At 33.4% G+C, this 72,089-nt stretch overlaps 1 protein-coding gene across 1 annotated transcript; it reads left to right on the top strand.

Moving 5' to 3' along the window:
- Positions 1–20,178: 20,178 nt before the first annotated feature.
- On the top strand, positions 20,179–47,491 carry LOC123705814 (neuroligin-1-like). Its single transcript, XM_045654844.1, has 14 exons — positions 20,179–20,298; positions 23,467–23,659; positions 24,945–25,063; positions 25,246–25,395; positions 26,703–26,897; positions 27,545–27,680; positions 28,053–28,304; positions 29,154–29,415; positions 30,125–30,368; positions 30,614–30,751; positions 35,947–36,136; positions 44,308–44,435; positions 45,470–45,546; positions 47,161–47,491. Exons 1-14 carry the CDS (start codon positions 20,199–20,201, stop codon positions 47,245–47,247), a joined length of 2,271 nt encoding a protein of 756 aa, XP_045510800.1. The 5' UTR covers positions 20,179–20,198; the 3' UTR covers positions 47,248–47,491.
- Positions 47,492–72,089: the final 24,598 nt, after the last annotated feature.

A 72,089-nucleotide genomic window follows, 5' to 3' on the forward strand; every position in this document is an offset into this window, starting at 1 on the left:
TCCCGCGGATTACTGCATATCGCACTCAACACGATTTATTTAATCCCGATTTATCGGCGAAGGCAGCCGTTAAAATTATTTATTAATATCGCGCCACGAATATTCATTCGTTTGCTTGACTTGACGTCAAATTGTGCGCCTGTCTCAATTCTACATGAACCTTCATGTTTAATTCCATTTTAAGTTATACGGGTACAGGCTACAAGGCAAAAATAAACATAAAACGCCATTTTTTATTTTTATTTATAATTTGTACCTTAAAAATTAAAGTAAATTATATTGAACAACCTTGTGTAAATCAGTTAAAAATAATTTATTTAGTGTGTCACTGTTCTACGCTGCCTTTCAAAATGAATTTCATCGAATTCTCTCCATTACAAGGAGATTTAGAGCGACAGCAGCAGCTCATTACACTGCAGACGACTGTCAGCGTCCAGAGTCTACCAATTAGAACTGACACATCGCTTTATCAGTTCTTACTACTAATTGGGACATTGTCTTCCTAAATACCTTGTCAAAGCTGCTCTCTTAAGTTTCAGATAATGTAGAAATGTTTAACTCTCGTCTCCTAGTGATCCTAATAGCAATTCATAGTTCAATTCCTTTTACCTGCTTTCCTATGTAAGTCGGTCTCCGACTGGCCGGGCGATGCCAATCTGGTCAAGTTCAATGCTACTAAGACCCAGGCGTGTCTATTCTCCGCTAAACGGAGTCCATTCCATCTGACTCCGACTTTCCAGGGTGTATCCGTGCCGATAACCAACCACCTCGAGCTTCTTGGCATCACCTTCACGCCTACTCTGAACTTTGGTTCCTATATAGAATCCAAAGCCCAAGTAGCCTCAAAAAAGCTTGGAATTCTGGCGAAGGTGAGACAGTATTTCAGCCCGGGACAGTTGCTCAACCTTTATCAAGCACAAGTCCGATCGTGCATGGAATACTGCTCTCACCTCTGGGACGGTTCCGCCAAGTACCAGCTGGAGGCGCTTGAGGCGATAGAGAGGCGTGCCAAGAGGCTCATAAACGACGATGAGCTAGTAGGCAAAAAACTCCAGAGCCTCGCTCATCGTCGCAGAGTGGCCAGCTTATCGGTTTTTTACCGGATACACTTTGGTGAGTGCGCTGCGGAACTTCACGAACTTGTTCCGCCATCCCCGTTCTTCCATCGATCGTCGAGGCGCACAGATTCTAGGCATCGCCATATGGTGGACGTTCCATGTACCCGGACTAAGCGGTTCGATTCTACATTCTTCATTCGAACCGCAAGGGACTGGAACTCGCTTCCTGAATCTGTGTTCCCCGACGAGTACAATATGGGGGTCTTCAAGCGAAGAGTGAACCGGTACCTACTAGGGAAGCGCGTACCATCTTAGACCGCATCTCAGCTTTCCATTAGGCGAGATTGTGGTCAAGCGCTTCCCTATCCTAAGTAAAAAAAAAAAAAAAAAAAAGTATCCTTGATTCCTTAAAGTATTGATAACACGGTTTATCATCTATCACTATAAATGAAACATTAAAATGAAACTCTACATTTTTAGAAACAACTCGTTTTACGTGCTAGAAAACAATAATATTACTTTAGGGGATAGAAAAATTATGTTCTTTATATGATACTTTTTATATACGCATATACATTTGACACGGTACGTATGCTTATTTTTTTTATTTCAAAAATGTATCCCACATACCCGCAAAATTCTCACAAAGACGATAAATTTAAACTAGTCTCGTTTAACATTTAATCCTCTCCTAAGCCTGTTAAGCACGAAAAGTTAAAAACTTGAGTCGCGTAATTAAACGCCGGCAAGTATGCTAGCAACTTATAGTACAAGAATTCGAGGAGATTAAATTTTAACTATTTTAAATATTATCATGTTCACCTCTACATAATTAATATGGAGCATCTTGGTAGAAAATTGTTACGGCACAATATCAATTTTATGACAGAATGTTATCTATTTTGACTATTATCTAAAGAAAGAATTCCAATACATCTGCTATGTAACTGAAGAGCTAAGGAATAGAATAAAAATATGCTTTAAAAACCAGTGTTAAAAGATTGGTATACGTAATTTATTGTATATACAATATACATTAAACACGGCCGTGAGTGATAATGGGACAGCGATTGTCGGCTTAGCCAGTAAAATATTATATCAATTCAAAAACGTGTGCTAAAGATTGTAAACGTACATTCAATCACTATATTTTCTATATAAAGAAAATCTTTTCTCGGAGACTACTTATCAATATTAGTTGTCGCCCTTTAAGAACCGAAAACATTCTAGCTTTCCTATAAAGCTTTCATCTTCATTTATTTTATAAATGGTCCTATATTTCATATTATACTATATATTTTTTAGGAAAAAAATATAGGTCGTATTATTATAGACCTTAATATTATACAAACTGTAATATTTTTGGATAAAGTAAAAAATAAAAAAAATGTTAAAAGCTTATAAAGAGTTGTCTCACCTTTTCAATACGCAATTGAATATGATAAGATTCAATTCAATTTTAATCAATTCTTAAGCTCCATAAACTATCGTAAGGAAATTTCAGTTTTATACAGGCCTAAATACCAAGAATAAAATAAAGCTAGGTACTTATTGTTTGTTAATATAATAATGCGTATAATATTCAATTTTTCAGTGACTCCTAAAAACTGGCGATTGTTTATGCGCCGTAAACAAGCGGGTGTCGAGTTATATTTCTCAATTCAGATGTTATGTCTTATTTTATGGCCCTCCAGTTAATGCTTCGTCGGAATTTTATTATCAGCGAAGAGAATTGTGAATCCCGAATATTTAATTAGGCTATCGTATTTATTGGTGGAGGAAATATGAGAAAGAGGATTAATTTGTTCGGTGTATTGATGAGTACCGCTTCTGACATTTGAGTCCATATTATCATGATTATATTAAGAAACATGACAATAAAGAAACGCTTTAATAAACCATTTTAAAATATTCGACTTTCCCTTTTTTACTCAAGCTTTTCGTCGAATCCATAGTGATAATATCCTAGATAATAACCTAGTTATGTCTAGTATAATTTGATCAATAATTATAATCACCAGACACCATTGCAATGTCTAGAAAGAACCTGTAATACTTACAAGATCTAGATTTTTAGCCATACAGTCTCCAATAAATAATATTTTATTTGTACTTCAAAAGCTAGTGTGTCCCCATTTGGCATGGCTCCCATGTTCGGAAGGCTCATAAACAAAGGTTTGTTAACCCAAATACCGCTGCCATTACACATAGTTACTTCATTCTACACTGAAACGTTATTCGCAAAGTTCTTGCAATTATATATTATATTTCTAGCTTTGCCACGCGGTTTCACCCGCGAACGAACCCGTAAGATCAAGTTTTTCATAGCTCACGTGTCATTTTTAGTTGTACTGTGCAAACGATCAAAGCGCATCATCATCATTTTTATAATATATGCATTATAAATTAATTAGATCTCGACATCGCGAGCCGTGTATCTGTGTTCTGTGTCAGAGCTAAGCAATATTATATTATATTGTATAGCAGCAGCTTAGTTTTATTATCAACCAGTTAAAAAAAATGATAAAAGACTCAAGTATACCTATAAGGATATAGGGCAGCATCAGCATCTCCAGTTGTACGAACCATACAGCTGATGTAAAACCTAATTATTGTAAAATTATATCATGAAAGAGTAACAAACATACACACATCTTCACAAAATTTACCATTTTGACATTTGACGTGGTAGACGGAAATAAGATTTCTTATGTGAAGGCAATCGGTTTCGTTTCCCTTGCATTGTGGAATTGAAACCTACTTTATGATGTAAATATGTTTTCGCGGAATATTTTGACGGGTTAAAAGATTAATTTATAATTGGTTTTTCTTATACGTGAGTTGCATAGTTAGTTGATAGTTCGATATTGCAAGGATTTAACACAGTTGATAAGATATTTAAAAAGCTTATATTTATAGCTTTCCGCTAGCGAATTCAGCTACCTATATATTATATCAAGAAACACTCTATCTAATAAATAAACCTCATCAAAATACGTTGCGTAGTTTCAAAGATTTAAGCGTACATAGGGACGGATAGACATCGACAGCGACTTTGTACCTATACCACGTAGAGATTATAATAAGTATGTTTTAAATCTAGTAAATATGTCAATAAAAACCTATGTTTTTACTACCTTATGTATTTACTATATATATCATTTAGGATCTATAACCTAATGAAATTCTGTTTACAAAAAAATTTGAGTCTACTGACTATCAAGTGAATTCTAAATAGAATATCGGATACAAAGTTAGACTTGGATTCAAACAGATAAATGATGATCATAAAACTGTACTTATCAGTTCAGTGAACAGGCAAATATTAAATCATAGTTTGCGTATACAATCTTTGAAATAGTTCAAGATATTTATATTATAGAGGAATATAATAAAGTTATGTTTTCTTTGAATAAAAATACCTAAGATGTATTGTTGTCACTTTGTGGATAAATTGTAAAGATACCGTAAGATATATTTTATAAGGAGGTTCAGGTAAATAAATAATAAATTAGACCACGCAAAAAATAACGTAAGCTCACATATTTTGACGCAAACCCAATCCCTTGGTTGTGTTTTATCAAACAGAATTACAATTAACCGAAAGGTAAAATATAAAACAGCACTTCTTACTTAGCATTCCGCCTGTGTTTTGCCTGCATAGTCAAAAGAAAATCCGCGTAATTCTGCATCTAACTATCATTATACCAAATTTTATCCGAATCGGTTCATTAGTTTAGCCGTGAAAAAGAGACAGATAGAGTTACTTAATCATTTCTAATATTAGTAGGGATTCGCTAATATATTTAGGTGTTATCGTGTTAATAGACCAGGCAATATGAATGCAAAATATTTGTTTTCAAATAGATTGGAGTTGGAAGTGGACTTGACCCAAATACAGTATTCCAGATGATATTTACAAGAGCCAGATTTCGCGCTGCCATTATTTGTGAAGGGTTTAATGAAAACTTTCCTACACTTTAAACGGGTATTATTATTTTCTTTTGGAGATACAAAAGTTACGGTTTTGGTGAAATAATTGATGAATGAACACAAAAATATCATATTGTACTACAGTAATAAATTAATATCTGATATATTTTTAACCGACTTCAAAAAAAAGGAGGAGGTTATCAATTCGGCCGGTATATTTTTTTTTTTTTTTTTTTTTTTATGTATGTACACCGATTACTCCGAGGTTTCTGAACCGATTTACGTGATTCTTTTTTTGTTCGATGCGGGATGGTGTCGAATTGGTCCCATAAAAATTTTATTCGGCTAGGCCTAGTAGTTTTTATTTTGTGAGCATTTTTGTCTGTACTCGATGACTTAATTTCAATGTAGCAAGTAACTTTGATTCACTTCCCGGTAACCGATTGAGCTGAAATTTTGTATACGAATGTAAATTGGATAGCGATGAAACATTATCATGACATGGAGCTGATCTGATGATGGAATCGGAAGGTGGCCATAGGAACTCAGTAATATATTGACTCAACTTTATCGAGTTTGGGCTCGTTTGATTCGTGTTGAAAAATACACTAAAAATTATTAAATAAAAATAACTGCGTTAAAAACAACCGACTTCAAAAACGGAAAAGTAAGAAATAAAAAAGATTTGATATTATTAATTACTACATATTATTTTTATGTGCTATTTATTAAATAGGTTTGAAGTCGGTGCCAAACACTAAGCACTTAGTATTAAGCCCATGCACCGACATCAAACTTTTTTAGTAAATAGCACATAAAAATAATATGTAGTAATTAATAATATCAAATCTTTTTTATTTCTTACTTTTCCGTTTTTGAAGTCGGTTGTTTTTAACGCAGTTATTTTTATATAATTTTGGATTAATTGATTTTTATTACTCAGATTTCAATTGAGCCCGTTAAAATATAATGCACAGAATACTTTTCAATCACAATATCACAAAATACAGTGTATATTTTGATCCGAATGAAAGTCTGACTCTATCAAGTGAATTATACTCGCGTTCAATAAACCACAAAAACACAGAAATATTTGAATTAAGTAAATTAAAAACTAATTTTGAAATATAATTTCACACAGGAACTGTTTCTTTAAAATAACCTATTACAGAAGAATATTCTCACTAAGATTGTACAAAGAATAAACATCTGCACTTCAATAATTCAGTTCGTGAACTTTAGTCAGTCGCTATATAATCAAATGGATGTCTAGTGATCCGTGCAATATGCGCAAAGTTTCCAAAGGGCCCAATCGCGCGGGAAAACGGGCATATTGCCAAAACTTTAACACAAAAACTCCGCGAATGGAGAACTTCGGTAATGTCTAATCAATATGAGTAATTAATTATATTGCGAGAAACGTATAAAATATGGTAGAACACGCAATCTTTTTTAACGTTACGATTATTTCTTGTAACAATGCTTTTTATATATTATGAGACGTAGTCTCTTAAAACCAGCGGTAGTAATGTTTCAAGGTAGAGTTGTAAGCGGCAATTTTTGTACTGACTGCAAAATTGTTAAGCAAAATTTTCATTAACTAGAACCGTAGCGAAGCTATTCTTAAAAAGCGTAGGTACCTATACAAATATAGAGTTCAAAGTCTCCGGAATATTTTGTTTCTTAGATAGTGCCAACCTTTAAACTGGACAAAGCCTATAAATCACTTCACGACCTAATTTATGCACCTACATGACATCTGAAATTATTCACTCAACTTCGTCCAGTATTTTTTGCTTGAAAGACCATAAAACATGTTGACAATTTTCAAAAAAACCTACAGCCTAGTAATGTTATTAGTAGAATAGAAAAATTTACCTACAGACCTGTTTGTCTTAAAACATCTGCACATAATTATGTGAATCAAAGATATTCGACCAAAAATTAAGCCACAGTTTACACAAAACATTTTCGTCAGGACATTTTCTCCTCCATCTTAATGTATCGTGAAGGATAATGGTCGGATTGACGGATGATCTGGGGATGAGTCGTAAATAACAATCCACGCACGTCACACGAGCGCAATCTGGCTTCCATTTACTCGGTCAGAGTTACTGAGAGACCAGTGTCAAACCAATACTAGGTGCGGTAAGATTATTATCAATGTGGACGTCTTTTTAAACGATTTTATAGTTTAAGTGGGATTTTGGTTTTTTAAACTATATTTATTAGATACTAGGTTTCCACCCGCGGATTCGCCCGCGCAGTCAAAGAAAAACCCGCATAGTTCCCGTTCCCGTGGGATTTCAGGCATTGCGTAATTTTCCCGGGATAAAAAGTAGCCTATGTCCTTTCTCGGGTATCAAAATATATTCATACCAAATTTTATGAAAATTAGTTCAGGCGTGATTGAGTAACAGACAGACAGACAGATTTACTTTCCCATTTATAATATTAGTATGGATTGAATAATATTAGGGGAACTTATTTCACATTTTGTATGCTCTAAAATTACCTACTTAATTGCTGTTGGAAATTATTACTCTTGATATAAAATGTAAGTATAATATCTAATTAAGAAAATCGGTTACTGAAAAATAATCCTAAAATGACGTTAGCTGCTGTGTAAAAGGATTATGAAGCCTTACATGCTTATAATGCTGGGCTAATTTAAATTATAAAATAAAATAATATTGTATAATAATTTTAAAGCGTTAGCTATTCCTCGATCAATAGATTATTTCTTATATCTATTCAACGCTGAACAGTAACACACACAGTCTCTACTATAAAATTATTTATATTTAATAGTATTCAACATGTATTGAATTCGCTTTTGTCGCTGAGACTAAAGCAAATTTAATATTCTGTTTGTCCGATTTCTGTACAATAATATCACTTTCAAATCAAAGCACACTATAGTATCCACACATGCACTGTGCACACACATACGTACATACAATATGTTATATGTATAAAATAATGATTATTACTCAAATGCATTATGTTTTTAAGGGCTGATTTTTCAATATGTATTTGGTTTAAACTTATTCGTCGAATAACGTAATACATACTACAATTTCAAAATAAATGCCCGACAGTTTACAGGTGACATTTTAATATTATCATGTAATCTGTGCATGTAATACTTTATTGGACGGGTAAGTTTTAACTATGCATTGAAAAATCGGTCCTAAAACATTTATGTGTAAACTGACTGAACATAATGACTGATAGTAACTAACTAGTACACAATCTTTAACGCATAAAAAAAATCAAACAATCCCAAAACATTGACCACAATTCTATTCATTCAAGATTGATGGGGTACATAAAACCCTTCCTTTATCCGCAACAAAGCCTTCGAATGTTAACACAACACTGCAAAAGCTCAACTTGCTCCCTGCTTGTTCCCTTTGTGTTCCCTTTGACACCTCGTACGAGACACTCTGCCCTCTAATACGGAGTGCTTTTAAATTAAAAAGTCGCGGTAGAGGTGAGAGAAAAATATACGAGTTACTGCTACAAGCTTGGTGCGACAATCTTCGTAATTATTTAATCGTTTGAGTGAGTCTATTGTAAAGCATTAAATATGCAGTAAAATGGTTAGGTACGATAACATATTTAAAGATATAAAGTGATTGAAATTAGATGAATGGAAAATAAATCGGAAAAACTTTCAATTTGAGAGCTTTAAGTCCCCTTTTCTTCTCTTATCCACATATAGATAAGTTTAGATCTTATTCACAATTTTTCTAAATACTTCATAATATTATATAAAGAGCCGATACTTTTGCGTAGTCGGTATAATAAAGACAGTACAAATTGAATTCCCTCGCGTCGCAACATTTTCCGAGAGGACTACACAAGATTGAAGCTAACACCATTACCCTAGTTCAGAGGCAAAATAAAACAAAATGTTATAGTTAAAGAGCGACAAACTTTCCTGTTGTACTTTGGAAAAATGCAAAATAGATTGTGTTAGAGATGAAGTTCCTGCGTCACTGAACGACTTAGCAATTAGTGTATCGTGAGCGATTTATATTCACTGTATGGGGTTCCGTACAAATTATTTCGCTTTGTCCCGCGAGCCACGCGTGAAATGCGTTTATGTAAGGGTTTATTTGTGGGAGTTTAGTGTCTAATTAAATGACGTTTAAATATTATACACCCTAATGTCACTTAAATTTAAGCTTAAATAAACTGCTGGCGAATAATACTTACTGGTTGATTATCTTTATTTGCTATTGCATGTAAAAGTTAATACGATAAAATGTAGTATCATGTCTGTATATATTTATGTTTGACTAAAAATAACTATAGAGTTTTAATCAAAACGAAGGATACAGACAGAAATAAGTTTAATAGTTAGAATACAATGTTTTACAGTAAAATAACCCATTGTTGAAGTTTTTAACAATAAAAAACTTGTTAACATTATATTGAAGTAACTATATTTAAAATTTATTATCCTTACCCATAAAGTGCCTTATAATAACACACTGGGGTATCTCATCGGAAAATAATTAAAATTATAAAGAGGTCCCTGAAATCGACGACGCAAGCTTTATCGAAGTATGACAGGCGCAAGTCTCGAGTTTAAAATTATTTTAGCGCCACCCCTTAATGCCGCGCTAAATAACTTTTACGACATTATAGAAAATCGTGCTAGGGTGTATAGTGTTGGTGACTTCCATAAGTTATACTTAGGCTTTGATATGCGCCTGAAAACACAATGGAATCTTGCCAAGCAATTTGTTATAAGTTTGAAGTCATTGTCTGCATGGCTCCTAAATAATGGCTCAATTTCTATAGCTTGAACATTGGTTTTGCAGTTCATAGGATACTGTGATAGTAAGACGTGAAGAAGCGGATAAATATAAAGGGGTATTGATCGTTTGGTTCATGAGAACAGATTGTGCAGCCTAACACCAAAATACACTCTATCACATATAAATCTCTTCATATTATATAAATTCAAAGAAAGCATTGATCAACTTTTTATAAATTTAAAAAATGATTTGTATAATATATAATATAATATATATTTTGACTGATACAGCGAGTAAATAAGTAGGTAATTAATTATAACATTCCCCAAAATAATTAATGCTACGTAACTGAATACAGAACCGCTATAGTGCAGCTATTTGAATTATTATTATATTTTCATTCAGTCGCAGAAAGTTTAAATATCTTTATTCCGAATAACACACCGCAATCAGTTCTATAATGTAGTTGTGAAAGCGAAACAGACAGACAGTTACAACTTGTAATATTAGTTTAAGAGTAAGGTTATTAAAGTTCAGCTGAATTTCGTAGCAAATTGAAAAGTTTTGTGTTGTCCCGTGGCGTAAACAAGGACCCTATTACTGTTTAAATTCGTACAGTTTAATGTTTTAGGTTGCAAGTAAGGTTTATACCTAAATGCTTAAATGTCTGTTAGTTTTCCTCTAACTTGAACAACATTTTAAGACGCATGACAAAGTAGAATTAGACATAGCTTGTAATATAACATTTCGTTTTGGGAGGCAGCTGAATATTCCATTTGATATAATATTACGAATGGAATTGCTGTATTCTACAATTTGATTTGTCAAACTAACTCCAAAGGGACATGCTTCTATTTTACGTGTATTTATACTGGAGTCTGGAATAAGTGACGTTTTATATTTTTCTGTAATTTGAAAGGCTTTAAATATTATAAGTGTAGTAAATATTCGTAAATCCGTTTTGAAATTAATATGTTTTGAAAAAAAAACATCGACACTATAGACGTGTAAGACCGGGTGCATTAGTTTTTGTGCTGAGTCATATGCTGAAAGCGTGGGATTTATGGTCCACGGCAATGGGTCTACGCAGGTCTACGGTTTTAAACCGCTTAATAAGGGATGCTTTGTGGTGTATGAGTATATGTATATATTCTATGCCTATATTAAACATCGGCCTTTTTAGTATTTTACTTTTTGATTATTTATTTATTCATTTTTTTTATTTATTTGGTTTACCATTATTCGCGAATTTATGGGGCAATCGAGTGTTATTATTTGTAATGGTAATAAGTAGAATCAAATTTCAAGTTGCCATATTTTCAAAAGAGAAATACATCAATTGGAAGTATCACAACCGTGTAAGAAAGGGTAATACACCCGAAGCTGTCACAGTCCCAGCATCGCGGGAACATTTATCAGCTCCATCCATCATCTCCGACAGGCTGGCCAATTGTGTCTCTGGTGACGATCGATCCTAATGGCAACGTCGTAATGTGTGATTGCTGAGGTAAGCTGGAGGATCGAGTTTTTCAAACTCATACTCAAACTCAAACACTTTTGAATCGTCATTACATATTTTTAACATTTACCGCCGATTTTGACGGTGATAGTTCTGTTTTGAACTTTAGAATTATTTTGTAGAGCAATTGATGAATTAAAACTATGTCACCGAGAAGGGATCTATCAATCATAATAATACAATACGTTAGGTGAAGAAGGTATTGTGTCGCTTTATAATCTGGATATTTATAAATGTATAATAAATATCTTTAAAAGAATATACCTTCTTAGTTTATTGAAAAAATCAAATTCTTTGGTCTATGTTTATCTTAACGTAATAGTTAACTACAAATTTATACTGTGATTCAACAATATTCAGATTAGAGCAAGCACTCCACCATTGTTCAACGAAATTTTATATCAAAGCAAACTCTATTGAACTCGAACGAACAAACAAAACATTCGACAATTTTATTGACTATTGGATCATAAGCAAAGAGGTCGCGTAAAATTTTTAGTTCCCCTCTAAAAGCTGAAGTTATTGGGCCTTTTATTAAATTATTTTTTGACCTCGTTCTCAAAAGCCAACAGTTTTATGAATAAATCGAAATACGAAATGTATTAGTGCATTTTTTTTCAAGAATTTTGTTGGAAAATAATATATTTTTGTGTAGCACAATTGATTGATTTATGACCAAAATTATCATTAATGGTGAACACAAACTCTACTTCCCTTAACATTATTTTAAATACCTACTATGTTAAGTGTTGAGTGACAGGGATTTAAATTACAACTACACCACCACACGACGACTAAACTTAATAGCTAGATGATTTCGTACACGTTAAAATGTAAAGAAATAACTGTAAACTATAACTTATATTACCATGTTCCTAGCGTATTTCGTGATGTTCGATTCCCGCGCAGCCTCCAGTCTGACTGTAACTTATAGCTCTCCATTTCCAATGGCTCCGAGTTTTTTGCGTCATACATTACAGCCAAGAAACACCCATTGATCAGGGTTTCTTGTTCGATTATTTTGGGCTCGTGAATAATATATGTTCTCCTTTAAAACGAACGTTCTTACGTCTGTGCGAACACGCTTTTAGAAGCCTTGTCCTTGACGGTTAAAATAAAACTCGATTTTTATTGCAGGGCTTATATAGAAAAGTTACATTTTATGTTATTTATTTAACGATTGATAATAATTGGTTCATCATAATATTATATTATTTTATACTGACAAGCTTTTGAATATTCAAAGTCTTGACAACAAATACAATTTTATCGTTTAAATGTGTACTTGTACGTCGTTTCTTTTATCTGTACATAATATTTTAATTTTTTTTTTTTTTTTTATGCTATAGGTTAGCAACCGAGCAGACGCGTCGCCTGGTGTTAAGCGAAACACGCCGCCCATAAGCATCCACTCCACTGGGAAGTGGATGTGTTGCTATCCTCATAGGGATTTGGAAGGATTTAGGGAGAAGGGGCGAGGATAGGAGGGAATGAGGATAGGGAAGGAGAGGATGGGTAGGGGATGGGAAGGGATGTGGGCCTCCGGAATTACATACTACATTATTATTCACACACTATTTGAATTACATATTTTTTAAATTAACAAAAACGTAAAACATTACAAGTTTATGTTATGTAACGAAGTACCTACGAGTTTAATAAGTACATCTACAAAATTATTAAAGCTCGATATCCCCACATAAGACCTACTTCTGACGGTAATTACACTGTATCCCTGTTTTAATAACTTAAAACGAAATTAATTGCATAAAGACTGGAGATCCAATATTCGTCGAGTGAAGCTGCCTGTTAATTAGCTTTTACTTCATAATATCGTTCGTTTAGTTATCAATCTGATACACTTTGCACTTTGCTACTGCATTCATTAATAAAGTGTCCTCTGGAAAAACATAAATGCAAGATGTAAATAAGAAACGGTAGAAAATGCGATGAAGTATAGAGAAGATTTATGTATTTGAGAAATCGTCAGCTAAGTGATAAGTCACTTATAGTTTTTATAATTTTTTGAGCCGATTTTCTTTCATTTTGATGTTGAACTGATCAAGAAGGATAAGTAATGATTGGTGCTTATAAAATTGTTAAGGTTTGAATTTCTGATAGAGACAAATCAATTAAACTTTTAAATCGGTTCTTCATACCTATTATGATTATTTCCTAGTTCAAAATAAAATAAATGCAAACAAATTTACAGGCAGATCTAGTTAATATACAAAATTAAACGTATAAAGCAAAATCACCAGACGAGTGAACATTTCATTATCTTTGCGCCAAAATTATTTTATCAGCAAAATATTATTTGCAATAACTGCAAATTGTATTTGCAATGATAAATAAAATTACAGCGACAAATTCACGGATAAAATAAGTTAATTATCGGACTCGTAACGACTTTATACCGGCGAATATAATATCATACGAAACTGAGCCGTGCATTCGCTTCTCTCTTTATTTTTTTTTAATAGCTTCCCCGGATCGCTCTCTTCATGAAAACATACTAATGTATTTAAATGATCAAATTCATCAAAATCTGTTCAGTAATTGTCTTGTTGAATGTGTCGTATTGATAAAAAATGTGCTTACTTGACCACGATTTTTTGAGAAAATTTTTGGGTTATTCATAATTTATTTTCTTGCTTAAAAGTCATATAATACTTGAAATAATCATCCACCGTAATAATTGTGTTTTAATACTGTGTAAGCTGTAGGCCTTTAGTATAGGCTTTTAATATACACTTTACTTAAGAATTTACATAATTCTTAACTTACTTACAATAATTATAAAGTGTCCTTAGCGTGTAACTTTATAATTATTATTATTCTAAGGTGTTTTTTTTTATTTTTTTTAAATGTTTGAGTTCTTGCAATCGATGAGGTGGACTAGAATTAATCGAATGTTAACCCCACTTCAATTACAGTATCCACCGTAAATCCTTTAATAAATATAATTTGATATTCATTCAGTCACTTTTAAAAGGGATGGGCACAAAACTTTGTCCAATTAATCATACAGACAGCTGTCCTTTGTCTCCGCTGAGCCGACCAATTGAAATTGGAGTAAGGAATTATTGTAGAACATTCACTTCATTATGAAACAAAATTAAATTCATTTTAAATTTAAAATAACCGAAATGCTCTGAATGAGTTTGATTATTAAAATACTGGGGCTTTCATTTTTTTTAAGACAGACAGACTTGTCCATTATTGTAGAAATAACTAAAAACATAATAAATAAAATTATTAAAATGTCTATTGATCATAAAATAATAATAATGAATCAGATATAGAAGATACGAATTGGCTATACGTATTCATGATATTTTTGACCCTTTTGTTAATTTAACAGATAATAAATTCGAATGAAGTAGTACAAGTTATTACTTTAAATAATAAATAAATAAATAAATAAATAAATTCTTTATTTGAGAACAGAAATACATGTGTACATATGCAATTAGATTTTGGGATAACTTACATATAATTAAAACATAGACCGTAGGTTAATTGCGCTATTTAAACAATGTCTCCTATACTAGGGAATGTCCTGTGTTACAGGAGACATTTATCCGTCCGTTGATACAAATGATATACCTGATTATTGTAACAATTCTATACTATGCAAGTATCACTTTAGCCAAAGATTTGGTGAATTTAAAAAATATACTCTTTAGGAGAAAAAAAAAAAAAAAAAAAGAGAAATTGAACTAAAAATCTAAAAGAATTTAAAAGAAAGGATATACGTATTGAGTGTGTGTGTGTGTGTGTGTGTGTGTGTGTGTGTGTGTGTGTGTGTGTGTGTGTGTGTGTGTGAGGTAGTGTTCGTGTGTGTGTGTTTTCTATTTTGTAGTTTGGATTAAATAATATAGTGATCTAACAAGTGTTCACATTCATCATAATTAAGATCAAGAAGGTAATTAGTTAGGTTGGACTTACATTGTAATGTGTTCATGTTGTGTATATTAAGTGTCTTATTTAATTTATTATATAGATGAGCACTTAGGAATTCGTAATGTCTTTTTGCAAGCTTAGTATTTGTATATAAGACTGGGCATATCGGCGGGGGTCGCCTCTTATCTGGGAATTTACTTTTAGTTGCGGGAAGGCTTTTATGCTTCTTCAACATTGCCCGGAGTATATACATTTTGCGCACTGTAAGTACCTTAAAGTCAGTGTATACTTGTTTCGTTGGGTATCTGAAGGGTTTGTTGAGAAGAGATTTAATCACTGCTCTTTGAGCTCGTTCAGCTTGTAGAATATTGTTTTTCGGAGCACCTCCCCAGACAGTGATGCAGTAACCAATAATTGATTCGCATAATGCGGTGTACACTATTTTAAGAACACCTTTATTGGCAGGGATCCGTAATTTTTTAAAAACAAATATTAACTTACGTATTCGCGAAGAGATGGCTTCAAGGTGCTGTTTCCAGGAGAGGCAAGAGTCTAACCAGACTCCGAGATATTTTACCGAGACGGCTCTATCTATGGATATACAATTGCAGGTATTTACTCTATCGCACGAGTGGGCTATAATTTTGAAAGAAGGTTCAGGTGGAATAGCAGATATTTTACTGGCAAAGGTAATAAATTTAGATTTTTTAATATTTAAGGTCAGGAAGTTTGAAGAAAGCCAATTTTGAACAACACTTAAAGCACCTTCCGCTCCTTTCTTTGCCTCATCCCAGTCACGGCCACTCACTAAAAGTACAGTATCATCAGCATATGCTATGATACGTGTAGAAGGATAAGCAAGTTGGCAAAGATCGTTAACATATATTTGAAAAAGGAGCGGAGATAGTAAACTCCCTTGGGGTAAGCCAAATTCCAAACATTCTTCAGTGCTGATATGACTACCAATCTTAACGGATTGAGTTCTATTCGAGAGGAAATCTTCTAGTAGTTTGTAAGCTGTTCCCCGGATACCAATTCGCTCGAGCTTTTTTAGTAGCATTAAGTACCCTTTATTAATGTTGTCAATTAACGTAGACTTTAACAAAGGAAAAATGAATACTTTATTTCTAATTATATCGTTCATTGAAGCATCATTTATTTGATTCAGCGAATAAACTCAATCGTGCAAGAATAAGTAACAGCCTGTAATTTGATCAGGAAGAAAAGAAACAGAATCTATATAAGAAGCAATTACTTTCCAAATCAAAGTATATAGAAGCTAATGAACGCAGAATTCGGATAAAATATTTGACAATATTGTACAAAGATTTTTCCGTAATTACGCATTGGGCGCTGGCGCGAAGCTGACCTTTCTCGAAGCAATCAATGAGCCTTCCAATCAGTCTCAAAGCCGAATGAATATTCAAAAGTGTCATTTCTTCGGACATTTCTTTGTCCGGGATGGAAATTGATTGCGTCCCTTGGATTGACTCCGGGGCAGTTTGCCGGGGCTCATTTCGGTTGTAGTTAAGGCTGGCTCGTTTTATGTAGATTAGGGTCGACGGTCTACCGCGTGTGGCCCTACGCCCCGACACTCCTACGCTCCTACGCTTGAGGTGGCGCGGTTGCCGCTCCTTTTAGTTTTTACGAGCTTTAGTTTATATTATCAAACTCAAAGTATGTTTTATATGTCAAGACCAGTTTAAATTTATTGCTTTTAGACTAACATTTTAGTGTGTAAATGCATATCATCACCACATAAAAATAACAGATATCTCATTCATGATTCCACCCTCTTCCCTCCAAAACACATATTATTGTGTAACAAAGTTCCATTAAAAAATAACTCATAGTAAGTACTATCGAAAAATTTCATTTGATCTCGCACATTCGTATTGACTATATAATAATAACTACAAGCTATCTCGGTGTAATCTTGATAAGAGGCGTGCATGTGACGGGATCTTTGAATGCTGTAATGCGGGTCGTCCTTGAGACCTCTAAATTCAGCAGGATGATCTACGGGGTCACCTTGAGGCAAGTATTCGAGGCACGAACAAGTAATAACATCGCAAGCTTCACTTAAATGCCTTTCTTTTGGTGTAATTGTCCAATTTGTGTGTGAATTGGTCTATCGGTGATTACAGTTTACGATTGGCCTCGGTAGTCTGTTGATAGTAAAGTGTAATTTGATATGTTAATCAATATAAATTTATATGATGATAAGTTAATCAATACTTTTTAATGCCATAAAACTAAAAATATCAATTTCATGTTAATCAATTTTGAAATTACTTTGAAATTGTTCAACACAATTCTCAAATGTGATAAACAAGACGATAATTTAACGTGATACTGTAATCAATGAAATAATTTATTTTAGTTTATTTTTAATTGTGCAAATTTGATATTATTTTGTTCCACGATGAAATTACAAAACTTAATGATTGGATAGATTTTGAAATCTAGTGAGACATCTTTCAAAAGCATTTTATTAGTTAAACGTATGACCATCGTATAACGTACTGCGCAGCCTATGCCAAAAAAATACGAAATTCAAAAATATTATAAGACTATCCAAAAACGAAAGAAGGAGGAGGAGGCTTTAATAAATTAGTCATTATACCCCACAAATGTTTCTAATTTCCAAGATTTCCAGCTGCTCAAATAAAGTGGCTATTTGTTTTCCCTGTATGCAATATAAATACCTATTTCGTTTATATCCACAACAACTTGTTTTACTATTTGCTAAAGTGGACGTTATTACTATTTGAGCACTATTTTGAGTAAAACTATTTTGAACTAACATTTAGGAATTTAAAAATTATAAAGAGCACATGTGCATTTATGATTTTATAGCAATACATATTTTGTCTCTATATTTTACTCCCATGCCATAAATAACCTCATATTTATTTTCATTACTGTCAAAGGACGAATCTCAACATCAACGATAGTTAATGTTCCTACAGAGCTGGTAAATGAAAGAATAATTAATCATAATGGAGAAACTAAGTTGAAAGAAGTTCTGCGAGAAACTTATCAATTTGGTGTAGAAAGGAAAGAGTTTATCGTCATCTTACCAGATGGTCGCGATAAGTATCGAGTTCTTTGAATGAGCTGAATTATAGTTACGTCATAGTGAAAAGGAATCTATTAATTCTAAACGTTTAAGATAAAATCTAGACTTTGTTAATTCTTATTCTTAAAAAAATGTTTAAATGAATTTCGAAAAATCTAAATTAAAATGAGTTGAATTTGATATTTTACTTTGATAGTATTCAAGATGCTCTATAATATTCATACAAACACACATTTTGTTATCTACCCGGTAGCTGAAATAGCTTTTAACTCATTTTTACTTTAAAAAGTAGGAACAGAGTGGCTAAACAAGCATGACATAGGGGTCTTATCCTAAACTAGTTCCGTAATCGTGCGTCACTCGCTGAGAGCTAAGAGTAATGGTCTCCTCGCGTCACACGCAGCCTCTCATGAGCTCGGCTCTCCACAGTTAGGAGTGTTGTTTTAGTTTCCGAAATAGAAGGAAATTCTGATAATGTTATAGTGAGGAATTTTTGTCGTAAACGCGAGTAAATAGATAAACAAAAATAATTTATTTATAATCAAGGGCTTATTGTAAGTTAAATGTACCTATTAGTACGGACACAAAAGAAGAGGGTCTAACTTTTTTAATATAATATGTTTTGTTACTAATATCATTCAATCTCCACCGCTGGAATTGAACCTAAAACCTTGGCGAAGAACGAACTTACTATTGTAGTATTATTCCCGTTTGAATTCTATATTCCACATATTTATTCGAGTTTTGTAGATAACATTTTTTCACGAAAATGTGTGAAAATAGAAGTGCCTTAACAACTCAATCGGAGATTTGGTTGATAACAGCTCAGCGTGGCTTATAGCGGGCTGTAGGCGTGTGTGGAGCTCGGAGCTTGACTCGAGCCTCCAAATATTGAGCGAAAATATTTACAAGTAAAGATTATCTTTTATAAACATATTATTATACTACACACTATAGCTGTTTTATTTACTTCGCTTGAGTAGACTTCATGTTATCCTGCTCGTAGGTTCCTAAATATTTATTTCCATCTATTTCTCTTATTTCGAGTTTTAGTTCTCGTGCCAATTCGACAAGGTCAATAATTTAAGTAAGGTCAGGTCTAGTCAAAAATTCATTACAATTGTTAAGGCGTCCAAGCTTAAAAGACAGAAAGGTCACTTTCGTTGCTTTTTTCAAATTCAATTTATCGTTTAAGAAGTAGGTACTATTGAACTGTACTAATACACAGATTTATACTTACTACTCTGGTTTACAAAGCAGATTTTTCAAAGGATAGCTTTTATAATATTAGACGGCATTAAATTATATAAAATAAAGAAGTCAATAAGAATAAAGCTATTTATTGAGAATACACACACAAATCCATAAAGATAACGAAGGCAAAATACAGAGCATATTGATACAGCAATATTTGGTTAAAAATGAAGATTCCAACCATTTACAGTTGCCATAACATCGAGTGGCCGTTATTGGATCATTCGCAGTAATTATAATCGGTCTAGATTAACCTGGCTCGTCCAGTTCGTAATAATTGAACGAGCTGCCTCTGACACTCGAACACACGAGGATTTATTGGGATATTTCTAGCCACGATATGTGTACGCTTCAGAAGAGAAATTTTGGCGATACTGGCTTGAATACGGTTTCAATTTTGGCTGGAATACCTACCTTGTACCTGGGTCTGGTTATGTGGTGTAGTGATCGCGGCCGCGGGAATGTCAGATATTATTATTGTTGTTATGTTTATTTTCATTGCGTTCAAGACATTGTAAAGTCAAACTGGACTAAGTTAAACCTAAATCGAAGAATGAAACCATTTTTGTTTGTCCTCGTGTGCTTCAGGTCAAGTTGACTAGATTAAAAATTGCGATAATTATTGACTAACTTATTTATATGTATTGTTGCAGCTAACCACCGCGTGATGGCGCATGGAGTGCGCGTGGTGGGCGTGGTGCGCGACGCTGGCCCTGGCAGTGCTGGCGGCCGCCGGCCCGCGGTACAGCTCGCGCATCGTGCACACGCATGCCGGTCAGTGTGTGTGTGTGTGCGTGTATGTGTGCGTATGTGTGTTCCAGCATACAGACTTAGCAGCGCAGCTGCAGCTGCGCGAGCTGTGGAGTTGTCAAAATTTCATAGTATAAACAGAAGCGTGGCGTTGTGGGACTCAAGATGAGACAATTACAGCAACAAACCCTAAAACGCGTGTACTCTAACAAATTTTTATTTAATTAATTTTACTTTCACTAGATCACGTGCAGAAATATTATTACAAGAACTTCTCATAATTTTACCCACAATTTTTATAAAAAAATCGGTTTTCATTCCACCAATGAAAAAGAAATAACTCAAGTTAAATGAAAATATCTCCAACTAGCATTCAGCACCAGGAGAAGGTAAAAAAACGTTTAATAACACAAATTAACATTAAATTCAGTCGGTAAAATGTTAAAAATACAGTCACATTTCTAGGATGCGGTCTAGGTATTCATATTTTATTTTCTCGCTTAACCGAACTATTACCAGAGGCGCCACGTTGTCCGCAATTCGTCAGGATTAAATACTTCTCTTGTTTTCTCTTCCTAAATGAATTAAATAATTTATGGACTAATTTTCATTCTTAAAGATATATTCCATTTTTAAAGATAAATGTGATTGCAGTTCATAGAAAAAAAACAAAACATGCGATACATTAAGAATTACCTAGTTGTAAATTATTCTACAAAAAGCAATATTATAATCAGTAAAAATGTGGTAAACACTGTGGGTAAACAAAATTCATTTTTATTTACTCTATGCTATTGATTTTAAAAGTTCTGACAAATCAAGGACAAACAATAACTTTCAAAGCATCAAGGAAAAATAAATTTTATCATGAATGGTAACTTCTTGAATGGTTCGTGCTATTTATTATAAATAATTACATATAAAGTTTATCTGACAGCAGTAGAGTTCTCTAATAAAGGTAATATCTATATAAAATACTAAATAATTCGACCCCTATTTAATAATGGTACCTCGAAAATGCCTACAAATTCTTATCTGTAAATTTAAGTTATCCTGCCATGAGAACTATGCAAGGCGCTCGTTAAAATAGCTCGAATTCAATTGAAAATTCCAGCGATTTAAGACCTTATACCTAATAAATAATTCATACAAACCTTGCCCGAGCTGAAATGATCCGCATATAATACAATCAGAGAGGTTTGATGATCGCCACAGAGTGTTTTGTGTAGGGCTGCCTACAGGACATACAGGCATGTTTAAACAAATTTTCTGAAATCACTTTTGAAAATAGTAGAGGCATCGCTTTTTCAATGCTGGATAGGTCAATAATACACAATATAATAATAGGTCTTTAATAATAATAATTGAACAAATTGTTAACAATAACAACTAATAAGCCCCGTCCAAAGCTTTGGTTCTGGTAAGTCTGATAGTATTGTTCTTTCAATACAAAATGTGTAAGTTTCAAATTTCCAATTTAAATTCTTAATATTAATAGAGTATGGCTGAATATATTTAGAAACAAGTATCGCTATCTGTTTTATAACAGGTAAAATTTTCAATATGCCCCGCGAAAATTTAATTTAAAACTAAACAGTTCCATGAATTAATTATAAGTTTCGGCAACCCTGCATGATACCAGGATAAGTGTAATTCCGGCGTGATCCCGGAACAATCCAATCATCTCCAGACCAGGATACGGACAACACGGGCAAATGGCGTCATTCCATTTTGTATTAAAGGGACCATCGAATTAATAATTGCCGAGATTGCTGCGGTAGCGTAATTGGTTATTTGTATTGCTTTGTTGAAACTCAAAGAAGAATTTCGGTATTTAAATTAGTATGAATAATGCTTTAGGGTAAGGTGTACGGCGGGTGTAAGTAATGTTCTTTTTAATTATAATACTATGTAAGACTACGTAACAAATAGTAATTGTAGTCATAGTTGTCTATGTAAAAATATGTATCCCACCTGATCCCACCAATAAATTTCACAAACAGATGAATAAAAAATACCTTTCGCATCACAAAATTAGGTACATAATTCAACAAAAACTAAATAATGTAAAGTAAATATTCGCACAAATCCTAGTACCATTGTGATATAAACTTGCTTTTACAACAGTGGTTATTATTCAACACAATGAAAGTATTTGGCGGACAGACGTCCCCGGGGGTGCCGTGACAATGTACCAAAGTGAAATTTCATGACATTTTTAATTTTGTGTTGCAGCTTGTGTAGGATGGGAATCATTTTAATAAAAGCTGCAGAAACTTTTTGTTTGAAATGTTTTCTAGTTTAATATAGTTTGCTGTGAAGCGATATTTTAATATGTATTTTGCAGTAATTGTGATTACAGTATAAAATGTTGATCATGATGTTTCTACGTGTGTTTTGTTTTTTATTATAATATGCTCGAGGCTATAGTATTATACACGCTTATTATTTAAAAACAAATGGGAAATGCGAAGTCACGAAAATAATACCTAGGTATAACTAGATAATATTATTATGTTGTAAACCCAATTGATATTCACACATTAGTTAAAGTAGACTGTTTTAAAGGCAGTATTCTGTCATATTATTATTATATGGATAAATAGGTACTATTCGAACGAAAAATAACAGATCAATAGGAGAGCGTAAAGCTTTAGCTTTAGCATCTTAACCTAATATCGATGAAATTATTGCGAGGTATTCGATATTATAATAAAATTCCCGTTTTATTGAATTCCGATTCGTTCGCAGAATGTATCGAAAGTAAACAACAAAATAAAGGTATGGTAAAATTTAATCAAATATTTTTTATGAATGCTAAAACGAAAAAGGAACTTGTCGATTCTTGGTATTAACAAAATTTCTTCTAAGAATCAAGTCAGTCGTCGTAAAGTCAGAAAATCTTTCTCACAATTATTATAGTAAGGAATAAGGAAATGTTAAGTTTTTATGAACATGGTTTGAAAAAAAAAAACATTTACCTTTAGAATTAGGCATTGAAGAGTATCACAAATTACGATACCGCATCAATAACCCAATTCATACCCATATTTCGTAATACAATATGACCACAATTGGGAACAAAATATCAAGATAAAACGTATAGTAAGAGCGATACAATTTTGACCGAAATACAAATTGATTTAACTGATTTTAAACAAACGTACTCGTTAACAAGTATCATGTACACAGGAGCGATCAGAGGCATCATAGTGGAGCCCGCGTCCCGCCGTCTGGAGCCCGTGGAGGTGTTCCGCGGGGTCCCGTACGCGGGGGCCCCGAGCCGGCTGGGCCCGCCGCCGCCGCCGCGCGCCTGGCCCGGAACCCGCCTGGCGGACACCTTCGCGCCTGTGTGCCCGCAGACCTACCCCGATATAACGAACAAGTTAGTTTAATTGTTATTGATCTGCTGCGTACTATGATTACATCAACAAATTTTATGTAAAAAAAGTTCTTATGATAACTCAAAAACTGTTAAAGACGACAATGAATATGACCTCAAGGGTTCGGCAGCTTCAAATTGAGAGCCCCATCCACATTCGTATGCTATAATATAAAAAGTCAAATTAAAAACCTTTTCCTTTGTACCGAATTGTTCAACTATAGTACAAACGATGAACCTATAGATGAACCTGTACAAATTAAACGGAAAAAAAGCAATATAAGTAATAATATATCCTTCTGTCCATGTCACGAAAAATGGCGAGTTGTGAAAACATGCCCAAATTAGTATTCCCAAAATAAAAATTGATTCTGACGAAAAGCTGACGAAATTTCCATTTACCTTTCAATACGTGGTAATATTTGTGGATGACAGGAGGTGGTAAATTAAACAAAACGTTGTTTTTCGTTTTTCTGAAATTTTAGCATTGTCTAAAAAAACAAAATATCTGACTGGTTTTTGATAATACCGCTTTTATATTGTACTAGCGGTCCGCCCCGGCTTCGCCCGTGGTACATATGAAAAATAGATGTTGGACGATTCTCAGAGTTACCCGATATGCACAGAAAATTTCATGAGAATCGGTCGAGCCGTTTCGGAGGAGTATGCAGACTAACATTGTGACACGAGAATTTTATATATAAGATATCTATCTTTTTACCCGCGAAACCGTTCACTTTTCTACAGTAGTATAAAGAATGTCATTGCCATCAAACAAAAACGAACCTAAAGACTTTACCGCCATTCATTCTTAATTTGTAATCAGCAGGTGTTTAATTGAACACAAATATTAGATATTAATGAAATCCCACATTACGAACACTTTACACGAGCAAGCTTTTGAATGTCTATATAATACCTTATAGCTGTCTCTTGTGGAATTGGAATAGAAACCACAAAATCTTAACCGATAATAATAATTCCATGCAAGTGACTATGCTTGACCCGGTTTTGCAATAAATCTTTGTTTGAACACGCTAATCTCAGAAACTACTGATCCGATTTGAAAAATTGTTTCGATTTCAGATAGCCCATTTATCCAGGAATGCTATAGGCAATATATATCATCACGCTAAGACCAACAGGAGCTGAGCACTGCGGGTAAAACCACGGAGCAGAGCTAGTACTTGATAATTACTTGCTTTTACTCAGTTTCTATCCCACATTTTCCTTTTGCGAACCATTTTATAATGGTTGTAAAGTGTAACAGCACAATAAATAATACCAGGAGTGCAGCGCTGTTGAGGATGCCGCTGGGAGTGTACAACGAGCTGCGGGCCAGCGTCCCCCTGCTCGCCAACCAGAGCGAAGATTGCCTGTTCCTCAATATTTATGTTCCCGGTAGCGGTAAGTAATAATTGTAAACTCTAGGATATGAAATTGGCTTTAATGGATTTGAAATGTGTTTTTTTAGGTTTGTTTTGTAGGCTTGAATCAATATTCTTGTTTCTCTTATAAATAAAGCATTATCTCCTGTACCAATGCTTCAATACTATGGCATGTAACTAACTCCACTGACCACTGTGCAGGCGCGCGTGGCGTAGAAGCGCCATACGCAGTGGTGGTGTGGGCGGGCGCGTCGCACGCGTGGGGCTCGGGCAACGCGCTCGACGGCGCCGTGCTGGCCGCGCGCGCGCACCTGCTAGTCATCACCCTCAACTATAGGATAGGCTTACTGGGTGAGCCGAGTGCTAGTATACATTATCCGTGGTGTGAGTCGTATTGTTAGAAAAATTACGTGTTTTTGAAACTTTCGTAACACCTGTTCGTTTTGATCTTTTCATTTCGTTGGTTATTGTTTCATTAGTTATGTTGAATTTAGTAATGTTAATTAAACGATAATGATGTATCGTACTGCTGATGCTGCAGATATCAAATGTAGCTTAACTTCCCTATAGACTAGGGACAAATAGAGTTAAGTAGGAAGGTATAAAACAATAATTGTCGATCGAGTTTTTTGTCATAAAAATAAAGCTCAAACGATCAACACGTATCCAAATAACAATTATCAAAAGCCGGTTTATGACCAAATTTAAATTGAATACCGCGGTCCCATAAAAGTATTAAAAAGGTAGGCGTTATCCCGCCTTTTTCATTAATTTGGGATGATGGAGCGGTCGGTCTTAAATTTCAAACACACGTAATGTACACCATCAATCAATTTAAATTTTCAATAGTTATTTTTTCCATTTGTGCGAAGTCATTTCCGCTCTACAATTACTTTTGATTAATATTGATTGATTTTTTTAACATTCCAGTAAGTTTATCTCATTTTGTTTTATAGGTACAGGTGGTGTTATCAAATGTTCATTTCTAAACTTAAATCTTTACCTGTAGAGTTGTGAGAATTTTTTGATGAAGAAAAAATATAATCTCATTTAAAAAGCATTTGAATGCTCTGAACTAGATATTAAATTTAAGAGAGTTATGTTAGTTTATACTTTTTCACAAAAAAAAACGAAACGAAGCGAATGAGAATTCTAGATAACTATGTCAAAATTATCTTAAAAATTAAGCCGAGAAGTTCTCAAAGTGAACACAAACTTTACAAAAATGTTGCCAAAGTAAAACCTCACAAATCTTCCTCAAAAGATAACGGACTCGAAGTTGTTCAACCAAATATTATCCTTAAAGGATTATTCAGATCAGGCGCAAATCTAATCATTTTTGTAGACAGCTCCACTGAGCAAAGACTGTGTTTTTAAAACCTTCGGTACCAGTTGTTTTATGAAATATAAAATAACTGGAATTTTTTGTTATCGGTGTAGCCTTTAATATTAGTTATTCATCTTCAAGGATAAATAAAAGAACCTCGTCGTCTTGTCGTTTCAATTCTGAAATTATTGCATTTTTTGAAAATTTTATAGTAAATAATATATTAAATTGTTGAATGGAGTGATAAATCATAAGTAAATAATGGATTAGACTAGATTTTTTTAATAAATATTAGTATATTTTTTTTATTTGTTATAAAATGATTGTTCAGGTTTTTTAACAAGTGGTGGGGACGACGAGGCGACGGCTGCAGGCGGTGCGGCGGTGCTTGACGTAGTGGCCGCGTTGTCATGGATACGGACCAACATCGCCGCCTTCGGGGGAGACCCCAAGAGGGTCACGCTCGTGGGCCATGCCGCTGGCGCCGCGCTGGTCAACACTGTGGTCATGTTGCCAACTATCAAAGGTAAAATATGATTAATTTGCATTTGTATTTGCATCGTACCTTTATTTATAATAATAGGAAGCTAAAGAGTTTGTTGGTTTGATTGTACACGCTAACCTAATATTTGACTTGATGATAAAAAATTACCGTTTCTTTGTTGTTACCGATACTTACATAATATCACGCTTCTCTTTACACACTTTTTAGTTCAAAATAATATTTTTCAAGCATCAAGTAGACGAGTTGAAATTATGAAAACAGTCGAGAGCTTCATTGTACAATTTTTCAAATGAGTTCTGATGGAAATGCTGCTTTATGCAGTTTAATGACCAAATAATGAGGAAAAAAATTCAGGTTCAGAAAATATCAATAAGAAGATCCAGATTCATCGTTTTAAATGAGAACTTTGCATTTTAATCATTCGTTAATGAGACCATATTTTTAATTTCAAGCATCATTTTATAATTACAATATTTTTCGTACAATACTGTCCTCAATACATGAATAAATAGTAAAATGATTATTATACAAATAAAAGAACACGTACCTAATACATAAATTAATAATCCTTCCTTAGTTAGAGCCATCTGAATTTTGACTGAAGTGAATTTTATTGTCAGACTCCTTATAATTTTCGGTGTAAAATTTAAGTTTTTTTTCTTCTATAGGTTTAGTATCCCGCGTGTTATTGCTAAGTGGGTCGGCACTGAGCCCGTCTGCGCTCGCGCCGGACGCGGCGTTAGCTCGTGACCACACAGCGCAGGCTCTGCGGTGCTCTAGGGATAAGACTGATGATGATCATTGGTAAGGTTATACTTAATAATATTGATAATTTAGGATATTTTGATTTCATATGACTTCTTGTTGTAGAGCCAATATTGTGCTGTGGTATCCAGATAAGATTATTACGTTAATGAAATAGTTAACTCAGTAGAGACGTTAAAATTTTGTTACGTTGTTTCTAAACGATTAAATTTTTCATTTATTAGGAAGTGAAATAAGTGTAATGTTTCCGCAACGGCTTGGAAATCATTAAAAAAATATCGAACAGTTTTGATTATTATCACCATTAGAATGTGAAAGAAATCGTGTACCTACATGTTTCGATAATAATTATTAGATTTAATGGAAATTTTTTACTTAAACAACTTCAAACTAACCAAGTTCTTCTACCAGGCTAACAGCATGCATCAAGAGCCGGCCGCTATCCGCTCTCCTCGCAGTAGAAGCCCCCACGGCTCGCTTCCTCGCCGGCTGGGCCCCCACGGTCCCCACGAGCAAGGACATCCCCAACCAAACAGCCACTAGGGCTCTACATGCTAGTGACACGTTCCTGGCCTGTGCCCTGGCGGTGGTGGTTACAACTACAGAGAGCTACCAGTACTTCAGTGAAGATGATATACGACATGGCTTTGAAGAAGATTATAGGTGAGCGGATTTCGTATTTTTTTTTTATTAGTAGACATTATTTATTTATTTGTACAAGGTATTACATGTATGGTTGTTATTTTAATCTGAAAAACAACAAACTTACTACCAAGGCTTAAACTAAACACGTATTTTAAGAGATTTTTTATATTTGTAGAAGGTAAATCGTGCTTCATTTGTTAAATCACAAACAACAAAATAATATTAGGATAGAACCTGTATAAACATTATCTTCAAGTTTACGAAAATACATGGAACGTAAAAGATGATATCATCCTTGAGATTATTGGATGTTTGTGTAAAAATTACGAACTCGCAATAATTATCGATAGAAACGAATATTTTGAGGAAAAATTCGAGCGCGTGTACATTATTATAAAATTGTCTCAGATAATATAAATGTCGAATAAATACTGTTATGTTGTTGAATGTTTGCCGTGATAATAGTTTCTTAACAAGGAAAATATTATCAAAACCACATTGAGATGGATCGTGCTTTCCTGGTCTTTGTAATTTTTTCAATAAGAACCCCGGAAAAATGGTACAAAAGATTATAAATATTATGATATAAAAGTTAAGGCGAGTAACATACATATTATAGTGCACGTTAATATTATAATGAATCATAATGATTAATTATAATAGACAAAATACATAGAAGACAAATAAGCTGTTAGTCCAATTGGTTTAGCTGATGCATATCGATTATAAATTGCATTTAGACGCAACGAAATTACACGAGCATTCTGCTGAAGAGTAATAATTTGTATCTTCACTAGAAAAAAATATCACAATACGTATGCAGTTTTGTTTTCAATAGATTCACATTAAACAATGTCCATCAATCAGGAACCGCATCCTGCGCACGTTCGTCCGCAACGTGTACCGCTACCACCGCAACGAGATCTTCGCGGCCGTGCGCAACGAGTACACGGACTGGGAGAAGCCGATCCAGCACCCGATCAACATCCGCGACGCCACGCTGGAGGCGCTGAGCGACGCCGCGGCCGCCGCGCCCGCGCTGCGCCTGGTGCAGCTGCACGCGCGCCGCGGCGCCCGCACGCACTTCGCGCACCTCGCGCACCAGAGCCGCGACGCCGACTGGCCGCAGGTAACGCTGCAACATGATGATATTATTATATTGAAGAAAGGTTATTTGGAATTAGATTGTATCACAACATTATTGTTTCACGAAACAGTATAACAAATTGTAGAATATAACGCATTGTGGCGGAATTGTTTTATTTCTGTAGTGGAAATTCGTCACACAATTTTTTGAAAATAGACCAAGACATAGTTTAATAAACATCTTCAAAGATTATTTGTAAATACATATTATAAATAATTGGCTCCTAATGTTGTCAAGCAAATAAGCGACTAATGTAAACTCTGACTTCCACCTGTACATAGAAAACAAACAAATTATTGTTAATATAGACATAATAGATAAAAGAAAAATGAAACTGACAGGAGTAATTTGAATAAATAACTCCTGTAAAATCATAAAACAATATTCGCCTCCATTTTACCTGGGAATGTTTACAGCCTCGAATTTCCCTCATCTTTTCCTCATTTGCCTAAAATATGAATTCGATATTTATCTTCAAAACAAATTTCCTCACGTTTTTAATATTTTTGTATTATGCCGTAGATTATAATAATTATATGTTTTCTTTGAGTTATTTTTAATGACATAAAATTTGGCTTTCGAAATAAAATATGTTATTCATATTTATTAAAAACTTATTGATGTTAAATAATTATTCATAATTGGAACACTTTCTTAATGAAGACTCTTAAAATTATTATATTTGTTCTAGCGGTTGGGCAGCGTTACTAGCGATACGTTGCCCTACTTTCTAGGTCTGCCCCTAGTCGGAGGTTCATCATTTGCCCCAAAAAACTATTCCCGGGGAGATATAGCGGTTGCAGAGTCCACTGTGGCGCTTCTAGCTGCGTTCGCCAAAACTGGTGACCTCTCGCCGAAGGTTGAAGACCACCATCACGAGGCCAGCGTTAATTGGCCAAGATATGAACTGAATACGCAACAGTATTTGAGTATAGGTGAGATTTATATGGAATTATAAAAATACCTAGAGTATACCTTGATTAGTAATGAAGATGGTCATTAAATACCTCAATGTATATGGTAATGATAATTATGAAGGTGATAATAGTGTTAATAATTATGTTTTTGGTAATTGTAATAATGTCGATGATGGTGAAGGTATTGTTGATGATGATAAAACTAATAACGATGATGGTGCTGGCGTTGACAATGATAACGATGACGATGATGTATTGTGCAGGCACGAAGGTCCGCGTGAAAAGCCACTACCGCGGACACAAGATGTCGGTGTGGCTGCAGCTCGTGCCGCAGCTGCACCGCGCCGGCGCGCCGCTCGCGCACCACCAGTTTCGATCCACGCACCCGGATATGTTTGCTGGTAAGTATACTAGATGATCCAGATAATGTTGCCAGAACGAAATTTGATTACTTAATCGATTATACCCAGTGAATTAAAATCTCTCTTCTTTTGGTTTTACCTATATCTAGATGATCTAGATTAGTGAATTTATCAAGTTGATACGGTCTATTACATTTCACGCTCTTTATACAAACAAATAATTAATTTTAAATATGCTACTAAGAGCACATTTAAACCCAGAATATATTAGTATAATAAGGATTAGATACGGGTAACCAAGTTTGCCACACATTATAATATTATGATATAGGATAATACTAATAGCGATATCTTAAGAAGCTTAATGGTGTGATTATACCGGTACGTGAACATTAACTAACAAATGTTTACATTAAATGGGCATTTGTATTCCATAGCGTATTTAACGACAGAGTAAAATCCATAGACGTTTTACGCAACGCTGAAACGAGTCCATAAAGTTGACAACGCCCAAATTAAACAGGCGCAAAATTTAATGGCTGAAATGTGATGAGCGAGCAATTAGGCGATAGTCCGTCTCATGCCGGAAACTTATAAAATGGGGGAATTTCCCCGCAGAGAGAGATTTGGGCTCGTAATGGCGGCCTAGAAGCCTTCCCGTTGTTTCGTTTATACGAAATAAAAATGCTTCGAAAATCGTTTTTCAGATGCACAATTTTTATGAAATCCGGAGGTATTGAAACGTTGACGCATTCATGGCAACCTCGGATGTGCAGTGTTTGGAATATTTCGACGGAACGCAGTAATAATATAGTTTTCGTTTTAAATATTTGATGACACTTTTTGTTTATGTAAAGACCGGTGACCCGATTGCAGGGAACAATTTTATGTGCCGTTTCTACTACTATAAAATAGTTAAATTGTCTCTACGTTGAAATTGACAAACCTTTTAATACGTACAGTGGAACCTGACTGATTTTGACGACTTTTAGCATAAACTACAATTGCACTATAATTTACATAAAGTATATTTTTTTACAAAATGTAAATTAAACATGCCTTCTATTGATAGAATTAAAAATCTAAAAGTTTAGACATATTCAAGGGGTATAAGGACACAAGAGTAAAATAAAAATTGAAAGTGAGCAGAGTCATTAGATGACTTGTCACTTTATGACGCAAACCCGTGAATTGAGCACCGAAAATTCCTCGGCGTAGCTAAAGAAGTTTTCACTTCAAAAAATACAGAAAAATCTTTTGTGTATATCAAGAGAAACATTTAACAATGACATGCAAAAGACGTAAGTAATTGATGTGGAGTCAGCTCCACTGTGATTTCCGTGAGACCCCATTATTAACTGCTCTTTGAAAATATTCCGCTCGCTGCCAAACTCGGCGACTTGGCGTCACTTCTATTCATATAAAGGAAAATTACTGAATGTATGCTTTAAAAGTTTTTAATTAAATTTCTTTGAACGTCGCAGTTAAAAATATATTATTCTAGGCGCGATGGTCTGTTACATGACCGTTTACTGGAACTGAATGGGCTTTAGAGTTTATTATTTCTAGCAATTAATGTTTTACAGACACTTGTCAATTGATTACTGAACTTTGTTTCTTATTAGAATTATTAATAGGCTATATTGTAATTTGAGAAGGGGAAAAACGTTATACTCGTATTATCCAATATCCGATGGAACTTCGGAAAAGTGTGTTAAGCATTTGTGCCTCCAGAAAGCACATATTAAAAGAAAAGGCAACAATCTTAGCAACAATACTGACAACTGAAACAAGAGATAAATCGATGCTGTTATCACGAAGAGTAGGTAGCCGTAATTTCAAAATAAATAACTGTTTTAGTCCATAAATAGTTTTTCGTTTATGTTATACTATTATAAAATCGTAGCAACACAAAAGATGAGGAAAGTCATCAACAAAATGTTCCATTCTAAGTAACATTGCAAGATATTTATGAATTCAATGTCAATTATAGAGAAGTAACCTTATACGTGGAAACTAATCCGCTAATATTAATGATTTAAGATCAAATTGTGTTGGTACAGCCTGGGTTGGCTGGCCGGGGACATGTTTGTTCCTCGATGTAAGCATTGTCTGAAATTTATGACAATCACCGTATTTGCTGTCCAAGTAATATAATAAATTAGCTATCTATTGCTTTTCTAGGCCTAATGAGATTCTTGTTGTTGTACGCGCTATTTTTCTTTTATTCTTTGTATAGCTGTAACGATTGTAAGGTTCAAAGGTGCTTTGTTTCCCCACAAATACTTATCGAAGAACCAAATTCATATTCATTACCTACTTACGTATTGAATTCTGTAATTGAAAAATGTTCTTTATTTTTTGATCGGGATCAAGCTCCACATTTAACATCAAAAGTTTGTGCAAAATACACGTTAACTTTGATTTCATGATTTTACAGTTCGAATTGAAAATATTGGAACTACTCGATGAAAAGACTCTTCAAAAATAGTATGAAAAGCGAACACTGTTAATTTTCTGTGTAACATTCTTTTCCCAACTAAAAAACGCATAAATAAATTTATTTATATCTTTTATCCATGAACAAGTTTAGTTTAAAGCACAATTTCATAAAACGCCGAAAACCAAGTTGAAATTAAGCACTTATTACGTCACGGACGTGGGGAAGCGCTCAGCTGATAAATCGGCAAATTGTAGGACAATGCTAGTGTTCCCAGGACCTCCTTTGTCCGGGATTCACTTGGAGGTGAAGAACAGTTTGGGCTAGATCCACACTTTTGTTTTCCTTTCCTTTCAAGCTAAGTGTGCCAACAACAAAGGCGGCCTTAATTGTTACGTGACTCGTCTGGTGATGCTGGAAGGCGCTCCATCTCAAATGTTTGTTTCGTAAACGTTGAAATAACTTGGGAATGATTAAAAGGGATTATGCCGTTTTTAAATAAGAATTTTTGAAGACATTTTATAGGAATAGGAGTTTGTAAAATCTAATATAATTAGAAGTAGTAGTATAGAAAGCCTATTTTCGATTTTATTTCATTCAATCAACTATATAATTTCAGAAAATTAAACATCAGTAGAACTTCCAAAAATATATTGACTAAAATTTAGTCTATTAATTAATAGTCAATATTCTATTAAAATATTTTAACTTCTCTTCTAAAATTATTTATGTTTAATACTACAATAGTCTAGATAAATTAAATGCCAAGCTCCAGACCTGCCTGACCTTATCCTGGAGACTTTGACTTTGCATTGATAACGAAATTATTAATAGACTGGAATAATTTCAAATATTTATAATATCATCTGCGTAGGACAGGCTCGATTAAAACTGTTTAGAAATACTTAAGTATGTATAATATCTCCATGAATTATAAACAAAATGAATGATATAATTTCAATATTTCTTTCTGTATAGCTCAATGTGGCTCTGTCCAGAAAAAGATGAAAAACTTGCAGTCAATGGCAAAATTAAGGAATTTTTAAAAATAGTCTATTAGTTTTGGGGCTTATTTTGAAAAAGCCAACAGAAAGTGCAAATTTTTCGAATCAAGAAAAACGCACAATATTCACTAATACTGATCAATAATTACTGTTGGATTTCTATTTATGGATCAGTTTAAAAGGTGCTCTTGATCTAAACTGAGCACTAACTTACTTCACCTAGAAAGGTTCTATTTTCATAAAAATGAAGAACTTCTATCCAAGACTGGGCTTCTATTCAGAGGTAATGATATTTCAAGCTCTCTGGTTATAAATTCCCGGTCATTCATACCTTCCCTTCGGGCCGGGCTGACCTCATTCATAACGGAAATTAAGGGAAGCTAGTTTGGTTTGCTAATATCTGTTTGAGAGTCCAATTTAGTTTTATTAGCACCTTAATGGATTCCTTATTATGTGTTTATGCAGAGCGTATTTGAACTATGTATTTAATATTCTCTATGTACCTATCCTTGAAAGGCTATATAGACATCTAAGATAGACATAATAAGCAACAAATCACTGGCTTTAATGTTATCTAACATAGTTTTGTCGGGCTTAATAATAATACTCCACCGAAATGGTACCTATATACCTATTTTTGCGTACCTATATGCAATTTTTCTCAGTTAATTAGACCGTTGGAGCTGTACTCATTCAAACGTTAATACGTAAGTTTGATATCTTCATTTCACGTGCGCCGTTCCGGCAATCCCCTCCAGATATAAAAAGAATATTTGTACAAATGCTAACATGAAAGTGCTTCTGTTAGCGCTTTGAGTTAGCGAGCTGAAACTGGCTTTGAAATTCTGCAGCGCTTCAATCGCTTGAGGCGCTCGCGGATTAAAGCGAGGCTCCTGCGAGCTTAGTGCGCTTGTTTGTGAAAATGGCTCGTGCAGGTTAGGTAATGTACTCGCTGTTTGATGTAACCTAGATGTAACAATGAGTTTATATAAAGTGTTCCTCGTTCTTTGTAATGCTACTAATTTTAGTGTTCCTCGTTCTTTGTAATGCTATCACTCAAACATTTGTCTCCTAAGGAAATTTACTAAACGGCTGAAACGACGAAAGAAATTTACTATACGCTGTTCTTTACCTATTTAACTACTACAATAAACAGGAAGAGGATGTAGGAAGTTGAAAATAATTCACTTAAAATACTGCGAAAGTAGGCCATGTATAAACTGTTTGTGTGCCAATTTCCTTCCCTATAATTTCTGCACTAAATTTTCTTTCTCACAAATGAACGAACAGAGTCAAAGACGTAATATTGCCAATCGACTTTCCTAGAAGCCAACCGAAAAACACGAGACAATAAAGTCAGACAAATTGCAGCAGTAAATCGTAGCTAGTGACGTCATAGATCAGAAAATACTGGCGCGTACCTGCCGACAATCATATAAATCTTTTAAACTTTATTTCGGAAAGCACAGGAAATGCCTGAACGTAATTCGTCCCGCATGTTAAGAGCCATTGCCGTGAAAGATGCGTACGGATTAAATTATTACGAAGTACGTTTCTTGCATTGTTTGTTTTCTTTGTAATATAATATTTTGGGACGTTATATTTTGTTTCAGAAATGTGTATTCAATTCTCATTAGAAAGTATTTCATGGGATTCTGTTTGCGATGTTTTAACATTTTTCACGAAAATTTTGTTACGAAAAACTATTCAATCTAAATATGAGATTTGAAAGTTGGTACAACTTAAACATTTTGGCAGTATTAAAGAAGATACAATATTTCACACCCTAGGTGACATATTCCCCGAGATGTACACGACGGCTTCCACCGTGGACGACGAAGACAGCAGCGAGGAGGAGGAAGACAGCGAGTCGGAGGAGTGCTCCCCCTCCCCCTCCGCGCGGCCCGCGCTCGCCGCCCTCCCCCCGCCGAGACCCTCGCCCAAGGAGGACTCGCTCACTCTGGACACACAGTACTATAGGTAAGAATTGATTATAATCGTGTACCTACTTATTTTTTTCTCTAATGTATTTTTTAGGATGTAAATTGTGTTACATGACAGTTGTCGTTTATGGCTTTGATCAAAGATATCTTTGATTTTCATGAAAATGTTTAGTATTCAAGGAATGATATTATATTTTTAGATCAAAACGCCCTAGATATGTTTATTTATTTACTTGCTATTGATAATATGTATGTATATAAGGAATTGACAATTATTTTTTTCTATGATACAATAACTTCATAGCCGCATATAACAAATGATTTAGGTACCTACTTGTTAGGATCTGCCAGTACTTTAAAGTTCGAAGAATATCATTCTTATTAAAAAAGGTAAACATCTATATCATCAGGATACGAAACTCTTGAGAAGGGTAACGTATTTCTCTTTATTAAAAGATTCTCTCGGTGGGAAATACAAGGCTGATATAGATACAGGACCACGTTTGGTTTCAACGCATACTGTTACGGCCTGTACTTCTTGTTCTTCGATTTTACTTATTTCATAGTGCTTCAACTTTTCTTTTATTATCACTGCACTTCCACCTCTAGCTGTGTTATTTGGGTGAAGTGCAAGATATACTTTGTAACCTTTAAATTTAATGTATGATTGTTTGGTGAAGTGTGTTTCCGATACTAAGCACACGTCAATATTTTCTATTTCAAGGACAATTTGTAATTCATTGTGGTGTTTAAGAAGCCCATTGGCATTCCATTCCATTATGCTAAGTATTTGAGTCATTTTCTAGCAGTAGATGTAGCATTTCTATTGCTACTTTCCAGTTTCCTTAGTCTATCGTCAAATGTGGACATGAGGTTTAAAATTTGGTTGAGTTTTCCTTCAACGCTGTCTTTCATTTGGTTGCTTTCTTTCGTCTGGTTACCACTCGCGATTTGTGCAAAGGTGATGTGCTTACTTACTTGCCTGCTTTCTTTCACAGCTGGAACCACTTTTGTATCTGCTGTTTTCCGCTGATTTGGGATATTTAGTTTTTTCGTCGCTTTATTTTTAAGCGTCTGCATTTCTTTTGCTACCATGCATCCTCTATAGTTTGCAGGATGTGGAGCGCCACAATGCACACACTTTGGCTTTTCTTCTGCTGGCTTTTTACAATCTTTAGTTAGATGTCTACCAGTGCATTTTACACATCTTGGATCCTTGGAGCAATATTTTTGGGTGTGCCCGTAGGCTTGACATCTTTTACACTGAGGAACTAATTTAGAGGTTTTCAAGGGATGGATTTCCACCCTGCATCCTAATATAGACGTTATCTCATAGATTTTGTTTATTTCCTCTCCGTTATTAAAGGTAAGCATGAACATATTGAGAGGTGTCTTGTCTTTCCACCTCAGCTTGTTTACTGCCTCCTCGACTTTGAAGCCTTTTCTTTTCAGGTCTTCTACAATTCTATCTGGGTTGCATGTATGGTGCAATTTCTTAGCTATAACTCGTATTGGTCTTAATTGTTTGTTTTCATAGGAGTGCCAATGAAAGCCATCGGCAGTCAAAAACTCTGTGATGGTCCGATATACTGTTTCATTTTCAGTATTAATTTTTACGGTTTCTCCGTGCATAATTTTAATTGTAAAGCCGCCCCCAGGCGACTTTTCTAAGAGGAGATCAAGGAACGATTGGTAGTTCCTGATGTCATCTACTATTATAGGTGGAGGAAGTGGCACCTTTTTGGGTTTTACTTTCTCCTTACTTTCCTCATTTCGCTCTTCTTTATCGGAGATATGAGTGGGTGAAGTGTTCAGTTTGCGTTTTTTCCTGCTCTTGGTTCTAATCCACTCCGTTTCTTTGGCAAGTTCTTCTTCATCAGTGCTGTATTCTACATGAGAAGATGACTTCTTTTCAATTTCTTTTTTCTCTGGAATTTCCGTTTCCACTGGAGTCAAAGAGTTCAATTTTTGTTGAAGAAGTTTTACTTGTTCCTCCAGATGCCTTACGTGGGTTTCAAGTTTTTCACGTACATTTTTCTCTTCGGAGTAGCACTTGAACAACAGATGTTCAGTTTCAGTTCTTAGATTTATTGATTTTTCGGTATTCATGATTATTTATTTTGGCGAACGAATCTTACTTCGCCTTAACAATTATTTTTGCTATTGGAGCGCAATAACTAGGTCATTGCGGCCGGCCGCAGCGACGGCGTTGTTATGATGTGTTAGCACTTTTTAGTAGCTCGAGCGAGACGTCTACTCTCAGCAAGTTCAAACAAACACTGACTTTAACGCCAAACATACCCATTGGGGCTCCAGGTTGATTACACCTAAAGGCAAAGAACTTCTAAGCGCCATGAAATATATGAACTGTAACTTTGCATCTACGGGCAAACCAACCTATTGGCCTACAGATCCAAACAAAATACCCGACCTATTGGATTTCTTTATATATAAAAATATATCATCTAACTATTTAGATATAAAGAGTATGAACGATATGAGTTCAGACCACTCGCCCATAATTCTTAAATTATGTATAAATATTATAAATAAGAATAATATCCTAAGATTAGTAAATAAGAAAACAGACTGGAACAGTTTTAGAAGCGACTTGGACACACATATAAAACTTAATATACCATTAAAAAATTCAGAACAACTTGATATAGAAGTTGAAAAATTTATGGTAGACATACAACAAGCAGCATGGAGAAACACACCAGATAGTCACTCTTGTCACAGGGGAGCAGTCTACCCGAAGAATATTATCGAACTTTTACGTGAAAAGAGAAAGCAGAGAAACCGGTGGCACCAAACTCGTTTTCCTGGTGATAAAAAGCTACTAAATAATCTCACAAAACAGCTACAAAGAGAGATAAAAAAACTAAATGACGCTAATATGACGTCATATCTCAAAAAACTGACTAACGATCGCAGCACAGACTACTCTCTCTGGAAAGCTACGAAACATATGAATAGACCCGTTCTGCATATTCCACCAATTAAGGAAGAAAATGGAAAATGGGCAATCCACAATGAACAAAAAGCTAAAAGATTTGCGCAACATCTGGAAAATATCTTTAAGCCATATGATGATGACGCAAATGAACTACCTGAAGATCAAAACCTTAATGAAGAATTACAAATAAAGTCTGTAACACCCAAAGAGATTTCCAACGAAATTAAGTTAAGTATTAACCCAAAAAAATCTCCGGGGTTTGACTTAATCACAGGCGAAATAATGCATAATTTGCCACGCAAAGCTATAATTAAATTAACAACACTCTTCAACGCTGCATTTAGGTTAAAATATGTGCCTAATTTGTGGAAAGTTGCTGAAGTTATTATGATATTAAAGCCAGGAAAACCACCAAATGATGTAACATCATATCGACCGATCTCGTTGCTACCAATAGTATCAAAACTTTTTGAAAAACTGTTACTTAAACGGATCATGCCAATACTTGATGAGAAGAAAATAATTCCAGAACACCAATTTGGATTTAGAAAGAAACACTCCACAATAGATCAAGTTCACAGATTAACAAATGTCATCGAAAAAGCGTTTGAAGAAAAGAAAGTCTGTTCAGCAGTGTTTTTAGATGTCGCTCAGGCTTTTGATAAGGTTTGGCACAAAGGTCTCATTCATAAAATAAGAACAATGCTACCAAAACAAATTTCAGATATCTTAGAATCGTATATAACCAATCGAGTATTTAGAGTTCGACAAGACGATGCCTACTCGGACCTCAAGGAAATACGAGCTGGTGTACCACAAGGAAGTGTTTTGGGTCCCATCCTATACCTTTTGTATACGTGTGACATCCCAGTATTAGAAAAAAACATTACTGCAACATTTGCCGACGACACTGCTATCATGGCCACAGGCATCACTTACCAGGAAGCAGGAGATAAAGTTCAAGAAGCTGTGAACCAGGTCTACGAATGGACTCGGAAATGGCGGATAAGATTGAACGAATCCAAATCCGTTCACATAAATTTTACAAACAAAAGAACACAGATTGTCCCGATACTCCTTAATGGCCAACAAATACCTTATGCCAACACGGCGAAATACCTCGGTATGACGCTTGACGCTAAGCTACGCTGGAAGGCTCACGTCAAGAAGAAGCGAGAAGAATTAGGCTTGCGCTATAAGAAATTGTATTGGCTTCTTGGAAGATACTCCCAGTTGTCGATACATAATAAGCTACTCATATATAAACAAGTCCTAATGCCAGTATGGACGTATGGTATTCAGCTGTGGGGCTGTACCAAAAAAAGCAACATTGACATTATACAACGTTTCCAAAATAAAGTACTGAGAGACATTGTAAATGCTCCATGGTACATTCGTAATGGTGACCTCCACCGTGACCTAAAAGTGGACACCGTGGACAAAATTGTTCAAAAACATGCAGAAGCTCATCAACATCGACTTCATCATCACGTGAATGTTGAGGCTATCCAGCTCCTTGACACCACGGACCTAGTGCGAAGACTAAAAAGGACTAAACCTTTTGAGTTAGTGTAGTGATAAGTGAAAAGTGAACAGTGACAATTATCTGTATACCAAAGCACACGAGCAAAGTGACTTACTTCCCCTTAACAGACACTAAGCAAGTGACAATGGACACTCTCTTAGAATAAGTTATTTAGAAATTTAGGTTAACATAAAATTACTTATTAGTCTTGTAGGCTAGATTGTAATTTGTATAAGGTGCTATTCTAATTAGCAACCTTATTTAATTAAAAAAAAAAAAAAAAAAAAAATCAGGATACGTGTAGGGAATTAGCACTACCAAAACTCATAAGTACATTTTAATAAGTACATTAAAACATAAATTAAAAAAAAGGCAAACTTAAACTCATGAGAGTAACGAGTTTTTTACTTAATAAATATAACTTCGATAAAAAGCTATAATTGAGACCATCTTATCCTACGATCTGGTTAAAACTTCGCTCGTATTACATTCATTATCCGTTTAATTTTCCGAAGCGTTTTTGCTGCGAAAATTTTACTTATCACGAAGCGCTTACAAAATAATTCCTACAGACTTATTTTCATTAGCCACGATTATTTCCTGGTATATTGGAGATCAAACATTCCGCTAAGACTATAATAATTTATGAATTTATTAATTCTCGCTGGAATTTTATTTAGTTAATAATTGAGAAATTTTGTCTGAATTTTTTCCTGAATACCTAGTTATTTATAACTGGTGAGATTTTTTGTCGAGAGTCACATGTTTTTATATAATGGAATTATAATAAGTCCCGATTAAAACTGAAAAATAGCACTTGTAGTTGCAAATACAACGAAACTTTGACCATTAATAAAGGTATTGTTTTAGCCGGGTCGGAGTTTTGTCCAACCGTGGTGGGTAATTGCGAAAGTTTTAAAATCAAACAATACCTCACTTTTATAGTACCTACTTTGCTGTAAAATTTTGGCTTTCAACAACATTGCTAACATTGATATTTGCTTTGTCGTTTGCTGGAGAATGATTAAGCGACAAGTCCCAAACTATAAAACTTTACAGTGTTCGTTCGTGTTCGTCTTTCATAATGAATGTTCTTAACGTTCGAAACTAAAATTTGATGGGTTAAAAGAAACGATTGCAAATTAAGAAGTATGTTGACCGACACGATTATTATGTTAGGTATATAAAAATAATATTATTACTAACCATATTGCAACAATAAAAGCAGCTCCTCATTACAACAAATAACAAAGCATCTGGCCAGCCTTACGCTTATCTCTTTCCCCAAAACACGAAACATAACTTCGTGTTATCACAAAAATTATCTATAACAATACAAGGACAGGAGCTGTAATATAATAAAGTAAGGCTCCGTTATTTAAGGAGGAAAATAGTTTGAACATCTTCTATATTCCGTTACATTGGATTATACTTGCCACTTTAACAAAAACTCTCATAGAGTCACACTGCAAGTTCGCAATTTCAAGATAACAGAAGTTTGCCCGTACGAAACATATTTACCAAAAAGGTTTGCTAGGGCTGCCTCTCATAGTTTTATATATCCGCTTGCAAGCGATAAATATTCAGGACTTGGTAACTTTGAAACTTTTACTGTCTCAATTTTATTAATATTGTATGAAGTCATGATAAAACGTTCGCTTGTAACATTATAGCGATATTTTCTCAAAACTGCTTTTAGTTTCAACTTTGAATGAAATAGCGTTTATGTGTTTATATCATAACAATTTATACTACAGTACCCTTTTTTTCATTGACCGCCTCCTTGGTACAGTGGTTGAGGCGTGAGCGTAACACCGAGGGGTCCTGGGTTTGATTCCCGGTGGCAGGACACAAAAGGCTGATCACCTACTTGTCCCTAAAGAAAATCGATCAGTGAAATAGACGTATAATGCATCTGCCCCTCACCCCACTAGGAGACATGGGACTTCACTTCTACCCTTTTTTCATATAAAACCAAATTTTACTGCGTAGTAAATTTCAAAATTTTCAAATGTGTAAATTTATTGATACACTAACTTATACCTGCGTATATTTTACTTATGAGAAAGTCTTATAAATACACAAATGAAGATTACCAAATATCGACCCATCCTTACCAACCTTCGTTCATAATAGGACACTGTTAAAGTAGTTTAAATCTCTAAAATACACTCGAATGGCAGCCCTATTCCTATAAAAGTTCCCCGTAAACATTTGCAACGTTCAATGCGGAAGCAAACAGGGCTGGCAAAAATATACGTCCATATCGCTGGCTTTACAAGACGGATCTGCTGCCTGTAATTCATCTAATGTGTTTAGGTACCTGTTCATTGCAATCGCATTTACTCGGCTATTACATCGGAATTCCTTATGGGAATAGCTGTCGTTTTATAAGTAGCATTACGTATGAGCAGACCTCTCATTGGAGGGACTGCAAAGAACAAAGTAAAATATTTTTTCTTAATAATGTTGACCTTCTTGTCTTTTAATAAGTGATTAGTTAACATTGTAAATACAATGGATTGTTTGAAAAATAAATATTTTCTCTACAATATCCACGAATAAGATGACAAAATGTAAAATTATATTAAAGTAAGCGAAATACGTTTTGGTTATTACGATAAATATCTCTTCTATCTTATTATATTACATAACCGTAATGTCCAGTTTTATCTTTTTATAATTCATTAAATAATTATAAAAACTTATTGTACGTTTCTATTTCATTAAAAGCCTTTATTAATAGGTCAATAATATCAGGTAGAGTACTCAGCAAGTATAAACGACATTCTCTAATAGCAGATATGATTCATACAATATTTCCTGAAAGACTCATGACGGTGGCTCATGAATGATCCATTTCTCAAGTCGGCTGGCTGACTGGCTTCACTTGATAATGTTAAATGATGGCGTACCGGGACAGAATTAACTGGACGCGCGCCGACGAGGTAATGGCGTCATATTTCAAAAGGATTCCCCGTAAATAATATTCCTCGCTGAGAATTAAAATACGGACGATTTTGCTAAATAACTTGAGGTGTGTTGGAAATTATGTAAATAGACAATATCGTGTTGAAATACTTGATAATGGCATAATAATGGGAGAATTTATCATTTTTGATTGTAAAAGAATAGAAAAATTTATGTCGTCTCCTTAAAAAATGTTATTTTGAAGTTGAAGGAAATCCTTTTACGATAATCGATAATACACTTCAGTATGTAGAGCTCCGTGCTTCGTGTTCCGTTGTGGATCCAGATGTAATTCATATTTATTTTATGCTATCGATTGTCCTTTTCTGAACATTGTTGCCTTTTGCAGCCAGTATAGGTTGAAAAGGTCTTCTTTTAAGACTTTATAGACTTGATTAATGTGATGGAAGTTAGTAAAAATAGCTTATAAACTATAACAGCCTTGTTAAATGCATGATATTTCTTAATTTAAGACTTCGTTTTTTTACAATCATGTCGGTGAAATTATAAAAAAGACGTGTGGCACCCGGGGACTGCCGCGGTAAAGCTATTGCATAGCATGCCTTCAAGCAACACCTCCGAGCCCGTCAGAGTGGGGAGCGTGAGGTTTTTTCGTTACGGAATTTCTCAATTCAGTCCCCACGCTCAAGGCCCGCGATAGAAGCTATGCAATAGCTTAAAAATTAAAAAAATATCGATATTATTCAATACAAAAGTACTAGGAGAGCATAGACAATCGCTACGTTTGTTACAGCTACACAGTAGCGCTGGGTGTGACCGTGGGAGCTGGTTGCTTCCTGCTGGCCCTCAACCTGCTGGTCTTCGCGGGAATCTACCTGCAGCGCGGGAAGCGGCGCGCCAATCGGAGGCCCAGACGAGACGGTAATTAAACATTTTTTTTAAGTATTTTGGGTAACATTCTTTGCTTTTAAAAAATGTAATCGGTTTTTGCCTGTTTTATAGTAGGTAATATTTATAAACAGTAGGTATTTAAGAATTATTGTTAGGTTACTATAGTTAGTACTCAGTATCTTTTAGATTGCAATCTATTGACTATTGCAACTGATATATAGAACATAATATGATTGTCTATTTTATACAGTTTTTGTTTTGAATATAATTATTTTTAGTATGGTGATAAAAAAGTAGCACCCAAAATGGATTGAAACCTCCTCGAAACCCGATTAACCAATATAGACGTGATCATTTGACCACAGAATCGCTATTTTAAATTCATTTATTTATGTGTGACATTAATAAAACATATCAATTTAATATATTACCTCTCCAGGCAAACTTTATTCAAAGTAAACTCATAAACACAAACGAAATATTCTCTTTAATCAACAGAACGAGAATACCTTTAAAATTTGTATTTTGAAAGCTTGCATCCATTAAATAATAATTATATAGGTACATTATTAAACTAAAAATGTCTTTACTAAAATTATACAGAAAGTACTCATAGGTTATTTTATATACGTAAGTAAGTTTATTTAATACTAGCTTCCGCCCACGACTTTGTACGTGCATCCCCGTTTTTCCCCGTTCCCGCAAGAATTTCGGGAAATCCTTTCTTAGCGGATGCCTACGTCCTAACATCTACCTGTATGCCAAATTTTAGCCTGATACGTCCAGTGGTTTGGGCTGTGCGTTGATAGATCACTATATCAGTCACTTTTGAGTTTTATATATTATATAGATTGAACCAAATTTTCTCCAAAACAGACAATCTATTTTGAAATTTTATCACCACACCGCTACATTATTTATGTGTAGCATATGTTATATTTTCCCTCTATCTAACCCGGGTAGAGATGGGCTGAGCGGCTTATTATATACATACCTAATAATATGTAAGATATGGGATGTTACTAAAGATTTTTTCATTAATGAATTCATTCATTGTTTCCTAGGGAGCAGTTCAAGCCGGTCGGGTGTGAGCGCAGCGAGTGGGGACACCGTCACCTCGCCGCGCAAGAGCACTCTTAAGGTAGAAATGTTCACTTGTACTTTGTTTCAGAGCTTATGCAAATGTAAAATATGTGTAAGGAGAGCACAACAGACGATCTTATACTATATAAGCGGGAAATACTGTATATGTAGTACGTTCCTAATATACCATGGACCCTCTTGTGAACTCCTGAAAACACGTAACGCTCCAGTCGTTCCTTCAACGCACACGAGCCAACAATAATCATCACTGAGCAGAAATGGCGCGTAACAATGCATCATGAATCGGAGTAAGCAAATAGAGACGTAATATCGATGGCTCGAATAAAATGCACTGTGATTGATGCGAGCAAAACGCTCACATTATGGGCTGATGGGCTGCGATGACGCGGCACTCGCTCCCGCTCATTTTGCGATGAATGCCATGTATGCCTTGCGATGTTCATGCTTGTATTTCATTTTCTTGTACATGCTTTGAAGACATTAATCTTGGAACGAAATTTTCAGTGTTTTTATAGACCAAGCTTGTATATTATTTTTAACCGACTTCAAAAAAAAGGAGGAGGTTATCAATTCGGCCGGTATATTTTTTTTTTTTTTTTTTTTTATGTATGTACACCGATTACTCCGAGGTTTCTGAACCGATTTACGTGATTCTTTTTTTGTTCGATGCGGGATGGTGTCGAATTGGTCCCATAAAAATTTTATTCGGCTAGGCCTAGTAGTTTTTATTTTATGAGCATTTTTGTCTGTACTCGATGACTTAATTTCAATGTAGCAAGTAACTTTGATTCTCTTCCCGGTAACCGATTGAGCTGAAATTTTGTATACGAATGTAAATTGGATAGCGATGAAACATTATCATGACATGGAGCTGATCTGATGATGGAATCGGAAGGTGGCCATAGGAACTCAGTAATATATTGACTCAACTTTATCGAGTTTGGGCTCGTTTGATTCGTGTTGAAAAATACACTAAAAAGTATTAAATAAAAATAACTGCGTTAAAAACAACCGACTTCAAAAACGGAAAAGTAAGAAATAAAAAAGATTTGATATTATTAATTACTACATATTATTTTTATGTGCTATTTATTAAATAGGTTTGAAGTCGGTGCCAAACACTAAGCACTTAGTATTAAGCCCATGCACCGACATCAAACCTTTTTAGTAAATAGCACATAAAAATAATATGTAGTAATTAATAATATCAAATCTTTTTTATTTCTTACTTTTCCGTTTTTGAAGTCGGTTGTTTTTAACGCAGTTATTTTTATAGTAGTGTAATGATTCGTTTTGTTACACAACATAGTATTTTTGAAACCATCTAGTTTTTAAAGTATAGTCTATATTAATGTGTAAACATTTACAAAAACGTCTACAATCTTGTAATTCAAATTAAATATTTGCGAATGTAGATGTATGTTCTAAAGCCGTATCTTACACATTTTGCTCGTAAATTGAGCGTGTAAATATGAATAAATTAGATTGAAGTTCTATTACAAACCGTGCCAAGAAATGATCGATTCAAATTGTCTGACGTCTTACTCGCACATTGGTAGTTTGAAAGACTGCTATCTCTTTCTGACTTTTAATAATTATTGAATTCTTTGAATATTTATGACTATAATTAACATATAATCGACTTCCACAGCGCAGCAGCGAGTTAGAATTAAAGGAGAGAGCGAGCAGCGCCGCGCCTCCAAAAAAGCGCGTCCAAATACAGGAGATCTCAGTGTAGACGAGTTTTAAAGTATTTGAAGACATTTGAAATGCGTCGAGTTATAAATACGTGAACAATTAAGTGAATGAAGAAGTATATACTATTGGAAGTTGTAGTGATTTTGTGTTATAAAGTATGGTGTAAAAACTGAATTGTGTCAAAACAAATGTTCATTGTGAGTGCTGAAATGTAAAAATGCTTTTGTATCGTGACTTATTGAACATTGTGGTGGATTTTAAAATAAAATGACATTTTGTGTGAATGCTGCAATGTTTGCAGATGTATTTTATTTGGAATCTGTTGGTTACAAAGTAATAAAAGGTATATAATAAAAATAATTTAGGAATGTTTAACTTATAGAACATTTTCCTTTAGTGATGTAACAAAACACTATTATTTCCTTGAAAATAAGAAACGAACGAGTGTAGAATAATGATGGCAACTTGAAATATATATGAAAGTAAAATCTTCTTGACTCAACTATTAATTGTATATTATCATTTGAATTGTAAATCAAGCGAAACGCGTGTTTATTATTATTTATAGTAATAAAATAAGCTTTCCACTCATCGTCCGCGCAGTCAAAGAAAAACCCGCATAGTTCCCGTTCCCATGGGATTTCCGGGATAAAACCTATTCTGTGTCCTTTCTCGGGTGTTAAAATATCTCTATACCAAATTTCATGCAAATTGGTTCAATAGTTAAGGCGTGATTGAGTAACAGACAGACAGACAGACAGAGTTACTTTCGCATTTATAATATTAGTATGGATAGTATTTTGGTTCGAATAAAAAAATAATCACGTTTTAAATCCGTTATATATTTGATGACGGCTGAATTTCTAGAAACACAGCTTTTGATGACGTGTTCATGATACGAATATTGTTCGGAGGTTTAGCATGAAATATCCTTTGTGACAATGTAAACATGAGAACTAAGTAATTATGATGGCTTGTGAAGATAGTGTTTCAGTCTATTAGAGAATATTACTTGAAAGACCTATAATAGCCGTGATGACTGATATTGGCTATAAATAATTCTAAACTCTATGCGTGGGAATTGTATTTTGCCAATATTTATGTTTTACTAATAGTCTATGAATAAATTAATAAAGATTCTCGTTTTCAAGGCAGAGAAGTTCACATTGAAAATCACTTTTAATATGTATATATTAATTTCATCTTTCAAGATTAATTGATTTCCAATTTTCACCAAATTGTAGAGCATCGTAAATGAATAGGATTATAAATCTAATACGGCAGCCATAAAATGTTGAAAATGTTACTTTGACAGTTCAAAGAGTAAGACCTCTTGCTATTTTCGTAATTTGCCCTTTAATTCCATTGTTTGACATTAAAGTAAAGATCTAACAATGCAGGAAGCTCTTGAATTTAAAGCGACTGCTTTGTGATAAACATTCAAAAGAATATAAACTGGATGAAAGATCGAAAAATTGTTCCTGTTTAAAAACATAATTTAATGTATTTATTATACCTTGTTTTAAAATCTTTAAACCACCCTTACATGTACAAAGAACTTAAGGTTGCCTGAAGTTGTTATACAGGTAATGTGTTAGTATGTGCATGTACTAGTTCGCTCCAATGACTGTCCTTGCACCGGTGACCGGCGCGAGTCACTCACTCTAACACTGTTATGTTGCGCAGTCTAAACTGTTTATTCCACATTCACTTGCTTGTGGAAATAATGGATTACTTTATATATTTCTATGGACAATGTAGGTACAGTTGAATTGTTCTTTTAAATTTAAAAAATAACACTATTATTACTGTATTTTTGAAAACGCAATGAAGGTACGATGTTGTTCTATTTGCTGCTTGACTTCAGAAATTAACAAAACCTGTATAAAAATCTGCACGTTTTTCAGGCCTTGTTTACAAAAATACATACCGGTTGACAATTTAAAATTGCTACGAAATTTTGTAGAGTCATATATTTTATATGTACAAAACTGTAAATATCTCACTGACTTCTGAGATTATAATTTAACTATTTATTATTCATTAAACACTAATAAAGTTGTTCGCTTTACGAGCGCGTTCGCGAGTCTACAATTTCAAATGCCAAATATTATACGTGGCTTTATTAATTATCGAAAACAGGCATACATTAGAGCACGCATAAATTTAGTATTTCGTGGAAAACACATTGGTTCTGCTTTTCAAAGCAAACGATCAATTGCTTATGTAACTATCTATAATTGTTTGCTAATTGAGAGTTGCTTTTAGTTAATCAAAAGAATACTTTTTATTATAGTGTCCGATAAAATACTAATTGTTATTATTCTATCATCTACATAATATTTTTACCTTACTCACCTTTTGCTAAAATTTATTTTATTTATCTGAAATAAACTTGTTTTTGATAAAACCCTGGCACAAATAATTCATTTGACACTTTCAAAATTAAACAATACTACAGGCCTTATTAAACCTTGATCAGAAAAAAAATAGAAATAAACGTAATAAAAAGATCTCAAGTACTTCACATTTACAAAGTTAGCAGAATTAGTATTCAAACCTAAACATTTATTTATTCAATAAGACTTCTTTTCGAAGCACTTTCGAATCGTCATTACATATTTTTAACAATTACCACCCATTCGGAAAACAGTATCTATGGAGAAGAACCGGCAAGAAACTCCATAGTTTCTCTAACACTATTACAATTAATGAAGTCGGTTAGAAACGACGAACAACTAGATAATAATATTAATATCTTTTAAAACAAAACATTGTGAACTGTGAAACACAAATAAATCAAACTAGGTATATCAAAGAAATGAAATCAGATTCTAATAATTATAAATTGAGTTTTGATAAATATGTCATATTTAGTGAAATAGCATACATATAATCATAAACATTGTTGATCAACACCAAACTGGTTTTAACAAACAATCTCTTTGTTGAATTTTAGTCGGAATTTTACGTAAATGAATATTGGACATGAAATGCTAGTTTGATCAATTTGCATGAATAGTTTTGAGGATGGCTTAGCGTTAATTTGATGGCGTACGTCGGTGTGGTTTGGTATGAACTTTATATTATATCATAAAGCTATTTCCAATGAGATACAGAGTCAGAATGTATAATAAACAATAATATATAATACTGGAATTGCCGTTTACGAGTAATATTATGTAATTGAAATTCTTCTTTTTAAGCTAGCCTCTCCTTGTAAAAAACAACACAACAAATAAATAAAGAATATAACAATGAATTAAAAGTTTACAAGTAGGAAAGTGCCGAAGCAAATTTTACATTATTATTTTTAGGCCTTTTTTCACATCTCCTTGACTTTATAAACTCAAGACCACACAAGAATCTCGGAGTTAACGACCCTACAAACAGTATACCAAACTATAATATTGTGTAAATGACTGACAATTAATCTCCGCCACTTTACAGCGCGTCGGGGACTGACGAAGTTACCGTATTCAGAGTCACGCTCTTCCGAACTTGTCGTCGTTTTGAATTCATTTTTACTCTCTTTCTTAATATTCAGCGCATTTTACGAGTGTTTTTATTGTCTAATATTTACAAGGGGCCATGTTAAATTAGAGTTTGGAAAACTCGAGTGTTTCAAGTTGATTTTTTTGAAGATTTTACGATTCGTTCTTGTGAACTGGGAGTTGGGTGAAACTGATGTTACGCTGCGAAAACAATATGTTTTAATGTGTTTTGTTTATAAATATATATTTAGAAGTTGTTCGATTATAAAACAAGGAAATATTTAGAAGAATAACTTGTGACAAAAGAATAAACAATGTGCTTACATTGCTAAAACTGTTAGCTTGTTCATGATAATATCTAGTAAAACGCAACATTTTACGCGCCAGGCAACTCAAGATTCTCAGTCATGTCCTTCAGAGAAATGAAAACGTAATTCAAATCGCAGTTTAATGTGGAATACATTGTTGAAATTAAATTACTCAGTAAATTAGTAGCGCGTTTAGTTTCTCGAGTAGATTTCACTTCATTTAACATTCATGATGACGGGTTTCGCTATTTTGTACGTAAGCTCCTCGAATTAAATATTTAAGCTCTCTAAACCACGGCTCATCCCATAACGTTAGTGGAAACTAATAAATAATGTACACTAATTAAGATTCTGGCATATTTCATAGATTAAAAATATGGGAAACTGATATTATCTGGGACGGTAGCGCGGGAAAAAATAATTATGAATGTATGTCGTTCTCGGTTCATATTAAATGCAAATTGGATTTCTTAAATTAATTTATCTATTAAATTTCGTGTGCACAGTTTCCAAGAAATCAAATCTCTTGTTAAATAATATCTAAATCATAATTAAACAAAAGTTATATTTTCTACCAACGACTACTCGAATAGGTTAATACTACTACTTAAATAAACTACTACTACTTAGTTACTACTCAATTAAAATGTTCATATGTATAACAGCTCACTGAATATTTATTAAAACTCTTGTAAATGCTCATGTAAATACATTTAATTGAATTTTGTAAACTATGAAACTTGTAGATTGCTATGAGTTATTCTATATTATAAGGTAAAAACAATATTGTAAATAGACGCTCTATAATATTATGATCAAAATGTGACATTTTAGATTTAATCTTGCCCATAGTAAGGATTATATTATGTATTTATAAAATATAGATATATTTACTATTCAGATTGTTCGTTTATTTTTGTTCCTGTAGAATAAGAGACCCTGTACAGTTCTTAGGATAAACCTGAAAGAAACAAAGTGTAATTAATTTAGTTTTCAAAATTAGTTCATTTGCTTCTGTAGATCTAATAATTTAGTTTTTACACTGCAAATTGTTAATTTTTAAACATAGTTATTGGGTTTAAAAAAATGTGAATATTTTTTATAAAAATAATGGATCTTTCAGGCTGAATCTAATGTCTTCATTACCTCGACTATTAAACATGTTTAGAATAATGTATACTTGTATAAATAGATATTTATAATTGTATGTAGAGATCAATGTATACTCTTAGGAAATTCTACTCAAGTTATATAAGCAAAATGTCAGGTCTCAACTAGGCCATCTTTTTTGAAAAAAGTCGATTTTGTATTTTGTAATTATTTTTGTGTTTAGTGAAATGCGTATTATAGGTATTGCATATTTAATTAATTTTATACGTGCCACAAAGAAAATATATCACAGAGGTTAAATAACTTTTATTAAAGATATAATATGATCTAAAAGCTCTCCAGTTTGAAGTAAAAACTTGTAATTACTTTGAATAAAAAGAGGTTTTACGTTGTTTCCAGTGAGGAAATCTTATTCAAGAATTGGGTTAAACTCACATCAGGGATATACCCTTAGAATATCACATTTTGTAAGGACCTACAGTATTATTTAATTTTGATACGATACATACCATTGCGATCTAATTTCTTAAAACGAAATTCTATAATGTAGATACTTCTTAGAAAAATAACTCGACACATATTTTTTTTAATTTTGGTTCTCATTTTATACACGTGCTCTATGTACCAAATTTTGGACACTTTATTACATGTTGTGGATAAAAGTGAAACTTTAAGACTATCGTTAAAACTGTACCAATTACAAAAAATAGTTGGGTCGATTTTAACACTGCCCTTCAAATATATCTTATATAGAAATGTAATATTTAGATTAATATTTATTTAAGAACAAGGATAAAACATGTGATGTTGAACAATGTGTAAATATATAATGTAAGTAAATATTAGACTACTTCGTGGATATCTGTGACTCTCATAATATTATGGTTTTAATAAAACCATTCTTCTGAATGTGTGTTTCATTTTACCCATAAATATATTTTTTTCAGCATTTACTAAACAAGTCAAGGATGAATGAAGCTATAAAGATTAAGTTTATAAAACTCTATATTACATGATAATTTATTATTAATATTACATGAACGATCAATAGAGCTATTCTTCGTTTTTTCGTAGCACTTTTTAAGACAAGCATACTTTTTTATTGAAAGCTCTCATAGTATTCATACAATATATATGTTACAGTCAAAGTGATCTGAAAATAATTTTCATTACGGAATTCTCCTGAAAGCGAGTGATAGTGAATAATGATTAAAAAGTATATGAGGAGTGAGTTAGCAGATCCCACAAAGCGTGTGCCGGCCGGCGGGTGCGCGCCAAAAAACCTTTTAAAGGTTATCGGTCACGATCGGCCAGTCACGTCCGATTTGCAAGAAAACTTTTAATGCCTCTGGAAACTTAGAGAATTATCTATTCACGGCGTAATGGCGTTATCTTTAATGTTCAGCATTTTTTTAATTCTCACTTCACTTTTGTTGCTCCCTTTTGTTCAGAATTTCTTGTTATTTTGTAGTTTCATTCTGTTGAGCTTCCTTTTGTCCCGCGTAAGCATCAATTATCGTGCAATTAAAAGTTTATGATGTGAATTTTGTACGGAAAAATAAATCTATTATAAATGCATACAATTTGCTAACAATACCGTAGCATAGGAGAAAACCACCACATCAACTGTGGAGAATCTTTGGAGGCATATTGTTTTTTGTCACTGCTAAATTACACAATCACAATTCACACCTGTTTTATATTAATATTTAGCTCCTTGTTTTTTACTAACTCCTATAATATTATTTAAATCAGATTGATTTTACCACCAAGGAGATAAAGAGGCCACATGGAAAACTCTCGCCCCATAAGCATTCTGTAAGGGGCGTATTTAATTTAAACTCAATTTTATAAACATCCTGTATTAGTGAAATAGCTGCTACTGAAGTATACCGCATAATACAAAACCCAACATAATGTCTAATGGTTAAAAAGTTCTCTTTTTTAAATGTTTCGGAAACCATGTCTGCAACCGAACGGTCTACCACTGACACATTTTCCTCAAAATGACAATTATTTGTACAGAACTGAATCTCACTTTATTGACAGCCTTGTACAATTATTTGTCAAAATATGTTCGGAGAATCTGTCGTTTGTGTCGAAAAGTTTGACTGTTGAGGATTGAGGAAGTAATGAAACTTGGATCAAAGAATCGTTTCGTCGTTTATGACAGGCGTCGGAATGAATTAATTTTTCGATATTTTTCAGTTGAAGTCATTGTTTACTTGTATTGTATTTATAATACGTTGCTAAAAGGAGAAGAATTTTGAACTAAGTATGTTCATAATATTCAATCTATCTTGCTTATTTCTTGCTATCTCGGCGTGAGGCACACAAACTTTCAGAATAGGTCCAGTCGTTTCGGAGGAGTATGGTAACTAAAATTGTGACACGAGAATTTTGTATTATATATTTAGAGAAGATAATTTATGTAATGTCAGACAGATAATAATTTATGTATAAATGTTATTCGATAAATTAGTCGCTATGATTATCTATCCAGTAGGCGTAGTCTCGACACTAATCGACATCGATATCGACCGAAATCGGTCGGTAACTAACGATTATCAGTAACCAATCAGTAACTATAGTATAGACCTAAAAAATTTAGTGTTCTTTTTCCAAGAAATTTAGCTTAGTTTTAGGGAATAGATAGTAAATTAAGATTAGTTATATTAATTTTCGCATTATTACAATTGCAATTGCATATAAAAAAAGCAAATTTTATGCACAAAAAAACATGGCAGTTAATTTAATTTTAATCAAATTCGATATTTTTTATATCAATCGTTTAATTAATGTTCTATTAATTACATATTCATGGAATCCAAAATTCCATGTATGGCAACCTCTTTATTTACTTTTTTGACATTTGACATCAATCATCAATCATGAAAATAATATTTCTATCAAAATAAATATAAATTGTGTGTTTTCAAGAGGATAATTTTTAATTATGTTCTTAAAAGTCCTATAAATCTATTGGATAACAAATATCCCAAGAAAATATCAATCTGCGTTATGTTTTTATATAGTTAAAGCTATTAGTTTTAGTTTAGTCATATTTTGTTATTTGTGAAGTGCAATAAAATTCTAATCAAAAGACTCCAAAAGCTCTACAAGATAGGGCTCCAAAAGCTCTCAATTCGAATCTTTAAGACATCATAGAAACTGACGGAACTAAAACTAAGGACGGAACGGATAATTTGTATCAATTGTATTTTTAGCTTGTATTATTATATTATATTATGTGCATCATTGTATATTTTATTACAGTTAATAAGCAGTTAATAAGCAAAGGATGCAATGCAATTGATTTAGCGGTTCACGGTTAATATTATTTATGTGTTAAATATAAATATTTATCTATAAATTTTATATTTTACAGATGAACAAGTTACTAGAATTATTATGTTGGTGAGGGATGATGGTTTTGACTTTTGAGCCAAATTTTCAATTACGCTATTATAAACTGTTAAATTAAAATTTTCTAATAAATTTATTTCGTAATTGGATCGTTTAATTTTATTTGTATTCATCTGTATAATTTTATTATCCTAGAAGTTCAAAAAGAAATTAATCGAATATGAATGCAATAATTTAGGCTGAATAAATGCAGACAGCAGTACACTATTTTAATATTTATTTAATATAATATAAGAGGCTTCTTAACATTTTCAATAAGATTTTGAAACCATCTTAAAAATAAAACATTAAGTATTTGTTTATTTTATTTTAATTGCAATAACATTAAATAAGAGAAAAAAATATTGCGTTAAATCATAATATAGCATCGGAAGTGTGAAATATCTTCTATTTATTATAAAATTATAATAATATATAATGTTTCCGATATTATCAACCGTATCTACAAATCCACACAAACCGTAAGGCCCTTCTCCCATTTCGATACTTCTAGAATACGATACTCGAGTAGAATACTAGTTAGATATTTGCTCGCTGCCCGATGCTCGCGTATTAAGCGACTGAAAAATGACTAAATTCATCATTATTGTGCCTCGTTTTTGTAGACGGACGCTATGTCGAGCGATTCCAGTGACGATGTAAAAGTAGGATGTACTGGATTCATCCATATATTGAAAGAAACATAAGTAAATTATAGAGTTTTTATAGCCGCACGAGAACTACAACAAGATGATAAGAATTTTTTATCTTTCTTCCGAAGAGATACGCGCGAAACGCGACGCAAAAACGACCACCTATACTTTAGTCGCGGACGTGTAGGATACCGGTAGCGTAATGGGAGAAGGGCCTTCGAGATCTTGTCGAGATCAAACGTCGGAATCAAGGTCGGAATCATAACGATTGACAATGTCAAAGAATAATTTGTTTTGACAATATTCGAATGTGTTGCAAAGAAATGATTTTCCAAATCCATGAAATCTATATTTTATTTATTTTTCATATATCTACGGAATTGAAATAATGATGTTATTAATTTAGATAAAAATGCATTGCTACAAGGCTATTATTATATAAATATTTTGACGCATAAAGGAAAGTTTTGTGAAGAATAAAAATTATAAACAAATATGTATCCATTGTATGCTTCCATCAAATTGGGGAGAGGTATTAAGCGACATCATTTTCATTGCTGAAGACGGGTCTATAAATAAGTTATCGGTAATTACCGACTAATTTGTACAGACTACAGGGGCAGGTAATAATTACCTATTAAAAGACTAGCTTTCCGCCCGCGTCTTCGCCCGCGTTTTGAAAGAAAAATCCGCATAGTTCCCGATCCTGTGGGATTTCTGGAATGAAACCTGTGTGCTAAATTTCATTGTAGTCGGTTCAGTAGTATTTGCGTGAAAGACTAACACACACACATCCTCACACTTTTTGAAAATTTCCCTAACCATTGATATAACTGAGCCGTTTTCTTTATAAAGGAAAACATAAAAGATCTTCCTGTACAGCTCTATAATATAACAGCAAAAGGATTATCAAGGAAGATATTAAGAAAAACCTTTGTGTTTAGGAAACAGGATTAACTGAAATTCCCCGTTATAAGCATTCTAAATCCCTATATAATAGTGGGCGTTATTAAATCAAGCAAACAATAGCATTAGGACCATTGGAGTGGAACGGCAGCCATTTATATCGAGTGCAGCTAATTCTCGATCAATGGAAGGTCTTCATCAATCAAGTGGAAGATGCTGCATCTGAGACGCTCTGGTTGAATAATGTGGGCTGACGATTGAGGGACTCCTTTGATGATGGGAATTCATAGTGGTTTCATTTGATGAACTGTAGGTATTGGTTTGGGGGTTGGTTGTTAGGTCTAATTTGTTCGTAATGTTTTTCCGATTTATAGTTTCTTTGTTTAATTTAAGTACCTAATAATAGTTACTTAAATCAAACAAAGAAACAGCAAGCATAAGCTTGCTTCTTGTTATTTTTAAATTAATATTAATTCATGAATTTAATTTGTGTATCCTTTTTAAATGAATAAAGTTTTATATTAACTAGAAGAGAAACCACAGAGAGAAACAGAGTTAAAATAAGAAAAATTATTATGAAAATTCAAATTTGTGATAACATTTTAATAACGAGGGCTGTATTTTTGCGTAGCATATGGCTTAAATACAATTTAAAACGAAATAATACACTTTGCCAAGGAATTCTGAATGGCAATCTTAAATTCTCCACATAGTTACCAACGTTCAGAAGTTTTAAGTACTCACTTATTCACAGCGCTGTGCAAAAATAACAATTAACAGCTGTAAAACTGCAGTGTAAAATATAAAAATAACGCTAACATTTCTTTGTGTAATGAAAAGAAGTTTCTACGAAATAGCAATGTTTTCTAAAAACTGTCAACTGTTGAAACACAACTATTTATCACTGACCTGTCGCCGTTATTGTTTTCATATTATATTGTGTAATATAAAATATACATTACAGTATTTTTAACGTTTTTAATAGAAGCCCGACTTTAATTTATAACCTATAATAAATAATGATAAGTACAATAAAGTCGTTTTAAAGGTTATAAAAAGCATGTGATCCGTGATCCTTAACTATAAATTGTTAAACATAAGTATAAATAGAAATAATCTTATTTTATCAATTATATATTGCATCATTTCAATGTTATATAGATAGCCAGAATGGTCGCACATTCTTGTTCGACTTGATTCTCGTTTATTAAGTTAATACCGATAATATAATTAAAGGCTAATTACAAATCTGTGCTAAATCGTAAAATCGATACGATTTCAGGAAATCTATCATCGATTCACATTGTAGATAGATACTAATTAATCTGTTTCTTGTCCAAATTGCAAATCAGTCTTGATTGCGTAATTGTTAATATAAATTATCTACGTAGAGTGAAATTAAATATTAGAGCTAGCGCGCAAGAGCAACTTTTGTCTCCGCAACTATTTTGTCTCTCCCATCAACTCTATGGCGAGTATTGCGTCGCTACGTGCCGTACGTGTACTATCTTACTAGCCCAGCTAGCTCTGAGTTTGTAATTTCTTGTGACATATTTTATAGCGCGCAAGAGCAACTTTTGTCTCCGCAACTATTTTGTCTCTCCCATCAACTCTATGGCGAGTATTGCGTCGCTACGTGCCGTACGTGTACTATCTTACTAGCCCAGCTAGCTCTGAGTTTGTAATTTCTTGTGACATATTTTATAGCGCGCAAGAGCAACTTTTGTCTCCGCAACTATTTTGTCTCTCCCATCAACTCTACAACGCACGCTAGCTCTTAGTCCCAAAAATAATTTGTTTATTTTCAGTTCTTTGTTTCTCAAAGATGTATACAATACATAATATGATAGACGTCCGGCTTGTGATAACTTTGAGATGGTTTTAAACTTATTAATTATTATGGCATTTATGAATATTGGACATATCCAATCCAATTTCATCCAATTTCCATCATAATGGAAATAGTTTATTTTGCATAAAGTGGCAGCAGCAGTTAGAGATATAGGTATTTAAGATTTCATTACTATAGTTTAGTCCAAAAGGCCTAGATAAGACGATTGTGGCAAATTAAATTTATATTTTGTAAGATCTTTTACTTATAACTTATTAAATTATTTATAAATATGAGATTTAATCAAACGTTAACACGTATTTACATGCAGAATTAATTCAAGCCGTGTTCGCAGCGATGTACATAAGCGCCATCAGACGCTAGTCCTTTGCTATGAGCTAGGCTCTTGTAACTGAGCCAATCTTGATTGATTTGTGGGAAATGCGATAGGTTATCTGTAGCTTGTGCTGTTCGTCATTGGTTAATTAAACCTGTGATTTATTCGTGGAAGTACATTCAATTTGGGTCAGGCAACTGCAGTTTCAGTTGTGGCTTTTGATTGCGGTCTTGATATTTTTAAAAGTTTAGTTTAAAATACAAAGTAAATATTTTAATCATTGTGAAGGTTTACTGTTAAAGTAGTGTTTATTATCCTTATATCGTTTAATTATTATCTCTCATAAGTCATCACCTAAGTATTCATTTAAATATGGCAAATGGGTCAAAATAACAGTTTTCGTATATAGTTGATATCTTCATCAATGTACCTACCTAGAAATTAATTAGTATTATACACACAAAACAAATTATTTACATATTCTTATTAGTTTTCGTTGCTGACTGTATCAAAGCAATCTTCACCGTATATCCCATATTATAATGCATCTAGCAATAAGCACGTACACACGGAGTTAGCGCCTCCGAGCGGCTTACTCTTGTCCCCGCCTCACAGCTTCCGAAGGGAAAACTTTCTGAATAATGCAATGAAATATACTGCTCAATGTTCTCGCCAATGTATTGGTATGATAGTTTTTGCTGTTGTCTGTACCTGCTTTTCTTGGTATAATGATGATTCAAAAGCGCCAAACCATATTTGGTAGTATATTATTTGACTTTTGAGTTTATCGTATATCTGTTAAGGTTTAGGTAATAATGTATTGAACTGCTGTGTATTTTGTTTTTCAATAAATAATTTGTGTTCATATTATTGAATAATATTGTTTATGCTGTGGTTATTAAATACTGTGCGGTAATGATTAAATGTGCCCAGAATATTATACAACCCCATGGTTGTTTCGATTTAAAATTAAGCTTATTGTATATAATATATTGTTATGTTTTTGTTATGTTGTATAAGTATATTGATCGAAACTAAAATTTTATTTTATTGTGAATTCATGTTGTTGTATCTAAGATATGACATATTATTATTAGAACGTAAGAGAAAAAAAAATATTTTCCAATTGTGGAATCTACATTTCATTTGAAGAAGGTATGTTGTACATACGTAATATTAAAGATACCATATTTATATTTTATCAAACTGTTCTTATTCGAGAAAGCTCTACTATGTAGATAGGTATTTTTAAATTGCTGAGTTAGCACAAAATTTAGTTCCCAAAATGTGTCCGTGTTGGCGCCAAATAAAATAACATCAAAAACGCATCAAGGCGGACGGCGGCACTAACTTGTAGCTCCAAAGCTCTTGCTTTGACCGCCGTTAGGACTTCGGCAGTTTTCAGTTAGCTTATTGAAAATGTTTTCAATTCTGGACAACATTGAGCATGTAGCTTAGGAGTAATGTAATTTGGAATGTAGTGTACACTGTACATGTAATAATTCAAACAGTTTTTAACATTATAAGTAATATTATATTATAATCCATTTAAATATATTTCTGTTTCAATGGATTTTATTAGTGTTTGTTTTATTTTCATGCAATTCGCTTACAAAAATGAAATTAAAAAAAAAAGACGGGTTGCACTCCGGGAGGGCCGGCAGAAGTGAAAACTTGATTATTAACGTTCAGCATGTTTGATATTTGGAATGGTATCCGTCTTACGCATGGAATATAAGGGCTAAAAAAAAACATTCGTCTTACGCTTTTTCGATCAGGACACGTGTCCTGACGCGAGTTTAAGATTTTATACCCAACGCCGCTAAAGAAGTTTTCACTTCAAAAATATGGCACGATTGATTATATTATTTTCTGGGAAAGTACACAACCCGATGGGCGATGACCAATCACAAAGTAAACAAGCAAATCCCATTTTAAGGGTACCTCATGCTTAACGCATACAATAATAGAGCGGTAGCAAGTATTTTCATTATATTTTTTTTCTAAATATTTCTACAAGAAATATTGATCAAAACACAACAAAAGAAAGTATGAAGTGCTTAAAGTTTTCATCAAAAATATATAAATGTCACATTGAAGCGCTTAAGCGCTTAATTCCGCTGCAATAGAGGTAGTTTTTCCGAAGCTCCCGTAACAGGATTAAGGTGAATGGGAAGCAATTTAACAGCTTTACAGCGCTTTAATACATCGGATAAGAATGGGCCGAGATCGAATTTTCATATTAAAGGCTCCCATTTCTGGATTTACTAGTAAAATTGGATAAACAGATTTTTTATTGGTATTATTGAGTTTGCCTTCCGTTCGTTTGAACTAAAACATTCGGGTAATATTATAAGAATGGAATGTAGTCGGTGTGTAAAGGGCGAGAATATTTTTATTCAGTTCATGATAAGAGTTGGTTATATCTGAAGAGATATTTATAGGTGAAATAAATAAAACAATTATATGGTGGTTTTATTAACTGCCTATTTTTCCATAAAAAGTACTAGGTATTCATAAATACATTCAATAAAAGTTTTCAGTTATAGGATTTTATTTCAGAAAAATAATTATGGTTACAGCAAAAATGTATTTGAATACAGACGAAGCCATTTGCTAGTTTTTCAAATTCCCTATCCCTTTTATTAGTGCTTTCTTGAATACTAAGAAAAAAATCACTGATTAATTAATTCCAACCCACTCAACATTGTGTAAAAAGTTTGTCCAATGATTTATGCCTTAAATAAACGATAAAGCCGGTAAAACCATTAACCTCTTTCATAAAAGTCGGGATTGAAACATAAAACAGCAGCCATTGAATTGCAGCGAGAGTGGATTCAGCTATTACCCGCGTAAGCTTTTACGCCCTTTACAGTTTACACAAACAAAACTTAGCTTTCAGTGTTTTAACAAAACAAAACATTTTTTCGAAAGACTTTTTATCTTTAAACCAATATAAGTACATACTTGAAATTCCTTAAATTCTCTTTCTTAATGAATGAAGACTCTATGCTTAAAAGTGTGATGTAATTTCAGTAAAACAAAATAACATAAAACAGTAGTGATGGAAATAGATTAATAAAAATCTCACTTCTCGTGAAATAGAAATCGTCATACAGTTTTAACGCACAAAATCTGTAATGTATCTACTGTTACGGTATTTCTGAAATAATATCAACTTTTCTAACATATATAATTATTTAACCTATAGAACCAAAAATTATTTTCATCTCGGTAACAGCCTCTTATTTTTCCATTCCTCTGTCTTTCCCATTGTGAAATACAATAGACGTTAGCTCTTAGAAAACTTAAGAAATGCCTTCATGTATTAAGTATCCCACCAAAAACATAAATGTAAAAATTGGAGCCGAGTTCAATCGTTGACATAATTTGCCAAAAAAGAAATGAGATCTAAATGTGTGCCAAGTTCTGCAGACAGTCCAGAAATTTATTTACAAAGATGTATTAAGTTCTTAGGTTGACTGAAAACTCAATTGTTTTATTTTCCCTTAGAGAACAATGTTTATTCCAAAATATCACTTTTTTAATTTGAATAATATAATTATTTTCACAAAGCAAACAACTAATGACCTATTGAACCCCATAATTTGATGAGGCTAGTTTTTAGAACCTCACAAAATATAAACAGTATGTAAAACTAGCCTCATCAAATTATGGGGTTCAATAGGTCATTAGTTGTTTGCTTTGTGAAAATAATTATATTATTCAAATTAAAAAAGTTATATTTTGGAATAAACATTGTTCTCTAAGGGAAAATAAAACAATTGAGTTTTCAGTCAACCTAAGAACTTAATACATCTTTGTAAATAAATTTCTGGACTGTCTGCAGAACTTGGCACACATTTAGATCTCATTTCTTTTTTTGGCAAATTATGTCAACGATTGAACTCGGCTCCAATTTTTACATTTATGTTTTTGGTGGGATATCATTACTTTTTGTACAGAAAATTACTCTGCAAATTTGATTTACTTTATAAATATAATACTTTTTATATACGATTTTTTTTTTCTTGCGGTTTCTCTGTATGGTTTGTTTAGTATTATTTTCTATATTTTCTTGTATGTTATGAATGTCAGCGCACATTGCCCCGTCATTATCTGCAATTTTTTAAACTCGTTTTCTGTTTAAAAGATTACATGATTTTCTAAACATCCAGCGTGAATTTGTACACACACTATTACCAAGATGCAAAGATCGTTGTAGAAGAATCGTCGCCTTACCCCATGACGTTACGGTATTGCCATGACGCGATCTTGAAATTTTACTCTAAACGCGCCTAAAGATGTTTCACTCATATTAATATTACGCAAATTAAATCATTTCGACATTCGACGAAGCCTTCTTCCATTACCTACACCATGGTAATTATTTTTGCATGCTAGTATTGGCTGAACATGTTTGTGCTTTATTAATATAATTGTATCACCATTGAATACCATGTTTCAAGCAAAATAAAGATTTTATATATTTATTTATTTATTTACACTGAAATTAAAACTAAACTAAACACTCATAAATAAAGAATAAATAAATGTGAATATGTAAAATTATATATTATTTTTAACTGTATGAGCAATAAAGGCAATATTTTTATTAAAATTTTCTTTTATTTTACGTTTAATAACAGTTTTGAATAAAGAAATCATGCAATCGAAGTAATCCGCCCTAGCGATACTAGCGCGAGTGAGTGTGATGTCAGAGGCGCTTCGAATCTACAGATGTTTCGTACTAAAATATGTAAACTTCAATAATCTATATCTCAGTCATTTATTGATGGATTTCAAAATTTTTTTCGGCCACTGATTAGTTTTGATCTATTTTTTAAGGCTAGTAAGGTGAATATACTATTTTCTTTTTTTTTAAACTTTTCCATTTTTCCATACAAACAAAATTTATGTCATTGAAAAAAAAATTAAATACAAATAAATTCAGTATTTTCTGATTTTTTCCTTTGTACACTCACTATTACCTAGTTGATTACAAAATTTGAACTTTCTAGGTCATCTGGAAGTGGGTTAGGTTTTGTATATGTCTATAAGTCAGTCAGTCTTAAAAATTGCGATTTTTGGATATTAATATCTACGCAACTGTTTAATCTGTATTTATGAAATTTAAGGTTCTTGTTTATCTTGAGGTCCTCTTGATATGTACCAAATTTGGTTTATATAACTTAAATAGTTTTTGAGTTATAAGGGGGTGAAAAGTGGCTCGAAATGGTTCGTGTAAATATACACACGGCTGCTGCTCGCCAGTTCTCTTCGCTTGAACTCGGCTTGACACGCTGCCGCGTGTCTAGATACACAAATACTATTGTCTAGATAGGTATTACCAATCTAAATAGATCAAAAATGTACTCTCCATACTTCTGTTATCAAACAACGCTCGCGTTACGTTCCGCCTACAGGCTTTCTAAGCTCCCAAAAAATTTCGACTTAATCTAAAAAGGTGTCCATTCTCAACACTATTTACTTGTTTACAGCTGACGGCGTCCTTTGAGGCGCGTTAGAGCGAGCCCAACTACCTTCATGTAGTACCATTATCACAGGAATGCCGAAAAGAAACTCAAACCGACCTCGTCTGTAATCTTTTTGGGATGGAATTAGACCGAATAGTGTATGCTGTTTTTGTTGTGAAATAAAACAATACATACCTAATACAAAATATAATAATAAAATACAATACATTTTGGTCTTGTTAGCCGATTTTTGCTTCGATAGACTAACTTAGCTTATCATTTCTTGTTAGATCTAGATTGAAACTAATAAAAAACACTTATAATAATATAATCTAATTACGTGCATTATTAATTTACCAAGGAGAAACAAAAAAATATTTGAATAAAAGTTAAGTGTAAGAGAAAAATTTGAGTGCAAATTATATTAAGAACAGTGCAATTTGTGAAATACCGCGTAAAGTGAATATAACGAAATTAGTTCAAACAAAATGAAGACCGCGGCTGGGTAATTCTCACCTCGGCTTAAACGGCTTAGCTCGAGTAACGCTTAGAGATTGAGGCTAAAAGCATAGCAATATCCACGTGAATTAAGCAATTGCATCGCTTTAGAGTTAGACGATAATTATAGTCGTAACATCGTGCAGCGATGGAGTTTGCATTACCATCAATTGAGTTCCCTGGATGCCATTAAACAGGCGACTAGTTGAGCGAAAGCAACGCTTATTAACAGAGAGTTAGAACCAATTTGGCCTGCTAATGCTATTCACGTTGCTAATGTATGAATGAAATTTGGGCACAAGTACGATCAATTGAATAGGTGATTTTTGGGAACGTCAATTACGCAATCCCTGGTGATATTTTCAGTTGCTATTAGCGATTTACATAAAGTTAACCGCTAAATGCCAGCGATCATTAGTTTTAACCGCCATTGTTTGGGACTTGTGTTTCTGAACCATTAAGATACAATATTGCCTCAGTTTACAGAATACACCATTATCCATATTTTGATAGAAACTGCAGAAAATTGGTTGAACGCTATCTCGATTAATTTTTTTAAACAATATACACGCGTTCATAAAATTGATAATCCGTGCTTTTTATATTATATTTTATGGTACAGCTATTTGGATTAGTAACTTCACTCCTCCAGAATAATATGTACACAGCCTAATCTTTCCCCCCCACACTTTTCAAAACCATCAAACAACGTTCTATTGTAGAAGTTTATCCTTCCAATCACAGGACACAAACAGTTGTATAGCAGCAGTTGTTTGACAACTCAGTGCAGACGCACTCACTCCGCTTGATCAAAGAATGCTCTAGCTTTCCGCAAACACAGGAACACTAACTCGTGACTTTACCTGCAAAAGAGCAGGAAAACTGTTTGACTTGACTTCATTTTATAATGACTATGCAGTTTATGCCAAAGCAGGAAACAGGTAAATACTTGGAATGGTGATACACAACGAGAGCATATAGGGTGAAATACTCAGTATAGATAGAGAGATATGTGCTTGTTACAAGTGAGAAGAAAATCATACCTACATATCTACACTAATCTACACTATATAATTTATATTATTATTATATATTATATAATATTATAAAGAGGAAAACTTTATTTGTTTGTTTGTTTGTTTGTTTGATTGTAATGAATAGGCTCATAAACTACTGGACCGATTTTGATGAAATTTGGCACAGACAATCTTTAGACCCTGAGAAAGAACATAGGCTACTTTTTATTGCAAAATATGTACCACGGCCGAAGCCGGGGCAGACCGCTAGTAAAAAATAAATGTAGTTTACTTACCATGAAACAATTAAATATCTAGAATGAACTCTGGCTTGACCGTGATTTTGTAAAACTCGTCTTAGTTTTAAGAAGAAAAATAGAAAATAACAAATTTTGCCTTTAATAAAAGAAACTAATATAATATTATGATAAGTTTTTGCTAAAATTAGTAGATACCTATTATCACAATATTGTTTCCTCTATGTTCCAAGAAATGAAACATTGATACGACATGAACCTAATTTTACCTGACATAACAAGATTATTTGTTATTTCTCTTACAAATTTCTTTCGACTACGTTATGAAGGTACCACTAATTATGCCTTTAAATTGTAAGGCGCTTGTTCCGATATCGGCCATTACGAGCCGATGTGAACCAGGTCACCGGCCGCGCCGCGGGACCCGCAAACAATAATTCAGCTAGAAAGGGACCAAAGACAATTAGCTACAAAACGCCGTTACCTGCATTGTCAGTCTCTCGTTAATTAAATTCTCCGTCAGAAATGGAATTAAATTTATTAGGAAAAAAGTTCCGAGAGCGTATAATGGGAAATTCCCGGTGTTATATTAGAATTACCGGAGATTATGCGGGCTTTCACTTAATTACAGAATTCGTTCAAATTACGCGGGCTCTTTATTTTTAGAGACTACGAGCTTGGCAATGCGACGTTTAATATTATAGCTCGGGAAGCATAATTGTATGTTTAAACAAGGAAGTACGGTCGGCAACGTACCTACGTACCTTCTCGTTATCTGTTTTGCCACACATCGTCAGTTTTTCCAACATTACTTCTAATTATGATCATTAGTACTAATTAAATTACCTTTTTCCTGGAATGTAGCGTTTGAACTGTTGGTTGATTTCGTTTGCTGGCGGTACAAGCTGGCGTTTAATTAACACGTAGTACGCCGACGGTTGATCTTTGCACATTCATCGGGGCTACAATAATCCATTCGACATACATCGCGTGTAACATTTTTACTTGGATTCGAACTTGCTTTAGGATATCGATCTACTAATCTAATCGGGTTCTTGCAACTGATAGTAACTACGTATATAATATTTTTGTCAAGTTCCAATAACATTTACGAGAAAATTTAAGTTCATCTATTTCATAATGCGTGCTAGGTCATACCAACAACGGGAAATAATAAATTAAGTGGTTAGTGCCGCAGTTATAACAAAATTTTCGAATTTTAATCATATAAGGAATAATATGTTGATTGTAGAGACATGCTCGCTTATCAAATAAAAAAAACTTTCATAGTTTATTTGCCCAATTTGCGATAGAACGTCAGTGGCAATTTCTGATTTGATGGCTGTGTGTTAACTATTTTAGTTTTTATCAATAGTTGAATGCAGGCTATAACTATTTTGTTACAGGTTGGTATACAAAAACTTTTCGTTAGCATTCACGATAATAATTACAAAATGGACGTACACATGCAAAATACTACGACACAAACGATGATAAAATAAATCGTAATCTTTTATTATAACATAATGAAACGTAAATAAAGTATTTTCAATTGGAGTAAGTACTGAGTACATAATATTATGGTTACACATAAAGGTATAAGTATATTTTAATGTGGTCAAAATAATAGGTATGTTTACTCTAAATGCGACCTACTACTATTTTTAAGGTCTGTACATAAAAAAGCAATAATTGGTTAGTAAGTAATAATTCTCAAAATGAGTGTAATAATACAGTGGGAGTATCTATAATATGACCATGCCATAATCGGACAGCTAAAATAAAAATTTACTTGTGGATGAAATTTGTGAAATTTAAACTTAATGACGGTATCCCTAACAATGGGCGAGCGTGGCCCAATTCGAGTTGAATCATTCTCTCTTTAAAACCTCAGATAATTTGCACATGAGAGTTCTCTAAATTATTTCATAGGGCCCTTATACGGGTCACATGGCTTCAATGGGAATTAGGCTACCGTTGACGTTTGTTCAAATTTCTAAAGTTTAATTTTACTGAAATTAAGAGAACTGAGTACAATAATCCATTCAGTTACAGTTAATATCAAGATTGAAGATATGCCTTTGGCTAGATTTCATGACGATTATGCATAAATGTTATGCGCACGAGTAAACTACATAAATCACATGTGATATATGTATAATTCCAATCTTAGGATTTGTAGGCACGAATGATTTAGCGACGTGAGAAATATCAGACACAAAAATTCGTATATTATGTACTTGCATAAAACGGCATATATATTATATTATGTTTTATTCATTAGACTCAAAAAAATAACAAATGAAAGCACTTAATTATTTCCGTGAAGCCATCTTCGTGTTTCACTATCAAATGTGAGCTTCAAACCGAAAAGCTTATAAATTTGAGCACTTTAAACTTTGCTGGAATTAGAGAGCTCTGAATTTTCGCAAATAATGCAAGCTATTAACAAGTTGTATTGTTACGTTGTTATAATAGTTGGTGAATATGTTTATACGTGGATATAATAATAGTGGTTGCATAACAATTATTGCTTTGGATGTGTTCAATCTAGCTAATCATAAACTATCTACACTTAATTCAAAACAGTTAACGTAATAGAATGGTAATAGACTACTAACTATCGTTCTATAAATGGTCGGATTGCGAAAAGAAGAGATTGTAAGTTATCTACGTGTTTAATATCCTCCAATGATTTTGTTACATCTGTATGGATGAAAAACATACAAAATTTTACTTTACAAAGACATAATCTCAATTGTAATACATATTAAAAGTGCATATATTTTATTTGAATTCATTGATTCAAGAGCTAATTGTTCCAATAAAATAAAATATGTACCCGTTCAATAGCTCATTTGTTAAGCAAGTAACAACAACTATAGGTACTAATTAAAGCGGCCATGGGAAGGTTAGACAAGTGGCATTCTATTAGCGTAACGTTTAATAGAATAGATTATGAATGTATGAGATAGACGTAAGCTGGAGATACGTTTATCTACAACTTATGTCCATCTCCTACATTCATAATCTATTCTATCAAACGTTACGCTAATAGAAAGCCACTTGTCTAGGGGGGATGGTCAGTGACACTTTTTGCGAGTTACGCGCCATATAACCATTTCTTTTTAACTTCCAAGGAAACAATAATTATTATTATCAATACATTTTATAGAGCATGTTCCCTTTACATTTTTGTAATTCACTTTGAAAAGTGAAAACGAATACATTCAGAGCGTTGCAACATCAACCGTTTATCGCGATGAATACGTTTTAAATTTTGCAACTCATTGAAAATAATTATCTGTATAATGCACTATTTACATTATTGGTGGTTTATTTATATCAATTAAATTAATAAAACTTATATTTATCAACATTAAAAACCGTCTGAGCTTGTAAAATTTAGATAAGTAATGTATTTTAGTTGAAAAAGGTTATCAAATGAAATATTACGATATGTAGAAGTATTGTATAATCTACACTAATATTATAAAGAGGAAAACTTTGTTTGATTGTAATGAATAGGCTCATAAACTACTGGACCGATTGTGATGAAATTTGGCACAGAAAATCTTTAGACCCTGAGAAAGAACATAGGCTACTTTTTATTGCGAAATATGTACCACGGGCGAAGCCGGGGTGGACCGCTAGTATATAAATAAATGGAATATAATCGCTTACCAAAACAGTGGGACTTTTTTCTGGATATGGACAAGTAGCCTATCACGCATTCGTATGAGAAATATGCAGTTGACCTCTTAACTTGGTATTTAACCTAAATGCAATTTTAAAACTTACTAATAGTTACAAAAGACCCAATATCTCAATACATCAAAACGTTATATCTAAGCGATACTTGCACTACGCCCCATCAGCTTATATTCAACATATCCAACACCAACGTCAAATTCTATGTTTCAATATTCCAAAAGCATATGCAGGCATGCACAGTGCACAGTGCACACTGCAGTGCATCGAAATGCCGACAGAATCGCGATATGGGATCACTCATACCTTATTCATGGTTCATCCGAGGAGAAACAGAACCAAAACGGGCATTTTATTTTATTTGCGCGAGCGTTGTTTCTATTTCGCAGGCAATGGAATCCTTTGCCGTGTTCTGTTAGAGTAAATAACGCAAGACTTAGTTTCATGGTACGTTAGATGTAAATATAAAACGTTAAATAAAAACTCGTTAGCGAAGAAGCGAAAACGTAACTTGAATTTTTTGAAATGGAAATTTTCTGCATGTTGGTACTGAGAAAGTTAGACTAGTTCTAAAAGTATTGAAGATTAAGATTTTTAAATAGTATTTACCAATTGCTTTTAATTCATAAAAATATGTTTTAAAAATTACAACAACACATCATAAATCGTCGCAATCGAGGTAACCCATTGTAACAAATTGAGCAATTGTTAAATAATTTTAATCAATTTTGTCATTAGTCATGTTAAATTTGAGCCCAATTATTATAATTCGTTAGACTAAAATTAAAAATTATAAATGTTGGAATAGTGATTAATGTGTTTAAAATTTTAACAATAGATAATTATAGCGATTGTTTAAATATAAATGAGGCAATTAATAAACACTTGCCAAAAGTATAATTAAGTAGGCTTATTTATAAAAATGTAATTCTTTCATTTATTTCACAATCCACCAAGATATTTTCGAAGAACATAATATACTTGTGTAAAAATAACGTTAACCATTTTTGGAACACAGCAGTTTCTAAGATGCTAGTTGAGCTGCAGTTATAGGTATGTTAATGTTAAAATAAATTAAAAACCAGATTTATTTCGAAAACTCAAGCTTTTGAATAAAGCCGAACTAAAATGTACAAAAATAAGTTTTAATTACTTTTCGTCGGACAAGGCTTCAGGCAATCTTAACTTAGGTACCTTTAACCTTAATAATATAATCTTCCAACTAAAGTACCATTCCGAGCATTCTTAGAAATAATTATAATCTTTGATTTTTACAATTAATTTAAATAATATTTTCTCTTTTATCCCTGATGATAAACTGTAGACATCGTTGATATAAACAACCGCAAAACCTACCCAAGATCGCAAACAAGCCAATACATTACAGAAGAATCTCCCCACTTTCGGGGAGATCGTAAAAATTTCCCACCACCGGCACCACCTTCGTCTTGGTGCATAAATCACAGAGCCCAGATTGGTGCCAACAGCCCTGGCTTGGAGCCAAACGAACGTTTTAATTAAACCGGCGCTTGGACAAATTATTAACGGGAACGCTGTTTACGATAACTTAAACACAGTTTAACATCCCCGTAGTTAATTAGCACCTGGTATTACCTTGAACTCTATTATTATGGAACTGATAGATGCTGTGTATATTTAAGGCAACAATAAGTGTCGGATTATGTATTTTCTGTTATACATTGCATTTTCAATTATTGATGGTTATAAATTTAACTATCTAACATCAATAATTAAATTTTCATCATAACAAAGAAAATCTCAGATAACAGCCAATACACTAACATACGAGGCCTTTGTTCGTTAATACCCAATTTTAGAACGAAATTATATTAGCCCTGCTTTCCAAACCTACTCAATG

The sequence above is a fragment of the Colias croceus genome, chromosome 3 (assembly GCF_905220415.1).
Source record: "Colias croceus chromosome 3, ilColCroc2.1".
NCBI lineage: Eukaryota > Metazoa > Arthropoda > Insecta > Lepidoptera > Pieridae > Colias > Colias croceus.

Excerpts from the sequence above, each read along its gene's own strand:
- LOC123705814 (XM_045654844.1), top strand. The coding sequence starts at position 20,199 with ATGGAGTGCGCGTGGTGGGCGTGGTGCGCGACGCTGGCCCTGGCAGTG. Across the intron at positions 25,396-26,702 it reads CTATAGGATAGGCTTACTGG|GTTTTTTAACAAGTGGTGGG; the intron begins GTGAGCCGAGTG and ends ATGATTGTTCAG. Across the intron at positions 45,547-47,160 it reads CGCGCAAGAGCACTCTTAAG|CGCAGCAGCGAGTTAGAATT; the intron begins GTAGAAATGTTC and ends CGACTTCCACAG.